At 40.8% G+C, this 72,089-nt stretch overlaps 3 protein-coding genes across 3 annotated transcripts; 1 reads left to right on the top strand and 2 right to left on the bottom strand.

Moving 5' to 3' along the window:
* Positions 1–16,810: 16,810 nt before the first annotated feature.
* Positions 16,811–48,749, bottom strand: LOC134744491 (pyridoxal-dependent decarboxylase domain-containing protein 1). Its single transcript, XM_063678321.1, has 15 exons — positions 48,589–48,749; positions 48,147–48,520; positions 35,854–35,960; positions 35,641–35,772; positions 32,019–32,233; positions 31,732–31,803; positions 31,552–31,611; positions 30,253–30,474; positions 29,387–29,431; positions 28,819–28,947; positions 26,291–26,497; positions 23,706–23,830; positions 23,290–23,489; positions 22,951–23,140; positions 16,811–19,392 (listed from the first exon to the last, which is right to left on the bottom strand). Exons 1-15 carry the CDS (start codon positions 48,658–48,660, stop codon positions 19,317–19,319), a joined length of 2,226 nt encoding a protein of 741 aa, XP_063534391.1. The 5' UTR covers positions 48,661–48,749; the 3' UTR covers positions 16,811–19,316.
* An 85-nt stretch (positions 48,750–48,834) lies between these two features.
* LOC134744490 (NADH-ubiquinone oxidoreductase subunit 8-like) lies at positions 48,835–62,543 on the top strand. Its single transcript, XM_063678320.1, has 5 exons — positions 48,835–48,992; positions 49,297–49,502; positions 49,964–50,104; positions 50,785–50,883; positions 61,366–62,543. The coding sequence occupies exons 1-5, from the start codon at positions 48,956–48,958 to the stop codon at positions 61,525–61,527; spliced, it is 645 nt and encodes a 214-aa protein (XP_063534390.1). The 5' UTR covers positions 48,835–48,955; the 3' UTR covers positions 61,528–62,543.
* A 499-nt stretch (positions 62,544–63,042) lies between these two features.
* Positions 63,043–70,150, bottom strand: LOC134744489 (deoxynucleoside kinase-like). The gene is made up of 5 exons (XM_063678317.1): positions 69,799–70,150; positions 65,955–66,124; positions 65,305–65,441; positions 64,839–64,933; positions 63,043–63,797 (listed from the first exon to the last, which is right to left on the bottom strand). The coding sequence occupies exons 1-5, from the start codon at positions 69,940–69,942 to the stop codon at positions 63,651–63,653; spliced, it is 693 nt and encodes a 230-aa protein (XP_063534387.1). The 5' UTR covers positions 69,943–70,150; the 3' UTR covers positions 63,043–63,650.
* Between the last annotated feature and the right edge of the window lie 1,939 nt (positions 70,151–72,089).

Raw genomic sequence — 72,089 nt, 5'->3', positions numbered from 1 at the left:
CCAGGAGAAACTTTGCCCAAAACGACAATATAAACAAATTCGTTAATGTAGAAAAATTAAAAATATTTATGGTCACGCTATTATTTTTAGTAGAAAATAGGTTAAATTACAAAACTACCTATATATACCAAACATGTGCATAACGGCTTGGGAATATTCAGCGAGTTGTCGAATATAGAGGGTATATTTCTGCGAGAAAAAAATACATCATCACAAGAGCTGTATTTGAACACCAAATTTATATATTAACTGGTTTAGGTTTCGAATAAAAATAAAATATATCTGAAGACCAAGTATTAATTTAATTAATAAGCGTGACAGCTCAGCGCAGAGAAAGGAAAACTATATAATATAATTTATATCAATAACTTTATCCTGCAAAGCGCACTCTGTACTGTAGTAAGTATAATTAAGCTGCGAGTACCTAATATTGGTAGATTTACCAAAGACTAAACCGACAATAAAATTCACACTTAGATGTTAACTTGAATTCTGAATCATTATTTGTTTAGGCTTAAACGCTTAACATCTAATCTAAGACCGTCACATCACATGACAAAGGTAGTTTTATTGTTTCGTTTGCTATTTCTACTCATCATTCTAATCTACGAGATTAGGACCTCACTTGCGTGTCAGAGCGCGCAAACAACTTATATAATTAATTACATACTTTACGCGGTTAAAGGGGCCCACTGATTTACAGTCCGCTGGACGATATCAGCCTGTCAGTTAGAACAAAAAGTTGACAGTTCCGAACAACTGACAGGCTGATATCGTCCGGCGAACTAGTAATCAGTAGGCCCCTGAATACTATATTTTAGTCGGCAGGAAACAAAACGTAAACAAAGCGTGTGACACAACGCTTACTTAACACTTAATTGGTTAAAAACTTATTAATAGCGTCAGCTGACACATTAATTTGCATGCTAATAAGCATGAGGCAAATACATTGATTTTAATGATTTAATTATGGCAATGGTGATTGTTAAATGAATAAAATGATCGTGTTGCGATTGCCAAACGATTTAGATCTGACAAGGGGTAATTACATTTGTTGATAGCGTCTTCCTTCAGGTTACAAAAGTAATGTAAACGAACAAAACCAGGTGTCTTATTGGCTGTGACGTATCAACGATATTTTTCATTACATTTGCTCGAAAAAGATCCTATTTCATAATAATAAATAATATTTTATTTTATTTTTTAGGGGTTAAACTAGATAATAAGTGTTATAAAATTAATATAAAACTGAAACGAACTACAATTATAATAACTAAAGCTAAAAATTAAAAATACCTATAAAAATTTTGTGCCCTTGGTAGGGTGCCCATCACGCAGGCAGCGTTCCCGCGCTGGATTGCTATGGCCAATCTTTGCGCGAGAAAGCCCGCATGAGATGAGGCCGATGAGATGAATAATAATAATCATGCAACATGCAATATAGGCAAGACAAAGGCCTGTATTGTTCTCGCGGGAGTTATGGATTGTGAAAAACAAGCTACAACTCCCTCGGGAGTTGTAGTTTTTTTTTAATCATGTTATTAATTCATGCAAAGTTATAAGTAAAGTACTTTAAAGTCAAGGTATAAACGAGTTTTACTTTTAGAATAATTACGTTTTTAGGGTTCCGTAGCTCAAAAGGAAAAAACGGAACCCTTATCGGATCACTCGTGCGTCTGTCTGTCTGTCTGTCTATCTGTCTATCCGTCTGTCACAGCCTAATATCTCCGAAACTACTGGACCAATTAAGTTGAAATTTGGTACACGTATGTAAGTTTGTGACCCAAAGATGGGCATCTAACGTAAACAAATGAATTTTAAAAATGGGGCTACTTTTGGGGCGTGAATGAGAAAATTAAAAAATTAAGTTTGTCAATTTATATCGTGTTACATATCAAATGAAAGAGCTTATTGTGGGTTTCTCAAATATATATATTTTTATAATTTTAGGATAAACATTTTAGAAGTTATTCAAGAAATAGGCAAAAAATTACCATTCCCCCCTTTATCTCCGAAAGTACTGGGTCTAAAATTAAAAAAAAAAAATACACAAAACAGTTCTTTACCTATAGATGACAGGAAAACCTATTAGAAATGTGCAGTCAAGCGTGAGTCGGACTTAATTACTAAGTTTTTGATCCGACCCCTCTACGGGTTTTTGAAGACAATTCACTCACGTTTCACATAATGCATTGTTAAAAATTGTGTAAAGTACGGAACCCTTGGAACGCGAGTCCGACTCGCACTTCGCCGGTTTTTAAAACTTTAATCTTGCTACATTGGTGGGCATTTAGGGGTAATAACAAGCAAATAAAAATAAAAATAAACTAATACACCAATAGTAACAAGTGGTTAGGTTACCTAATAAAATGAAAAGCGATTCAAAATATCCACTTGTCCGATATCATATCAATATGATTGTAATGTCACTTGAAGTAAGCATTCGTCATCAGAGGTCATCAGAATTGTCTCTAATCTCTATACCCACTATCCGCTTGACAGGCTGTCGACATGTGTCGACGTCATCGTCGAGACTCGAGACATGTCGATGACAGCGCGTTATCAGTTGCCACTACTACATCTAGATACGATAACTTATCGGAAGGAATTTTCTATTGAGACTGCCAACATAGGAACGGACCAAGCTATCTTTGCATGTCATTTGCAATGACAGTGTGGCAATGTCATCATGACAAATTTTTATGTACATATGACGTCATAATGACGCTCGCTTTGTTAAATTAGAGTCGGTGCAAAGTTAGGTTAGGCGGACTGTAAAGGCATCTGACCCGCTGACTAATACCGCCAACATCGAAAAATCTAAAATCGTTATCTTGATATACAGGGCGTCCCAAGACTATGAGACATGAAGTGAAAGTACCTTAAACATCGTAGATAGGATATTTCAAGAAGAAAGTTCCTTAAGAAACCCTCGGAAGACACTTCATTTATCATTTATTTATTGTATTGTCATGTACATAATAGGTGTTACATAATATAAAGTCAGATCATGACACCCTGTAAGGGCACACAATAGTAATATTATTCTAGGCTAATTACATTTACTTATTAGTAATCAATTTAAATTAAAATAAAATAAATGACCGCAAATCTTAAAACTAAATCTAAGAATATATCGTCAAAAATAATTATATTGGTAAATGTTTAATTGAATTGATTTGTCAGTTTATTATTAATAGTTATTATTTTAATTTATTGATGTCGTATAATAATAAGTAGGCTAATGGTAGAAAAAAATGTCAAATTGCAATGTAAAATCCTAGTTTCATCAGTGTCATATTCATAACTTTACTACATACTTAGCTAAAATAATAATATAATGTATTACTGGAATTTATAATGCGCATTACATTGCTGTGAATAGTGTGAATAGAGGCAGACCGACGATTTTTATTTGTTATGTTTCTTCGATATCATCAATAAATTCTTGAAGGCTATAGTAGTTTTTATTTATTAGAAATTGTTTGAGTTTATCTATGAATTATTTTTCAGATGTTTCGTTCTTTATTTTATCTGAGAGCTTGTTATAGATCTTAATAGCCATCATGTTTGGGCTTGCTTGCATTTCATAAGTCCTGCGAGCTACGCTTGGTAAAGCCACGAGAACACGCCCGGTCCTCCTCGCACATCAAGTCATCCTCGCTATCAATCTGCGGGCGCGCAACGTTTCCTCCGTTAATACGCGCAAAACACGAGCACATGTCAGTGTCGACGTTGGTGTTTGCTCCTACGAGTACCACGTGTTTGATAACACCTGCGAGAACACGTATTTATCACACGCTAATATTTGACTAGGGCAATCCTAGTAGAATAGCATTAACATGCTGTTTAAAATGTAAATATCTAAATGAGTGTCAGCGTCAGCTGCTAGTTGCTAGGTGCGTCAGGAGGCTGAACGGGAATGGAACTAGCTGTTGTTATCAGTTTATATTATATACTACTTTTATATTATATAGTATTATTCCAAGGTATTTATTGTAATTTATTGATTTATTTATTACGATAAAGGTAACAACAACAAAATAAACTAAAACCAACTAGCTGTTGGTCTGTACGCCTTAATAATCAACTTATACGAGATAATTCTGAAACGACTTTGACGAGAGAAATTGTGTGAATGAACGTCACAAATAAATAATAAATGTGGTATTTTCTATAAAAAGGGACCTTATTGTCGATGGCGCTTACGCCATTATTAACGATGCTCCGGTATAAATATAATGCCGCGCGACGCTGTGCGGTGTAAGCGCCACCGACAATAAGGTCCCTTTTCATAGAAAATGCCCCAAATAAATGTTATATACACAAATTAACGAAGACTTACAGTAAGCTAAATAAGCTACATATTTTGGCTAAAATATAGTTTGTGAAGTAAGGGCTTGTACAGTTAGTGTCTAATAGATTAAGAAGCTTGGCTCTACATGAGATCTGATAACTTTTTGACATTTGAATATTTTCAAAAACTGGATCGACAAAAATATTCTATTTAATCATAGAATCTGGTCACAAAAATTCACGAGAATCTGTTAAGAATTGCGACCTGGGGCCCGTTTCTCAAAAGCCTCTAACTTGTAATACAAGTAGAAGTCCCTTTCTAACAAAAGCTGTCAAAAGTGACATCCGCTTGTATTACAAGTTACAAGCTTTTCAGAAACGGGCCCCTGAGAACATCCGGATATACGAAAGCAAAATGCCCGAGTTAAAACGGAGACCTTCGCTAACGCTTAGGTCAATAAAGTTAAGGCTAACGCACGCACATTTCAATTTATTTACATTCGTAAGACTGTCAAAAGAGCAATTTTTCATTTCTTTTTTAACACCTCGTCCGGTTAACTAAGTAAATTAGTAGTCGGAGTCGATTATCCAGTCTTTTTAAACCTTTGATATGTTCTTTGATTATTTTTCGTGTATTTTCAAACAATCTTGTATAGTTTTTGAATAAATACGTACTATGACTAATTATGTAGGTAATTATGTTCAATGTTAATATAAGAATGTAAAAAACTGAGTCAAAATCTTTCGAAATGGAATTAGGTATACTTAGGTAATTGAGCTGCCTACCAATTAGCTACCTACAACCTATACCACCAGCCGCAGTTCATTTACATTTACCGTTTACAGAAACTGGCTATCATAAGGCAAATGCGTTTTCCTTCCTCCTAATGTCAGGTTTTGCGATAGTACTTGTAGGTATCTAACTCACCGTTATTGAGGAAAATCTGCGTGATGTGAAATATTATTTATTTATTAAATGAGAAGATAAGGATTTATGGGCGGTCTTCTGCGTTAAGACCATTAGAGGCGCTACACTTCCTACATCACATCGTAATATTCGCTACATCCTGCATGTGTCACAAACGTGAAATTTCTTGATGTATCACGATGCATGATCGTATGTTTTTACACAATATACGGTCAAACGGATATGCTTGGTACTAGACATAATAGACATAGATACATACTTTATTGCCTGGATTAGGATTATTACTTTTTAACTCAGAAATAACAACTCAACAAGGTGGGAAAAGGAGTGCCACGCAAAAAAAATATTGAAAAATTTAGACGAGCGAGTCCATGTTTGCTTTATTTTAAACAATGTGGCATCATTAGCAGACGACTCTGCCTAATACTACCTACCTAAATAAATAAAAAATAGTTTGTTTTATTTATATTTACTAAACTAGACGCACTGCATTTATTTGGGTTTACCCAACGCTTATCAAGGTAGACATTTTGCTTACTGTTGCAACAAATGAAAGTGCTAGTGCTAGCTTAGTAGATATTGGCGATTTTCAAAAATAAAAGCACTATTATAAGAGTCAACGATATTCGATTTTTTTTATTTGATTTCTTCTTAGACACATGGCGTACCAAGAATGTAGGGGCACCTAGGTGCCCCTACCTTGCTCGTTTCTTCTCAGAACGTGCAGCATGTGGAATGAGTGAGGGTTTTTAGGATTCTTAAGGATCGGCAACGCTTAAGTGGCTCCTCTGATGTTACTTAGTGCATGGGCGACGGAGACCGCTTCCCACCAGGCGTGTCGTCTGCTCGTTTGCTGACTATCACATAAAAAAAGTAGCAGCGCGATGCAGCGTGCGGACGCGGACGCAGTGCCACGAGCCACGACCCTTATAAAAGCATCATTTCATCATAAATAGATAAAAAATTAGTTGTAATGTAACTTAACCTTCAGTATAATTAAGTAATAGATAATCACATTATGTTAAACACTTTCCGCCTTGTGGCCATAATGGAGAGCAATGACATCGAACACATTTGAATAACTAATTATTCAAAATTATACGACGCAATCACTTAAGTGGGAGAAGTCGTATCTCGTATCTAAATAATTATATGTCAATTAGTTATTATTTGGAATTTAATTTAATAACGTATAACCACTCAACTAGAATCCAAAATTAACTCGAAACTTAACTTGTGAATCATTGTTGTGGCAATAGGTAGTCGGGTGGTTTTACGATGACAAAAATTATACAAAACCCCAACTTACTTTTAAGTAATGTTTTGTTTTGCTTCTTGGGTTAATTCCCAGTGGGTTTTTTGATAGCTCGGAAACTTACACCAACACGCATATTATAATCGAATCGGGCACCTATGGGATTTTTGTAACCGCATACCTGAGAGTATGGATGGTATAGAAAGGATCGCAATCTCTTATGGCAGAATTGTTGTAAAAGTGACCGCGTTAAGCTTTAAATAATAGTTCCTAATCTCTCCGGTGGCGCTAGTTAGGCTCTGGGACATGAGTATAACATGAACCATATAAGTCAACAAATAACCCGACCAAATTACGTAGGTTGTTTTTGGTAGTATTTCGGTGTATGGTGGCGCCGCCTAATTACTGTTTTTTGATGGACACTTTTCATACATAGAGATTTGGCTCCTTTATACAGTCTCCATGCCTGAGAGGTTTTGTCCTAATGTTGCTATAAAAACATGAAACAAGGATACCTACTCGTACGTATGGGGCCGCAAAAAGAGGGCACTGCGCAGCGCCTCTCACTCCGAGGACATAATGAAAGCGTAGGTATGTATAGGGCGAACCCAACAGAGGCCGTATTCTCTTTGAGACATTTTAATATTGAGTGCTTATTGGAGGGGGGCGTGAGATGTAGGTACTTCAAGTCGTCCCAAGGTCGTATTGTAACAGATAAACAATACCATAAATAAATTAATAAATATTTTTACACAGATTGAATAAGTCCCACAGTAAGCTCAAAAAGGCTTGTGTTGCGGGTACTCAGACAACGATATATATAATATACACATACATAGAAAACACCCAAGACTCACGAACAAATATCTGTGCTCATCACACAAATAAATGCCCTTACCGGGATTCGAACCCAGGACCATCGGCTTCACAGGCAGGGTCACTACCCACTAGGCCAGACCAGTTGTCACCATAGATACTTAAGGCCATTCCGTCGGTTTGCCGTTGTCTCTGTCACATTTCGCAAGAAAGAACGGGAAAGATCATGCGCGCCAAGTGTCAATTTTGATCGAATTTTGTGATTTTTATTTATTTTAAAAACGTTACCCTACAATATCGAAATTCGAAAGCTATGAAATTATTATTTAAGTTAAGATTGTTTTTCTTCTTTTTTTATTTATAGTATCACATAATAAATAACCGAGTAAAGTTGGATTAAAAGTCCGAGTTAGAGGTTACTTTGGGAATTAATTGTATCGAGCGAAGTGTCATAATTCGTGTATCGGAAGCTATGATATTAAAGATAATATAGTAAAGAACTACATATATTTTTTCCACGTCTACGAATATCAACGCCTCTTAGAAAAACAGGATCATATAAGGAGATTTTTAGCCTTCTGGCTCAGGGAACCGCCTTAACAAATTGTAATATTGTATCAGAACACCGCCCGCCTCACAATTACTTTTCACCGTTATCGTTGTCATCAATCTTCTTCTTTCTCCGTACCTTTTCCCATTTCATTTGGGGTCGACTCTGAATCGTTATCATCAATCATCAATACATATATTATGTTTGTTTAGGTACATACAATACAAACATATATGTGGGTAAACTTCCGAATTCGACACAAGAACAGACGATTAAACGAACGACGCATGAATAGTGTTTACTTTTAATTTTATGAAAATACATGTGTTAGTCTATACATATAAGGTATTTGTAATACGAACTTTGTTACCTATAAATAAATTTAAATAAATAAATACATAATGTTTATCAGATCAATCACCTCACTCACTCTTTAAAACTAATTCTGTAGTGCGCGATACCAGCTCGAAGGACCAAGTGTTATAATGTCCGGAGAAGAGCATCAGAATGTTTATCGTCTTAAAATATTTATTAATGATCGAATTGCACTTGGTCGCGATAGCTAAACTATTATTATTTATAACATAAATTATTGGACAATGTCAAACGTTGTCAAAACTGTTAATGTGTCTTTTGCTGAAGGATTGCACGAACGGCACGAGGCTAAAAACGTGTAAGATGCACTGCACGGAACAACCTCATCTCGTTGTACATATAACCTGTTATCGTTGGCCTGAGGTCCCATCGCTAGCCTCCAACAGAACTTGTTATATAGGAGGCAAACGAACAGACGAAACGCCTTTGCCAGCATTTAAGATAAGCACGCTCTTTTCTTCAACTTCATCGGACCGGAAAAAATATCAAAAAAATAATAATAATAATACCTACCCTACTCTTACCGGTATTTCCAAGATCTGCTTTGCAGGCAGGGTCACTCAATATGCCAAAGAGGTCAATTCTATTGAGAATCACCTATTATCAGCTTAACACAGTATTGTACGAAAGAGCTCGCTCGTGGGCGACCGGTCGGCCGCGTGGCGTCCTTTAAGACATTTTCGATACCTCGCCTCGAGTTGCCCACATGGCTGATTAATGTTGCGAATGTGGTTCTTGAGCTGTCGGCGCTCCGCCGGACTGGTCGGAGTGATGTACGGTGGGTCACGGGGGTTCTGATAAAGCCGGTTTCGTTTTGTCGGTAATGAATGGTTAATATTGTTGGCGTAATGAGGGGTTTTTGATTTATTTTAATAAGAGCTGGTGAAAACTAGCTATAGTGGTGTAGGTAGAGTGATACTAGCGTTTATGAGTCCTTTAGAGAAGCTGGGGATGTGAAACTATTTTATTGCAACATTTGTAATGTCATGCTACATACTTTTAAACTTAGAAGAAACTGACTTCGTAGTTGATACGCGTTGTGTAAACAATATGCAGAAGACCAAACTGCAAGTTTTCACTAGTATTTTCTCGAGAAATAAGTACCTTAAGTAAGTTCCATTCCAACCTAGCGAGGCAAGGGTCCCTTACGTAATGACGCGTAGTCAGGGCCTACGAGTGTACGGCGTAGCGCCGCTACGGCCGGGTCCGCGCTACGCGCCGCATGATGAGATCGCTTATCGTGTGACGAGTCGTGGGAACGGGACAGGTCGCATGAGTTTGCGATCTGCGGGTCGGGTGAGAATATTCATGTTTATTTATTCCATTGTAACCGTGTTTATTCATTATAGTGGCACAGAATAACTAATAGTACTACCGTACAGAAAATTCACTCCTTCACAAAAGCCAGATTTAGGTACAAAATTATACCTACACCCGCCGCCTGCAAGCAAAATTTAAACTTATAACCGCGCACGAACCGTGAATTTTCTTTGCGCGCCGCAGTTTTATGACCGAGCGGCGAGTGTCGGCACGGGGTTGTCACTTGACAAGTTTTTGTACCTATACCTACTGATTTATTATTTTTAAGATAAATATGTAGGAATTACAAACGTTGATTCTGTAAACATAAAATTTTCGTATTATATAGTCCAGAATTAAAAAAAAGGTTTTTTCTGCTTCCTTGTTCTTCCGTTTATTCAGACATCCGTAAACAGAACATTATCTTTTATACAGATTAGATCGCGATTTAGGTTTCGAAGCCATTGCGTATTTTAAATTTTGCGCGAGCGGCAGCCCACTGCCATACACCTGCCCGGGCGGTGCGCCGGCCAAATATACCTAAACTGCGCAGTGACACCCCCCTGATAGTGGTCTGACAAAACAGGTAGAAGTATATAGGAGCCAATACCTAGGGAGTCCATGCACACTAAAGGAGGCAACTAGCAACCTGAAGACCTTGCTAGGTTTCGTGGAGGAGCTGGGGTGGTTAGAGTAGCGCTACCTCGTTTCACGCAAAATAGGCACATTGGATGTCGAGTTGCGGAAAATGCCCAGCAAAACTAACTAACTAACTAGTGGTCTGACATTAGTCTTATAGGTGGATTCTGATTGTAATAACAGGTCATTTGATCTAAATATTTGTTACGGATAGGATTTGACAGTGTCAAAAATGACGTTTCTGGTTAATGAAACTGTTAGGCAATACATATTAATTCATCATCATATACTTAAGAGTAAGTCTCTTGTCGGTGGAGCAATTTCCATGTTTCGCGGTCCTCTGCCTTCTCTTTGACAGCCTGATACGACACGACGTTGAGTTTTTCCTTTATTTGATGCATGTACGCTCTCCTTGGTCTTCCCTCCTTCCTCTTTGCTTCAACTTTCCCTTCTATGATGTTTTTGATAAATTCGTCGTGTCGTATCAGGTGCCCAAGCATCTTTCCTCTTCTATTATCTATAGTTCTTAACAAAGCCCTCTTTTCTCCTACTATACGTAAAACCTCTTCGTTGGTTTTTTTTTACAGTCCAACTGATCTTAGCCATTCGACGCCAGCACCACATCTCAAAAGCCTCCAGCCTCTTCCTATCACGTTGCCTCATTGTCCACGTTTCGCTTCCGTACAGTGCAATGCTCCAGATGTACACTTTTATGAGCCTTTTGCGTATATTGTCTGATATCCGGGCTTTAAATAGGCACTTCTTTGTGTTAAAAGCTTTTTTAGCCATCGCTATTCTAGTAGTAATATCTTGTATAATTTTATATTTTATTGAAACTAATTAATTTAACAATGGCGGCTGACTTTCAGTAGTTAACTTCGAACTTTCTTCTTTGACTTCAGAATAGATGTTGAATTTAAACAGAAAACATAGGTAACTAAGAAGATGCTTAGATATATTAGCTCACTTTTCATGTAATTTATGTATCGATCTATCACCTAATGTTTTTGGCTTGCACACTTTCACTTTAAATATTAATTTGTTTTATTAATAATATACATACATCTTCCTCGCGTTGTCCCGGAATTTTGCTACGGCTCATGGGAGCTTGGGGTCCGCTTGTCTACTAATCCCAAGAATTGGCGTAGGCACTAGTTTTTACGAAAGCGACTGCCATCTGACCTTCCAACCCAGAGGGGAAACTAGGCCTTGTTGGGATTAGTCCGGTTTCCTCACGATGTTTTCCTTTACCGAAAAGCGACTGGTATAAATATCAAATGATATTTCGTATATAAGTTCCGAAAAACTCATTGGTACGAGCAAAGATAGATATAACTCCGTAATAGATGGATACAGTCTAAGGAAAAAACGTGCCTCGAAAATCAAAAAAATTTGATTCTCGTTCAGAGGGCGCTACTAGTTTTGGCCTACAGTCGTATAGATGGCGTTGACGGCTTCGTTTGTTATTTAACAATTTTAACGCATATCAGTGAAAGAACATGGGTCAAAATCATAAAAATAATTAATGCAAATAAAAAAAAAACATTTATCTATATTTAAATACATTCTATCGTATTTTTATAAATCTTCATTTTTAGTTTTAAAGTGTGTCGACAGATGGCAGTGAATTTACTGGGGTTACAAAATTTACTATGACAGTACCGCTCTAGTATAAGTTACTCTATGGTACGAGCCAGGGTTTGAACCCGCGACCTTCGGATTGCAAGTCGCACGCTCTTACCGCTAGGCCACCAGCGCTATCGCTTTTTTGTTTTATTAATGATATACCTATACCTGTACATTATTTTTCAACCAACGGATAACTGTTATTGGCCTAATACCATGTAATAATACTTTGTAAGTTGTATATTTACGGTTGTTGTTGTCCTAAATGGTCGCAGAGAAACAATCTTGTTTTAAATCCATCAAAGTCCCAATACGTAATACTGGGAAATAAAAGGCAGCGTGCAGCTACAAAGGAACAGCACCCAAAAGTAATAATTAATAACGAGCCTATCACCGAAGCTGACAGTGCAAAAAACCTGGGTCTCATTATGGATGGCGAGCTGCGTTATGTTGAACATATTAATTTGAAAATTCGAAATGCCTTCTACAGACTCAAGGTATTATATAATATCCGTAAATACCTATCAGTTAAGGTGAGAGAGATACTAGTGGAATCGCTGGTACTCTCGCAATTTAACTATGCGGACGTGGTATACGGACCAAGACTTTTGGCGGTAACAAAAAAAGCTGTTCAACGGGTACAAAACGCATGTGTTCGTTTCTGTTATGAGGTTCCCAGACGAGCACACATTACTCCATTTCTTAACGAGAGAAAAGTGCTAAACATGGAGAACCGAAGGCAGCAACATCTAGCTTACACAGTTAGGAAGGTTTTAGAGTTCCAGAGGCCCTACTATCTGTATGAAAAGCTAAAATGGGTCAAGGACTCACGCACCAGGCCACTGAGAAGCTGCACCAAACTTATCGTACCCAGGCATGAGACAGCGTTATTCAGAGGGAGTTTCAAATTTGCTGCTGCTAAAGTCTGGAATGACCTGCCACCACCACTCCGTGAGCCTATACAGCTTTCTCAATACAAACGGTTACAGGCACATCTATTAGCCAAGCAGAGCGAAGGATACCCTCCCTCCTAACAACGGTGATTCATGCAAACAGATCACTCAAACATACACACACACACACACACACGCGCGCGCGCGCGTACACACAGGCACTCACATAACCGCGAGCATTCCTAATGTCTAGTTATTATTTTTATTAAAATGTCATGTTGTTTCCTTATGTTATAAGTTTCCATTTTGTAATTTAACTTGTTATTATTATCTTTCATTGTTCCTATTTTAATGACCATAGCATCAATTGTACTTAATTACGAGCACAGATGTTATCATTGTAATTGATATAGTTAATAATTATGCTACCCTCCGGCCGTCCTAGTCTGGGACCGGTCTGAAAACCAGCGCCGGGCATCTCGGCCCGGCACACGCTGAGACTGGAAACCCTTTGCCCAATTGTTTGTACTTACTTATAAATTAATAATTGTTTTTCTTATTCTTGTTTTATGTTTATTTTATTTTATTTTTCTTTTGTACTTTTATTTCATTTTCTTTTGTACTTGATAATGTGGCAATAAACAATTCTTATTCTTATTCTTATTCTTAAATACCAATAATACATAAAAATAATGTCACAAACAAGATTTTACAAATTATTAATTAATGAAGTTTGCCCGTATTAAGACGCAGTTTTACCTAATGTTGTAATTCCTCCGTCCTTCAGCCGTAGACAAATAAATCATAACTCCGTTTTTATTGTCCACAGGTATCGTAATAATAAATGAGCTAACACTCGTAAATCCTTATCGGTAACTTATGCTAATACAGTTTCACCCGCAGATATTCACCTGCGAGACATTCAGATTTCACCATAGATTAAATACTTTTCCCCTCACTAGCTCGGAAAGCCGTCTTTTATCCTTTAAAACAAGCGGGGAAAAACGCATTTTATCCACTAGTGGGGAAAGTAATTTGACCTTGGATGGAGCGTGTTTAAGTAGCTTGACAGATAACAAAACGTAAAACGCTCATAATAATGGTTCGTTCGATATTAATTATCATTAAATAAATGGTTTGAGAATCTAATAAAAAATACCAGATTTAGCTTTATTTAATGATCATAAACCTTAAAATTCCATAATAAACGTTTGTTTTTAATAATTATGTTAAGGCTGTTCCATCGGTTTGCCGCTGTCTTTGTCACATTTCGCAAGAAAGAACGGGAAAGAACGTACGCGCCAAGTGTCAATTTTGATCGAATTTTGTCGGTTTTTATTTATTTTAAAAACGTTACCTTACAATATCGAAATTCTAAAGCTATGAAATTACTATTTATGTTAAGATTGTTTTTTGTTTTTTTTTTGTTTATAGTATCACATAATAAATAACCGAGTAAAGTAGGATTCAAAGTCCGAGTTAGAGGTTACTTTGGGAATTAATTGTATCGAGCGAAGTGTCATAATTCGTGTATCGGAACCTATGTTGTTAAAGATAATATAGTCAAGAACTACATATATTTTTTCCACGTCTACGAATATCAAAGCCGCTTAGAAAAACATGATCATATAAGGAGATTTTTCGCCTTCTGGCTCAGGGAACCGCCTTAAATATAATTCTGAACGCACAAGTTAAGTCGATGCAATTTCAAAACGCATCATTGACATTTCATACGTCAGAAATGTCAACATTGTCAACAAAAATTTTACTTAAAAACTTCTCACGTAAAAGTACAGAATTTCCAGAGTTTTTTGTTATAATATCGTTAAAAAATTAGTGATTCCAGTGATGTAGATGATCTAACGCCTGTGGATGTTGCACTTTCCTCGCTATAGTGTGGGGAAAAGTTTTGTGTTACACACGGGTGCAAATGTATTTTACTTCTCGTGTGTTAAAACACTCGCGGGTAAAATACAACTTTGCACCCTTGTATAACAAATAACTATATTATTAGGGTTCCGTACCCAAATGGTAAAAACGAGACCCTATAACTAAGACTCCGCTGTCCGTCTGTCTGTCTGTCACCAGGCTGTAACTCATGATCCGTGATAGCTAGACAGTTGAAATTTTCACAGATTATGTATTTCTGTTGCCGCTATAACAACAAATAATAAAAAGTACGGAACCCTCGATGCGCGAGTTCGACTCGCACTTGGCCGGTTTATATATGATATTACTGTAATAACTACCTTGTTTGTTTGTGAAAAATAAAGAATCGTTTCCTTGTTAACGAGCCTTAATGAACTCAGCGAGCAAAGAGGATATTGTAATTTGTTTGAAAATTCACACAATGTATTTAAGAGACAGCAAAGATAGATATAACTCCGTAATAGATGGATACAGTCTAAAGAAAAAACGTGCCTCGAAAATAACGAAAATTTGATTCTCGATCAGATGTCGCTACTACCTTTGGCCTACTCTCGTATAGAGGGCGTTGACGGTTTCGTTTGTTATTTAACAATTTTAACGCATATCAGTGAAACGACATGGGTCAAAATAATAAAAATAATTAATGCAAATAAAAAAAATCATTTATCCATATTGAAATACATTTTATCGTATTTTTATAAATCTTCATTTTTAGTTTTAAAGTGTGTCGATAGATGGCAGTGAATTTACTGTGGTTACAAAATTTACTATGACAGTACCGCTCTATAATAATATACTCTTTGGAGACAGTAAAAAACCAGCCAAGTGAGAGTGTGGACTCGCGCACTAAGGGTTCCGTACCATTACGCAAAAAATGGCAAAAAAATCACATTTGTTGTGTGGAAGCCCCACTAAATATTTATTTTATGCTATTTTTAGTATTTGTTGTTATAGCAACAGAAATACATCATAATGGAAAATTTCGGTTGTAATAGGGCCTGGTGACAGACAGACGGACAGAGGAGTCTTAGTAATAGGGTCCCGTTTTTACCCTTTGGGTACGGAACCCTAAAAAAATCATTATTGTAACGCGAACTTTGCCAAATACATACGCTATGTTTACGCTAGTAGTCCTCGATACCAATGTAAACTTTACATTGGTATCGAGGACTACTAGCGCCATCTAGCAGGCTCCATGTGAGCCAAACATAAGCGTATTGTAAACATTACCATATTTATTTTTATCTTTCTACAGGAAAAACCTTTAAAATTCCGTAACCTTGTGTTTTGGGTTCCTTAGATTTTTAGAACGTAACATATGTAAATCCAGACTATTGAACTTTCGCTTGTTTACATGTATAGTTTAGATAAGTACGCCTAGATGGCGTTAGTAGTATCATAAATACCAGTTTTTTTGTTAGTGTAACATGTAAAATTACAAAACATAACGCAAACGAACAGCGTGGGCTATCTTCAGTCGTATCAAAACCGTAACAAGTTGTTAATTCTGAATAGGGCTCAATAAATCTTATTTGCTTCTCTTTTAAGAAGAGTATTTAAAGAAAGGACTGTGTGAGAGATGATATGAAACGAATGCGAGTGAGTGATGAGATGACGGGCGAGAGAGGTATGGAAGAAAAAGAAATGCTGCGCCGACCCCAAATGAATGGGATAAGGGCAAGCGAATGATGAATAGGGGATATTACTGCAATGTTCTGGCACCAGAGTGCAGGACTAGCCTTTTTAGTAAACCATAGAGTAACTTATACATACTGTACCTTTAACAGGTTTTTGACAAGTTTTCAGAGATAATAAAATATGACATTGATGCATCAAGGCGGTTTGCTTATAGTGGCGCCCTGGCGCCCCCTACGCAGAGTTTCGCGTAATATTCCCTATTGGCGCGAAATAAATTGATAGGTGATATAATTTAAGATGTTTTAAATAGAGTAAAGAATTGAACTTTGTGAAGAACAATTTTCATAATTAATCTTTCGGAGTCGCGTAGGTAATTGACTTCAAAATATGGGCACATTTAGGATGCGTTTCCACCAGAGATATGCGAGGATGCGTAGCGAGGGATGTGTTTATTAAGAACCAATATAATCACTTCATAAACCTACCCCCACTCAGCGTGAAGCGAATCTCTGATGGAAACGCAGCCATAACGTAATGAACAAGGATTGGGTAAAATTGTAAGACAGTTATAAATTTTCATATTATTTATTTTATACAGGTTATTGATAACATAAATTTGTACAAATAATAATTTAGTCTCACCATTGTTATTAATATACACGGGTGCGGTAAAGAATACAATCATATTATTAAATAATGTACTCGTTAACCACAGTAGGAGGAACGTCGCCAGTACCTTAACACATTTAAGAGCTGCGACACTTAGGCACCTTGTTTACGTTTCAGATGGTCATAAGCCCTGTTTGTCTGTTTGTATGTCATGAATTATATTAGATTTCGATTTAGATTCATTTATTTCATAATACAGATTACATTATAAATTGCAGGCATGTCAATCTACAAGAATTCATATTATGATCTTCAAAACAAGGATGTCATAAGAACATAAAATAATAATTTAAAAATTAAATAATTACAGAATAATAAGATTTCAAAATAATGTCAAGATTATAACATAACATGATTTTAATCGGCCGTCGCCATGTTGCGGATTTTTACTGGTACTATTTTATCGGGTAAGGAGACTCTTTGACAACAAACATGACAGTTATTGAATGTCACCGATCGACGTAAACAAGAAGAATTTCGCAATTACAAACGGTTTTACCACAAAAATGCCAAATCACGACGTTAAAAGTCAAAATCGTTGAACAATTAGGTAATGTACCTAATTCAAGTTAAAATCGTTAAACAATTAGGTAATGTACCTAATTAAGGTTAGAGTTAGAGCACTGTAATTCCAGTGCTAGACAGCTTTAAATAATGATTTACTTAATTTCATTCAAATTAAATAATACTTTAAGTAATGCCACTGGGCTTTGAATTGGTTGCCTATTCAATTCGTGCTATAAAATTATTGCTTAAAAATTAGCAGAATATTACATTTTAGTCGAAAAATTATCGCGACAATCTTTGGTCTTCGGTCGACCGACGGAGCAATTCATTTACAGCTATGAAATTAAATATACCTAATTAATAAAGATTTACATTCGTACCGATTGTTATATTTTATACATTGTTAACTTGTCGCGTTGCGTAGCCTAAAAATAGTGTTCAAGAGAAATGGAGGAAAAAGGAAACAATTTTCTACAAATCTTCTAGCCGTCCAGAGGCCAACAAACATTTTGTTGTATATTGAATATTTATTTTTCAAATCAAAATTGCCTTTGTCTTGGTTATTTTTGTTCTGTAGGCGGCTAGAACATAATTATAGTATTAATTTAGTTGTAAATTGAAGCTATCCAGACGTAATCTCAAGTGTGTATAGTTAATCAAAAACCGGACAAGTGCGAGTCGGACCTCGGTTCCGTACTAACTTATTTTATTATAATTTTTTACAAATTTAAAGTTTTTCGATTTTTTCCAGTATTTGTAGTATGACGATATAACTTGCTAAATTTTATAGTTCTAGGTCAACGGGAAATACCCTATAAATTTTGATTCCAGTGTCGAAATATACGTTTTTTGCGGCATAAACGGCCCTATTTTTTTTAAGTTAACTTAGAAGTTTGATTTTTTTCACAGCTTCCAGGGACTGGGAGTATATGGTTTTAATTTCACCTCGATACCTCGAACTTTGTGCATTTTTTCCCAATTCCCAAAGTATTTTAATAGCGAAAGCCGAAGAGAAAGCTGCGCCTCTTCGGGACGTTTCGGGCTTTCGGCCTTACGCGGATATCGGCCTTCGGCCTTCGCAATAGCTGTTTATTCCACGTTTCACGTACCACTGGGGCCGTGTCCCTAAAACATACTAACCGCATTTCTGTTCTCAAATCCGACTCACGCTTGACTGTAGATTTCTAATAGGTTTTCCTGGCATTTTTAGGTAAAGAACTATTTTGTGTATTTTTTTTCAAAATTTTAGACTTAGTAGTTTCGGAGATAAAGGGGTCATTTTTTGCCTATTTTGCTGAATAACTTCTAAACTCTTTATCCAAAAATTATATAGAGATTCTCAAAATGAGTTCTTTCATTTGATATGTAACACGATATAGTATACAAAACTTTGTCTTTTAATTTTCTCATTTACCCCCCAAAAGTGCCCCCCATGATTAAAATTCATTTGTTTACGTTACGTCTTTGGGTCAGAAACTTACATATGTGTACCAAATTTCAAATTAATTGGTCCAGTAGTTTCGGAGAAAATAGGCTGTGACAGACGGACAGCCAGACGCACGAGTGATCCTATAAGGGTTCCGTTTTTCCTTTTGAGGTACGGAACCCAAAAAAGCAGGATTAGGGAATTAAAAGATAAATCGGTTTGTTAACAATTTCCTCCACTTCTTATGAACACTCAAACACCATTTACACGGCGCGAGAACTTGTGTATGCAATATCCGATACATTGCTATCTACAGAGTACAACGAATTCAGTCGATCGGCTCGTTGAAAGTCGCATGCAAGTTCTTGATCCGTCTAGATGGAGTTTAAAGGTCGCGAGCCGATTTACATCGTGAGCCATGTGCCAACGTTGGCAACATGTTCGAACGTTGGCAACATGTGCCAACTTGCCTACTGCTCGGTAGCCGGTTGCCTGGCCGGTGAGTGTGCGCGCGCTGGTTCCGACTCCGCCTTCTTTTGGACGTACCTGTAGGTTATTGTTAAATTAGTTTAGGTTTTATTTTATTCCACGCGTCAAATTATGGTCCCTATCACATTTTGTTTTCGTTGGGCTTATAAACTGTAATATTAGATACTAGCTGTGCCCGCGGCTTCGCCTGCGTGGAATCCGGTCTGTTTCAGTAAGCGGCTAATTCACGCCTAATTTATCTCCCTGTCCCCTGGAGACGGAACTTAAAGTAAAGTTGACAGATGGATACGCTAGAGGACTGTAGTCCAGATAAAATATTTTACAATTAGGTACCTACCACCAAAGATAGATATAACTCCGTAATAGATGGATACAGTCTAAGGAAAAAACGTGCCTCGAAAATCACGAAAATTTGATTCTCGATCAGATGTCGCTACTACCTTTTGCCTACTCTCGTATAGAGGGCGTTAACGGTTTCGTTAGTATTATTTCGGTTGTTATTATTTAACAATTTTAACGCATATCAGTGAAAGAACATGGGTCAAAATAATAAAAATAATTAATTCAAATAAAAAAAATCATTTATCCATATTTAAATACATTTTATCGTATATTTATAAATCTTCATTTTTAGTTTTAAAGTGTGTCGATAGATGGCAGTGAATTTACTGTGGTTACAGTATTTACTATGACAGTACCGCTCTATAATATTATATCCTCTTTGCTACCACTAAATAAAATTACACTCCAAAATAAATTTTTTTTTGCCCTTATTCAAATTTTTGACGTGATTTAAACGCCATAGAGTAGTAGGTGTATATCGAACGATGCAGTACCATTTTTGTATTTTTACGACCTTGACTGTACCTATCCAAATCGGGTACACTACATAATTCGGAAAATTTTTATTCCGAATTTTAGAATGTCGAATTTTATCATTCCGATTTCAAAATTCCGACTGTCATAATTACGAATGATGAAAATCACGAATATTTATATTTCCGAAAACCCAAAAAGCCGAATTTTGTAAATTCCGAATACATAATTCCGACTATAACAATTCCGATGGTGGTAAACACCGAATTTAACATTTACGATTTTCAAAATCACAAATTTGGAATTGCCCTTATTCCGAATTGACGTGATTCCTATTTTAAATATCCCAATTTTTAAATTTCCACTTTTTTGGCATCAGTTCGTTTTCTTGAGGGTCGCAGTTCTAACCTAACCTAACCCACTTTTCTGGCAACAGTTCGTTTTCTTGGGGGTCGCAATTCTAACCTAACCTAACCCACTTCTGGCAACAGTTCGTTTTCTTGGGGGTCGCAGTTCTAACCTAACCTAACCCACTTCTAGCAACAGTTCGGGTTCGCAGTTCTGTCTAATTTATTTATGCCGAATTTTTATGCAAAAATATTTTATGCCGAATTTAACATGACGCGGCACGACAAGTAAGGTACCCTAAATAATTACTAAAACGTGAGTCTTCATTTGAATATCACGGATTTCATTTTTCCGATCTTGTACAAAACCGAATTTCTGAATACCGAATTATTTTATTTCCGATCGGACAATGATTTTTCGGAATTTAGGAATTCGGAAAAAAATATTTTCGGAAAAGTGTAAAATCGGAACTTTAAGCTTTCTGTCAAGTGACAATCGGATTTAAAGTTTTCGGAAATAGCACATTCGTGATTTTATTCCATCGTATTTTTAAAAATCGTAATTTTGATATTTCGGACTTATAAATAATCGGGATTATGAAAGTCGTGGTTATAAAAATCGGAAAAACGTATTTCGGAATATTTGGGTGTTATCATCAAAATCATGTCATCCAAATCGGTCCTCCAGTCAAATCAGTCTAAGCATGACGCCGGCGGCGGGCAGCGTCTGCCCCTTTTTTTTGTTTTCGGAGTGGGAAATGCAACTGCGTAGCGTCTGCCCCTACGACTTGTTGATGGTCATAGCGAAGCAGACGCTCACGGGGACCTGTAGGCGCTTTAAGCGGAACGGGAAGTTGCTCGGAATGAGGGGGATACGCAGGATGAACACGGCTTCTCCGGCGCCACACTCCGTCAGGATCTGCGCCTACATATGTATTGCGTACGATGTATTTGGGATCACAATCGAAACTCGCGCTGGCTTGCCGTGTCAGCCGAAAGCGAAGCGACCTGCCTGGCTAGAGCGCCACTGAGTCTCTCACCGTGGTTTTTCTCAGACTCCTGAGACCGTGCCCCTTTTGGCCGCAATGCATTGCGAGACTTTCGCGAAAGATTCGATTTTTTTCGGGAAAGCATGGTAACGCGTATAAGTCCCAAATCGTTTGACATTTACTGAAAAATGTTTTTTTTAAAGTACCCACCTTCGTGACCATTATTAAGAGGAAAGGGCACGGCCGCTTCTCCATGCAAACGTAGTCTCTATTTTTTGGATAAAAACTACCCTTTGTTCTTCCACGGGACTCAAACTATCTCTATACCAAATTTTATCTAAATCGGTTTAGCGGTTTAAGCGTGAAGAGAAATTAAAAAAAGTTTTTTTCATATTAAAAAAAATCTTGCTTTTTAATATAATTAACGTTTTGCAAAGTTTTAAGTTCCTAGCTTAAAATAAAATTGCACCCCAAGACAAACTTTCATCCCCTTTTCAACCCCCTGAGGGGTTAAATTTCCAAAAACGTCAAAATTAGTTTTTTTGTAATCGTCTATCATACCTTTCTAAGAAGTTTCAAAGCATTTGTAATGGATTCAAACTTTCAACCCCCTTTTAACCCTGTTAGGGGACGAATTCTTGAAAACGCTAAAAGCACTTTTCCTGTATTATAATAATATGCCCATTATACAGTTTCAAGTAACGCACTCAAAAAAAATTGATCTCCATACAAACTTTCAACCTCTATTTCACCTCCTTAGGGGATGAATTTTCAAAAACGCTGAAATTAGTTTTCTTGTATTTCAATAATATATCTTCTTACGAAGTTTCAAATTGCTAGCTTTAAATAAATCTTGAACCCCATACAAACTTTCATCCCCTTTTTAACCCCCTTAGGGTTAAATTTCTTAAATTTTTATAGCCTATAACCTGGCCGTGGATTTTTTCGACAGATTAGTAAAGTTTGCATCAAAATCCGTTCAGCCGTTTTCATTTTATGCGCGGTCAAATAAACAGACAAACAGATAAACAGATAAACAGACAAACAGATAAACAGACAAAAATTCTAAAAACTGTTGGAATGTGTTCTGTTATCGATTCTAAGTATCCCCAGCCAATTTTTTTTCGAATATCTTCCATGTACAGACTTTCGACCGTCTTCCGCTTTATTATATGTATAGATATAGATACTATGTGATTATATACTTACTCTGATTGTAACAACTGGATAATAATTTGATCTGGATTTGTTTCTCATATGATCTGTCAGCAATCAACAGTGACAGTTCTGGTCGAAGGGTGTAGGCGCCGGCCGGGAGTAACCGCCGGTCACTCATAACAGTGACCCACCTGTAGACGTCACTATTGGGCTGTAGAGGGGACCCTACACGGCACGGGAGTGCTGGAGGTGTAGCCTCCGACCCACCACTACAGGCACCCGTTCCGGTTGGCGTTCTCTCTCACCTGTAGATGTCGCTGGTGGGCTGTAGGGTCCCGTGTTGGAGATGCAGCCTCCGCCCCGGGGGAGGCGGCACGGCGGCGGGCGACCACCAGTCCACCACGCGCCCCACTACAGGCACCCGCCGCAGCAGCCCCTCCTGCCACAGCCGGTTGGCGTTCTCGCGCTCCAGGTCCGCTACCGCCTCTTCGATACCTGTCAAAAGGACATATAGACTCTTAATATAAATACACTCTTGAACGTCGGTGTCGGCGGTGACCATCCCGAACCGCACGCAGGCCACCGTCCGCGGTTTGTACGTACCCTCCCTTCTTGTTCTAGCAGCCAGTGCCTCGTGTACGTACCCTTCTTAAGCACCTCTGTCATGTCGGTCAGCTCCCTGGATGAGTCCTCTACATCCTTGCCAGCTAACAGCACCAGTTCCAACAGCTCCTGCACGTCGGTGTCGGCGGTGACCATCCCGAAGCGCACGCAGGCGCGCCCGTCCGCGGCCTCGCCGCAGCTGAAGGCGCCGTCCGTCGCTCGCAGGGCTTCCACTAGTTGCCTGTGCAAAATGCACGTTTTGAAACATACGGAAGCTGTAACCTTGTAAGGCTTACCATACAACATTTTCCAATTTCTAATTTGAACCTTGTCGTATAGTTAATTTATATGAGAGAGCAGTAAAAAACAAAAGAAATGCTACTTTGTTTGGTTTATGAAGGGTTTTATTTGCAACAAGTTCGCTTCGTGACGTGACGTGACGTGACGTGCGACGTACCTGTTGAGCGCGTCCTGGCGCTCGGGCGCGGCGTGCTCCCAGCCGGCCGGCACGTAGCGCACGCCGCCCAGCCCCGCCCAGCCCGGCACGTGCGCCGCCACCAGGCACGGCAGCGCGGACACGTGCTGCACACACACCACACCACACCACACCACACACGGACAACATTAAGAGGGTTCAAACTTTCACGATTTTTACTCATTATTATTTCTCCGAGACCACGGGGACAACGCCGTCCTCGAAACGTCGGAGGTAAATTTAATACTTATTTTACGCGATTAAGTCCCGTCGTTGTAAATAATAACATTAAGAGGGGTTATCCCCGCTCAGTTGTAGTTCGTAGGGTTCCGTAGTCAACTGGGAACGGGAACCCTTATAGTTTCGCTATGTCCGTCTGTCTGTCCGTCCGTGGCTTTGCTGCGTGATCGTTAGTGCTAGATAACTGAAATTTGGCATGGATAGAATTGGTTTATAAATCAGTTACGACGACAAAGTCGTAAACTAAAACCTAGAAAAATAAAATAAAAATTTGGTGGCTCCCCTACACGAAAAGTAGGGATGTTTTTTTTTCGCTTCAATCCCTATATCGCTATCATTTTCCTTTAAAGTCTTTACTAAGCTTTACTTTCACGATTTTTGGAACGAAGTTCCTTATCGGACGATTTGCGGGCTAGGCGAAAAAAAAGTGCCATCACAGACCATACTAGTGCGATAGATGGAAATGTTAGATATTGGCGTTACAAGCTATACTAGTGCGATAGATGCAGATGTCAAATATTGGCGTCACAAGCCATACTTGTGCGATAGATGCAAATGTCAAATATTGGCGTCACAAACCATACTAGTGCGATAGATGCAAATGTAAAATATTGGCGTCACAAGCCATACTAGTGCGATAGATGCAAATGTCAAATATTGGCGTCACAAGCCATACTAGTGCGATAGATGCAAATGTCAAATATTGGCGTCACAAGCCATACTAGTGTAATAGATGCAAATGTCGCATATTGGCGTCACAAGCTATACCAGTGCGATATATATTATACAAGAACAGTTTCAGTATAGGTACTGTGAAATGTCGTTGAATAGGTACGTCTTTCTTAACGAATATGTATTTTCACTTCAAGAACCATTTTTTGATACTTAAACAAAATGTTTTCGGAAATAATCGCTCTGAAAGAAAAAAAAAATGTGTCTCTCCTCTAACTTTAGAACCATTTTACCAAAAAATATAAAAAAAAAACGTGAAAGTAAAGCTTAGTAAAGACTTCCAAGTTTCAAGGAAAATTATAGCGAACCTGATCGGATAAGCCGTTTTTGAGTTTTTGCAAAATGTGTATTTTGACGGACGGGTAACTGAGGAACCTAAGATTACACTGAGCATGGCCCAACATGCTCTTGGCCGGTTTTTTTATATTCAATGTTTACACGTCTTACTCAAGAACAAATTTCACAAGGCTATTTGAAATCATTTATTTCATGTAACTGTGACACATACATTTTGTTAATAAAAAACAGTTTTAAAAGGGTTAGTACCTAAGCCTAACAATTATACCTATACCTAAGCCTACACACTTAACCTACAAGTTACCACTGTATGGAGCCCATTGGAGAATGCAAAGGCAGACTAAATAAAATCTTAAAAATGTATAGTTGGCGCGATAGAAAAAAAAACAAGAAAACATTTTATGTATTTATTTAATTATTTATATATGTTTTTTTTAAGAAGCGCTGGTGGTCTAGCGGCAAAGATAGATATAACTCCGCAATAGATGGATACAGTCTAAGGAAAAAACGTGCCTCGAAAATAAAAATAAAATGATTCTCGATCAGAGGGCGCTACTAGCTTTGGCCTACTGTCGTATAGATGGCGTTGACGGTTTCGTTTGTTATTTAACAATTTTAACGCATATCAGTGAAAGAACATGGGTCAAAATAATAAAAATAATTAATGCAAATAAAAAAAATCATTTATCCATATTTAAATACATTTTATCGTATTTTTATAAATCTTTATTTTTAGTTTTAAAGTGTGTCGATAGATGGCAGTGAATTTACTGTGGTTACAAAATCTACTATGACAGTACCGCTCTATCTTATTATATTCTCTTTGCCTAGCGGTAAAAGCGTGCGACTTTGAATCCGGTGGCCGCGGGTACAAACCCCGGCTCGTATAGCAATGAGTTTTTCGGAATTTATGTACGAAATATTATTCGATATTTACCAGTCGCGGCGTCCTCTAGCAAGCATGTGGAAGTCATCGTTGGAATGTGACTCTTTTCGCTTTAATAATAAAGTCGCTATTTGAGATTATCTTTGTAATCTGTAAGTAAGGCTCTCCTAGCGCACACGGGGCCCTCAGGACATGGACCTGCGCGTCCAGAATGTCCGGTAAACCGTCCAGTTCGCCCTTCGCTGTGCCCTCTAGCGGGCGGGAGGAAGCTATCGTAGTAATTTGAGTCTCGTCGCCTCGGGAGGTCACTATTAGGGGATTAATTTCATGTCACCTGTAAGAAATGCTCCCTAAGAGCCGCCGGGGCTCTAAGAACGTGGATCTGCGACTCGACAATGGCCGCTATAGTTACCTGTAGGAAGGGCTCCCTGAGAGCCGCCGTGGCTCGGAGCACGTGCACCTGCGCGTCGAGGAGCGCCGGCAGCGCGGCCAGCGCGCCCTCCCCCTGCCCCGCACCCGCCCCCGCACCCGCCCCCGCACCCGCCCCCGCCGCACCCTCCAGCGGGCAGTAGCGCAGCACCACGCCGTGGCTCTCGGTCTCGCACACTTCTATGCTGATCTGTTTGTTGGCGAGGACGGAAAATTGTCGTTATCCCTTAGAAAGGTGTCGGCGGGCAAATTTAGGTAAATGATTATACACAAGTTCATAAAGTGCGATTTATAAGAAAGGCGACAAATGAGTGAATGTGACTTAAATTGAGTGCACCTTGAAGATACTTATTAGAATAAAATAGATAATATAATTTATTCAGATAACACATTAATACAAATAATACACGTAGACAGACACAGATGGACATTAATCGTAAAAAAAAACAACTGCAGTGATATACCACACGCATCAGCTTTCTTGCGTGTTTCTTTTTTTTTCAATCAAGTTAGGAAACTTTTCTTTTTTCTTATTAATCAATCCATACTAATATTATAAATGCGAAAGTCTGTCTGACTGTCTGTCTGTCCTCTTCACGCTTAAAACGCTGAACCGATTTAGTTGAAATTTGGTATACAGATAGTTTGAGTCCCGGGGAAGGACATAGGATACTTTTTATCCCAGAACTCACCCCTCAAGGGGGTGAAATGGGGGGTGGAAATTTGTATGGGGGAATCAATAACCGCTGAACCGATTTAGATGAAACTTGGTATGGGGATAGTTTGAGCTGTGGGAAATGATATAGAATAACTTTTATCCCCTAAATCATCCCTTAAGGGTGAAAAAAAATGGGGTGGAAATGTATAGTGTGGACCAATTTGGGGGTGAAAAAGGATGGATTAAAAAGCAGATTTGTTTAAGAATTAAGGTACCCAAATTAATAATTCCACGCAGACGAAGTCGCGGGCAAAAGCTAGTATAATATAATAATAGCAATGTTAATAAAACAGTTGAAATAGAGATGTGAAGACGAAATGGTCTCCAACTCTCCACTCAGCAATGCAGCTGGCACGACTAGCGTGGTCAATGGCGCTGGTTTTCTGTGGGTGTGGAGCCAGCGGAGTGCGCTGGATACTGGACAGTACACTGCGCGGCTCGTTGTGAACGACGACGACGTATAAATAATTATAAATATATACGTCAATTTTATAAATACACAGTGTTTTTTTTTAACTCCTTTAATTTCGGAGTACGCCGTTACATACATTTAAGGAAACTGAATGTCAGTGTTATTTTTTTATTATTTTTTTGTAATTTTCATAAAAAGTAATTAATAGCGTTATTGTAAAACGGACATTATGTTTAAATCCACTAAACAATTGAAAACTATGACATATATATGTCATTTAGTAGCAAATGTATGAACTCATAATAAACACTAATCAACGTATAAACAGGCACTAAGGCAAGTGTACACGCTCGTAGGGGCCTTATTAGAAAAAATAATCATTAATTATCTTAAATATGGATTTACGGTTTTCCCGAGGGGCTACAGTATCGGGTTCTTCAAAAAAGGAGTGTACAGGTTTTTAAAGGGTCGGCAACGAGCATGTAATATCTCTGAATAGAATAGTCATACGACATTTTGAGTTGAAACCGTTAATTGTTTTTAGCGTTCGAATAGGTGGAGGCGGGTTGTTCCAACATTTGGTAGCGGCATATCGAAAACTGCCGGGAAATGCGGCTGATTGGTGTAGGTACAGAACAGACAAGCAGTAGAACTTTGGCGGACCTGACCTCTGCGGACCTGGAGCTTTGCATCCAGGTTAACTTATCATAAAGGTACGAGGGCATTTGTCTATTTACAATACCGAACATAAGAGTAGCTAGGTGTAATTTCTGACGCATAGACATCCGTAAATTTTTATTTAGGGACAGAAATGGCGTTGCAGACGTCCATAGGCTACGGTGACTGCTTACCATCAGGCGGGCCGTATACTTGTTTGCCACCGACGTGGTATAAAAAAAAATACTAGTTTCTTTGAGAAAGTTTAATTTATGCTCAGGAATGCACCCCTGAAATAAAAGGACTTAAAAAAACACCGTGTTGTATAATTCCATTTGTGGGTAACTAAAGTACTAAACAGATATTAACAATGACGGGAACAGGAAAAGGAAGACGGAAGGTGTTTTTTTATATGTAGGGTAAGGCAGCAGAACCTTGTTGGTCCATTAGGCACCCAAGCTTTTAGTCTTGATTTAAAGTAACAAGTACTGCTGTCGGATTGGTGGTGGAAGATTATTCCAGCACTTCGTGGCAGCGTAACGATAGCTGCCACGGAATGCATATAATCTTGCCCTGCCTTGGGCATAGTAGTCGGGGAGCGCGTCTGGTGTATTGATAAATGGTCAATTTCTCAAGTTTTTAGGTAACCTTTGTTGTTTAACTTGTTATCGTTATGGAAAATCTCGCTGTCATTATAGAGATAGAAATTAACAAAAAAACTGACCATATCCGCCTCCCGCTGCAGCACTTGTCCGAGCCAAGAGTTGAGTTTGTCGTAATATGGCGGCGGCTTTTCCGAGTCTTCGGGGGCAAACTGAAACGTTACGCATGCTGATGCCCGCGATATTGCCTCCTGTAACACAAAGTGAGGGATTTGTTTAATTTTCTCATAAGTATTCGATGTTATTATGATCAGAGAGCCAAGTGACAATCGTTGATATAATAGGGAATGCCAATCGAAAGTGAAATAATGTATGGAAATGGAAATAATTTAAATCACATGACTTTCGCTCTGCACAATTCTGTGTATAAACGTGTACTTTAAATTCGAAGGTTCCATTTTCATGTTCATTTGTTTTTGAGATAGGTACCGTTATTTAGCTTGAGAGGGCAGAAATGCAAATGACAAAATGAATGTACGATTGTCATCTCGACTAGCCTAGGCCCCAGGAGTTGAATATATTATCGGGAAAACATATATTATGCTACATACATGCTACATAGATATATACAGTAAGTAAGCTGAATTAAGCTTGAAATGTAGGAATTAATAGTGTCAGAAAATCACTCACAACTAGATCTACGGTTGGTGGTTCATCGCCGCCGGGTTCTGCGCTCTGGAAATATAAGAATTACATATTTAATTATTACCATTATTATGTGAAAAAATAAATAAAGATAATTTGAATTGAGAGATATTTGTGTGTTTCCTTCATTATTGTGACTCGCAGAAGGTACGTTATTGATAACATGAAAATAAAAATAAAAAGTACATATAATTCTTTGCTCTTTCGGGGCGATAGAGACAAAGCGTAAGATAAAGGTATCATCATTTTCTTTGCCAACTGAACTCCGATGGAAAGAGTAAATAAGTGCCTACTTATTTATTTAAACTTTGTTGCACATAAAATTATAAGTACAAATGGCGGACTTAATGCCATAAGGCATTCTCTACCAGTCAACCACTGGGCTAAAAAGAGATGGTTGTTAGGTGCAGGATTAATACTCGAATAATTAAAACGATAATCGCTACCTACTTATATATTTTTAATGAAAATATTTACGGAAGGCAGGAGCAAGTCTTCGGTCCCGGCGTTCTCAGCGCAGCCCATCTATTATGTGGTTATAATTATTTACCAATATCTTGATCCCCGTTTCAGCGACGATGGCCCTCGCTGCCCTCGCAATCACGAAAAGCTATTGCTAGTCGGGGGGTTAGCCCGTTACGGCCCGGCCACGACATCGCGCGGGGGCGGCAGCGGCGAGCGGCGGCCATAGGTGGGAACGAAAGGTCCGATCACCGTGTCTCGCTCCAACCTACGGCCGCCGAGCCTGCGAGCGCACCACATAAATCTTACTTACCAATATTTTTCGCCCCCTTCAGCGATAGCCCGATCGATCGATCCTATATGAAGTTGATAATAAGTTAGTAAGTTACCAGAATGCTGAGCCCCGCCTCCGCCACAATAGCTCTGGCCGTCCTCGCATTACGGAAAGCCGTCGCGAGTCGGTTCGTTAACGTTCTCGCCCCGGCCGCTCTCAGCGCGGCCCACAGCGGCAGCGCCCCCGCGCGCCCCGCACCCCCCGCCCCGCCCCCCGGACCGCCCCCCGCACCCGTCAGCCCCCCGAGCGCCGCGAGCGCGCCCTCGCGACTGCCCGCCTGCACCAACACAACAAGAAAACACACTTCGATTAATTAGCTCCATGCATGAATTTATTTTCATTTTTGGATTCATAATTTATATCGTTGGAACACCGGAAATGATATTTTGGCGCGAATTCGACAGAGCGTGATGACGTCACACGTTGGGCGGCCCAACTGACGTTTGCTACTAATGACACTAATCTGCCGAACGCGTGACGTCACGTGGCGTTTCGAGCGTTTCGCTCACTAGCTTTTCGCGGGCAAATTTTTGTACTTTTTATTTATAATTTTAAGTAAATTAATGGTAATTTAAAAACGGAAATACATTTGTAACATGATATAACGGTAACAAACATCCGAATAAAACATATTTCGTTCAAATATAAACTTCATGCATGAGGCTCATTACGGCACCAGCATCGCTCGTCTCATTCGACAAGAGACTACTTACGAATTTAAGCAAAACCGAACTTGTCACATTTTTAGCGAATAAGTAAATAAGATAAAAAAACCGGCAAGTGCGAGTCGGACTCGCGCACGAAGGGTTCCGTACCATTACACAAAAAACGGCAATAAAATCACGTTTGATGTATAGGAGCTGGGAGCCCCCCTTAAATATTTATTTTATTCTATTTTTATTTTTATTTGTTGTTATAGCGGCAACAGAAATACATCATCTATGAAAATTTCAACTGTTTAGCTATCACGGTTCATGAGATACAGCCTGGTGACAGACGGACAGACAGACAGATAGACAGCGAAGTCTTAGTAATAAGGTCCCGTTTTTACCCTTTGGGTACAGAACCCTAAAAACTATCCAAATACGGGCACTTAAGAGAGGCACAAATCACAAACTGTAGACCAAATAAAATAATGACATGTAAAATTGACAAGACGAATTAAGAACGAGTTCCGAATACGATATGAAATAAACGAAAAACAAATGAGACGCGCGATGTTGATACTTTAATTAAAAATTAATAATTACCTAATTGAAAAATAGAACTAGGTACACTAAAAAAAATATATAAATATATATAATAGTTTGAAAAATAGAATACTCAATTTTAACCATCTATACTCGATACTAACCGGATTGACACCTTTGGAATGATCATTTGCCGTCATAGGCTCTGGAATTTTGTAAAATGTCTGTAATATCGTGTCAGGAAATTTATTTTGTCATTTATTTTCTAATTTACAAAATACGAGTATATTTATTTTTTGTTCTTTTTCGCTCCGTTCATAATCTTCACCGTTTAAAAAGGATACGACAGTAGGGAGGCCGGGAACACCGAACCAAGGCCCCGGCGTGAGCGTGACGGAGTCAGCTATACTATAACTCTGAAACAAACAGTATTAACTAAAATAGGCCTTAATCGCACAAAAAATAAACTTGGCGGTCTTTATGATTTTGAAGGCCAATAAAGTAGGCCAATCGTCTCTATGTAGGCAGCGCCAGGCCGTGCCTCCTAGGCTCCACGGGGCCGCCCCGGCGGCTCCTAGGGCTGCGAGTGGTGTGAGATCAACTAACGACGTCTATTGTCAATGTTACCAACTTCGTCTCTAGGCAACGCCGCGGGCAGCGCCAGGCTGTGCCCCCGCAGGTGTAGATACAGCCCCCAACGGCGGCACGCATTCGCTAAGGCTACGAGGGCGTCCCCGCCTCCGAGGGGGGCTGCCCCGGCGGCTCCCAGGACTAGGAGCGGTGTGCGCTCGGCCGCTAAGTCTTCTTCGCAGAGTCGCTCAAGAGCAGATACGTCCATGCCGCGTCCTGAAAAATAAACACGGACTCCATTTGTCAGTACAGTCGAGGAATTTGATCTATGTGCCACTTTGTAACTTGTGACAGTAACGGACGATACAAAAGTCAATAGAAATCTAATATTATTGTTATCGTGACAAGTTGTAGTTAAGCGGAGTCAGCGGAGATAATTTTCATTTTCATTTATTTGCAAAAACCATGGTTATAAAAGGTGTTACATAGAGATTTGATACATGGTCACCCTGCAAGGGCGTAGCAATGTCTTAAAAACTAGTCAAAGCTAAAAAGTTAATTTATACAAAACAAGATATGTATAAATTGGTACTTTCAGTGGAAATATAATAATAATCAATTCGTAATAAATATATAACATTGAATTGGTGAATTATCGTCAAGAAATAATTTTATAATTATAGCAAATTAGAATGTTATATTGTCAGTTTATTCAATTATTCCATTATAGTGTCAACAAATTGGTATTCAATTAGGTAATTAATTATGAGATAACATTATTGAGTATCATATGTCATAAATTCTTGGTAGGAATAAAATGTTTTATTAAGTAGCCACGATTTTAGGTTATTTCGAAATATATTTTTTGGTTTCGGCTTGTTTGATGGAGTCGGGGATTTTATTATATATTTTTATTGATTGGTAATAGGGCCCGTTTTTATATAATGTTAATTTAGGCTCTGGAAGAGCTAGCTAATGTTTGAAGATAGTCTTTTAGTTTTGCACTGCCACACTCTGTCGGAATGACTCACCGCTCGGGTGCTGGGGCACGGGCCGCACGCAGGCGAGAGGCAGCCCGAGCTGGCGGCACAGATGTTGGAATGACTCACCGCTCGGGTGCTGGGGCACGGGCCGCACGCAGGCGAGAGGCAGCCCGAGCTGGCGGCACAGATGTTGGAATGACTCACCGCTCGGGTGCTGGGGCACGGGCCGCACGCAGGCGAGAGGCAGCCCGAGCTGGCGGCACAGATGTTGGAATGACTCACCGCTCGGGTGCTGGGGCACGGGCCGCACGCAGGCGAGAGGCAGCCCGAGCTGGCGGCACAGATGTTGGAATGACTCACCGCTCGGGTGCTGGGGCACGGGCCGCACGCAGGCGAGAGGCAGCCCGAGCTGGCGGCACAGATGTTGGAATGACTCACCGCTCGGGTGCTGGGGCACGGGCCGCACGCAGGCGAGAGGCAGCCCGAGCTGGCGGCACAGATGTTGGAATGACTCACCGCTCGGGTGCTGGGGCACGGGCCGCACGCAGGCGAGAGGCAGCCCGAGCTGGCGGCACAGATGTTGGAATGACTCACCGCTCGGGTGCTGGGGCACGGGCCGCACGCAGGCGAGAGGCAGCCCGAGCTGGCGGCACAGATGTTGGAATGACTCACCGCTCGGGTGCTGGGGCACGGGCCGCACGCAGGCGAGAGGCAGCCCGAGCTGGCGGCACAGATGTTGGAATGACTCACCGCTCGGGTGCTGGGGCACGGGCCGCACGCAGGCGAGAGGCAGCCCGAGCTGGCGGCACAGATGTTGGAATGACTCACCGCTCGGGTGCTGGGGCACGGGCCGCACGCAGGCGAGAGGCAGCCCGAGCTGGCGGCACAGATGTTGGAATGACTCACCGCTCGGGTGCTGGGGCACGGGCCGCACGCAGGCGAGAGGCAGCCCGAGCTGGCGGCACAGATGTTGGAATGACTCACCGCTCGGGTGCTGGGGCACGGGCCGCACGCAGGCGAGAGGCAGCCCGAGCTGGCGGCACAGATGTTGGAATGACTCACCGCTCGGGTGCTGGGGCACGGGTCGCACGCAGGCGAGAGGCAGCCCGAGCTGGCGGCACAGATGTTGGAATGACTCACCGCTCGGGTGCTGGGGCACGGGCCGCACGCAGGCGAGAGGCAGCCCGAGCTGGCGGCACAGATGTTGGAATGACTCACCGCTCGGGTGCTGGGGCACGGGCCGCACGCAGGCGAGAGGCAGCCCGAGCTGGCGGCACAGATGTTGGAATGACTCACCGCTCGGGTGCTGGGGCACGGGCCGCACGCAGGCGAGAGGCAGCCCGAGCTGGCGGCACAGATGTTGGAATGACTCACCGCTCGGGTGCTGGGGCACGGGCCGCACGCAGGCGAGAGGCAGCCCGAGCTGGCGGCACAGATGTTGGAATGACTCACCGCTCGGGTGCTGGGGCACGGGCCGCACGCAGGCGAGAGGCAGCCCGAGCTGGCGGCACAGATGTTGGAATGACTCACCGCTCGGGTGCTGGGGCACGGGCCGCACGCAGGCGAGAGGCAGCCCGAGCTGGCGGCACAGATGTTGGAATGACTCACCGCTCGGGTGCTGGGGCACGGGTCGCACGCAGGCGAGAGGCAGCCCGAGCTGGCGGCACAGATGTTGGAATGACTCACCGCTCGGGTGCTGGGGCACGGGCCGCACGCAGGCGAGAGGCAGCCCGAGCTGGCGGCACAGATGTTGGAATGACTCACCGCTCGGGTGCTGGGGCACGGGCCGCACGCAGGCGAGAGGCAGCCCGAGCTGGCGGCACAGATGTTGGAATGACTCACCGCTCGGGTGCTGGGGCACGGGCCGCACGCAGGCGAGAGGCAGCCCGAGCTGGCGGCACAGATGTTGGAATGACTCACCGCTCGGGTGCTGGGGCACGGGCCGCACGCAGGCGAGAGGCAGCCCGAGCTGGCGGCACAGATGTTGGAATGACTCACCGCTCGGGTGCTGGGGCACGGGCCGCACGCAGGCGAGAGGCAGCCCGAGCTGGCGGCACAGATGTTGGAATGACTCACCGCTCGGGTGCTGGGGCACGGGTCGCACGCAGGCGAGAGGCAGCCCGAGCTGGCGGCACAGATGTTGGAATGACTCACCGCTCGGGTGCTGGGGCACGGGCCGCACGCAGGCGAGAGGCAGCCCGAGCTGGCGGCACAGATGTTGGAATGACTCACCGCTCGGGTGCTGGGGCACGGGCCGCACGCAGGCGAGAGGCAGCCCGAGCTGGCGGCACAGATGTTGGAATGACTCACCGCTCGGGTGCTGGGGCACGGGCCGCACGCAGGCGAGAGGCAGCCCGAGCTGGCGGCACAGATGTTGGAATGACTCACCGCTCGGGTGCTGGGGCACGGGCCGCACGCAGGCGAGAGGCAGCCCGAGCTGGCGGCACAGATGTTGGAATGACTCACCGCTCGGGTGCTGGGGCACGGGCCGCACGCAGGCGAGAGGCAGCCCGAGCTGGCGGCACAGATGTTGGAATGACTCACCGCTCGGGTGCTGGGGCACGGGCCGCACGCAGGCGAGAGGCAGCCCGAGCTGGCGGCACAGATGTTGGAATGACTCACCGCTCGGGTGCTGGGGCACGGGCCGCACGCAGGCGAGAGGCAGCCCGAGCTGGCGGCACAGATGTTGGAATGACTCACCGCTCGGGTGCTGGGGCACGGGCCGCACGCAGGCGAGAGGCAGCCCGAGCTGGCGGCACAGATGTTGGACGACGCCGAGAGGAGACGCCACGCAGCTGTAGATGCATGGGAGGCGCGTCGCGAACGCCAACGCTAGAAAAAAGACGCGAATTATAACATCTCGTAGATAAAAACCGGTAACCATGCAAATGACATTGAATTATTGTGGCACACCTCCATCCTCGAGGTAGCGCGGGTAGCGACAGTGCAGCAGCATTCGAGTCACTCGCACCAGCCCTTCCAGCTGCTCTTGATGGTAGTAGGCACTGTAGTCTGCCAGTCTGCAAACACCGAACACAATCCATTCGTGTCTCCGAACTCCTAATAGTCCCAGTTACACACAGTTCTTTACATCCATCTACCGTAGCTAATCGGAATAAGAATAAGCGTGAAATTTGACACGGACGGGGCTGTTGGGAAACGGTCCCGAGTAACAAGGTTCTAAACTCCTAAGAATAAAGATTAAGGACCTGTTTCACAATGTCCATGTAAAGTCCTGAATAAGCTACTTGCCAACTTATCTGACGAATAAAGTCATCTTTGGCGTTTCGCAATCTTCAAATAAGCTTAACAGGAATACCTTTATAATTGAAGGTTGTATTATCTGGCGGTTAAGTTATTTGTTAATTAGCTATCAAATACTTTACTTGGACATTGTGAAACAGGCCCTTAGTGAGCTTGAATGCAGATTTTCGTTAAAACGACTAGCGTTTAAGGCCGTTCCATCGGTTTGCCGCTGTCTCTGTCACATTTCGCAAGAAAGAACGGGAAAGATCATGCGCGCCAAGTGTCAATTTTGATCGAATTTTGTCGATTTTTATTTATTTTATAAACGCTACCCTACAATATCGAAATTTGAAAGCTATGAAATTATTATTTAAGTTAAGATTGTTTTTTGTTTTTTTTTTGTTTTTTTTGTATCACATAATAAATAACCGAGTAAAGTTGGATTAAAAGTCCGAGTTAGAGGTTACTTTGGGAATTAATTGTATCGAGTGAAGTGTCATAATTCGTGTATCGGAAGCTATGATATTAAAGATAATATAGTCAAGAACTACATATATTTTTTCCACGTCTACGAATATCAACGTCTCTTAGAAAAACAGGATCATATAAGGAGATTTTGCGCCTTCTGGCTCAGGGAACCGCCTTAAAGGGCCTGGGGGTCTACCGCGAAAACCGAAATTCGAAAATTTCGGGGATCTTTCTCTATTACTCTCATTAAGACGTAATTAGAGTGACGGAGAAAAATGCCCGCAATTGACGAACTTTGATTTTCAATTAAGTCGCGGCATTTCAAGGATCGATTGAATTCATTGCACCTTACTTAGCCGACAGTTTATATTTTTTCGCACTCTGTCTGTTTTCAAAGCATTTTTGCCTTTTAATAAATTATTTATTACTGTTGTTGTTGTATTAATTATTTATGTATGTTGTTGTTGTTGGTGACGAAAGATAGAGGAGAATGGAAGAGAAAAACATGTTGTGCCGACCCCACATAACGTGGGATAAGGGCAGGAAGAAGGAGAAGGATTTATTACTGTTGCAAATTGTGTCATATTAAAAATTAATCATTTCAAAACATAACAAACAGAATAAAATATAAACCAGACAGAATGTGAGTGAAAACAACAAAACATACATTCAATAATATCACCATACAATTCTCTAATTCCATTGTGAGCCAATGTAATCAGGATAGGCTCAAGGTAACTGATATGAGCCATTAATACAACCATACTTAATGTACTAAACTTCCTCCTAGTAATTGGACACGCACTTTATGGGTGTGATTGTCGTTAGGCATGCTTGCTTTACACACTATGCATAGATTATTATGTATGTAATGTATGTATGTAATAATTATTATAATAAGACTGAGGAGATAGTGCAGTGACGCTACGGTGCACTTGTATGGAGAAAGGAAACATTGTATAATGCTCTAAATTGTATAATTGTATAATGCTTTAAATATCGCGGCCATAAGCCTCAATTTCTGTCCATATGTAGTGGTACTCTATGTTACATAATTAGACATTTAACCTATAGGTATAGACACTTAGCCGTAAGAGACTTGACTGACAGACTGACCAACGTAAATCCCTAGTAGCTAAGGTTATTAGCATTAGCACCTATCTTCATCTTTAGACATCCTTTCTTTTTTTTCAATCTAGTTTTTAATTCACTAACTGGTCGCCCAAGATACAGGCTATGCCTAGTTTGGGGACCCCTGTTCATACTGTTATAAATGTACCGCTGTATGCGCGCAACCTGGACCTCATGTATACTCCATCTGCAAATTCCCATCTTTGTGTGCAAAATAAATATATTTTTCATTTTTTTTTTCATTTTTTTTTTATGTAGTAGTAGTAGTATTAATGTACAAAATATCTAAGCAAAGACATAACATTTGTACAAAAGTCCACTTATACCATAATGAGGTAAGGTACGAACTAGAAATTGTTTCTAGGTATTAATTAAATTTGTATATAATGTTGGACATGAATGAGACTGTAAATAAAAGCAAAGATAGATATAACTCCGTAATAGATGGATACAGTCTAAGGAAAAAACGTGCTTTGAAAATCAAGAAAATTTGATTCTCGTTCAGAGGGCGCTACTAGCTTTGGCTTACTGTCATATAGATGGCGTTGACGGTTTCGTTTGTTATTTAACAATTTTAACGCATATCAGTGAAAGAACATGGGTCAAAATCATAAAAATAATGAATGCAAATAAAAAAAGTCATTTATCCATATTTAAATACATTTTATCGTATTTTTGTAAATATTTATTTTTAGTTTTAAAGTGTGTCGACAGATGGCAGTGAATTTACTGGGGTTACAAAATTTACTATGACAGTACCGCTCTAGTATAAGTTACTCTATGATAAAAGTAATCTGTAAATAAAAGTAATAAAATATGTATTTAGATGATGCTTGTTCCTCAATCCTGGATTATATTTGTATTTAGTCCGAGATAATTACTCATAGCAAAAATAGAAATAAAGAAAATATAAGTACTAAAGGGTATGAAAAAATACCTTGGTCTTTACCTGGAGAAAAGAAGCAGACCTTCGTTACAAGCGCCTGTACTGGCTGATAGGCCGACAATCACCTCTGACACTAACTAATAAAGTGCTAGTGTATAAATGCATTATAAAACCCATATGGACATACGGGATTGAACTCTGGGGAACGGCCAGTAACTCATACCTCGAGATTCTACAAAGATTTCAGAATAATGTCCTAAGGGCTGTAACATGTGCACCATGGTTTGCAAACAATACAGAGATACATGAATACCTAAAGATTCCAACAATCAAAGAGGAGGTTAACAGATATTGTGTTAAGTACAAAGAACGACTAAAAAAACATACAAACAAACTTGCAAGGGACTTGGTTAACACCAATGACAATCCGAGTAGGCTCAAAAGGTGGCAAATACTGCGGCCAGACCAGAGGCACTAGAAGATAAATTCTATTCTATAAAAGTCAAGAAAGAGTATTTAATGGAAGACCTCTCAAAACCCTTAAAAAGACAGAACATCTGATTATGGCTAGAACGGCCGATTGCAGATAAAATGAGAGAAAAAAAAGGATATACTTGTGGCACGCAGATTTTTATATATCACTACATGCAAGTTCGTTTAATCTTATCATTAATAGCTGATCAGATTTTGATCAAATTATACTCCGTTTATAAACTAGAAAAGGACATAGAGTACTTTATATTCCAGAATTAATCTGCTAAAAGTAATGGAAGTTGCAATTTAGAATGAGAGTACTAAAGGGAGGTTATTGGTAATTCTGAAATAGGTACAATTACAACTTTTTTTGCTTAATACCCCAGTTGGAATTGCAAGCACCAGGGCTCAAAACAGTTTTTTTTTTTAATCCAAAATATATATAAATATTTTATGCTGTTTACGTAGGACTGAATCATGCACTTAGGTAACAACTTCGTATTATTAGATTGTCCCATTAAAAATGAAATAATAAACCTAAAAACGAAGAAGAATGTAATAATACCGGTATTTTTTGTATGAAGAAAACACTGGTTCCGAGCCTTGGCATACAGTCTGGCAAAAAAGAGTAGAAATTAAAAAGTGGCAACACTGTAGTGTCGTCCCGTTTTTCTTAGATTGATTTGAAAGGGACGACACTAGTGTTGCCACTTTTTAATTTCTACTCTTTTTTGCCAGACTGTACTTGCAGCAGGGACCGGCCCGCTATCCCTTATCGGGGTTTTATAAGGGTATTGCATAAGGCTTAACTCACCATACCCTTTGCCAGACGAAACCCTTATATAAGCCCTTAAAGCCCAAATACCCTTACAAAACCCTTATCATCCGCTCACCAACACCTTGCATATTGCTTATAAGGGTTAGCCTTATAAAGGGCTTCCCTTTTAGCATATAAGCGTGCTAATTTAAGTCTACCTTTTTATTACCTCGAATCCGAGCGATCGTCGGCGGCGACGACGGCGTTCTTTGACTAGGCAAGTATTTTCTTTCCTTTTCATACACTACCGTAGATATATACTAATCCTGTCTCTTTCATGCAAAGGAAAACCTTTATAAAAAGCGCTTAAAGATAAGGGTAACCCTTATTAAGAGCTAGCCTTATTTTTGGTTAGCTTTTCGGTAAGGGTTAGTCAAAGGTAAGGGTATGAATGGGCTTGCAGCTCAAAAGGGAAAGTCTTTCAAAGTGTTAGCCGTGTTTAAGTGTCGCCCATTGAAAGGGTTTTATCGCGGAAAGGGTTGTCAGGTCCCTGACTTGCAGTGAAAACTATGGTTAAGCCGGTGCTCATTATGGTTTATAAGCCACATTTAATAATTCAATTCAATTTAATAATGAACGTAAAAAGCAACTATTGACATTCCAACAACTGTATAGTAATCCAGTATTGTTAATATGCGCAAGCAACATCCTAAAGATCAACAAACACAATTTACAGAATGCCACGTCATATCATATCAGATAACATGGCGTCACTTGTAGTAGGTATGTGTATGTATGAGTCACTGCAACTGAATGTAATAATAATAATAGCCTTTATTTCAGACAAGTGTTTTGTAAGTACAATTTGTTAACATATATGTATATATTTTATATATGTATGTATATGATATATGTCATATATGTATATGTATATATTTAAAGCTCGCCTTAAATGGTGTCAAGTAAACCAGGAACAAATTAAGATGGACATCCTAGCATCACGTCATGCATCTAAAAATTTCAAGGGTTTTTGGAAGGAGACTGCTAAGCTGAGTCCCAAATCAAGTCTTCCCATTAGCGTCGGTGGCGTGAGCGAGTCGAAGGCAATAGCACAAATGTTTGCTAAACACTTTAAGGTTGTACCAGCGGTGCTGTCGCCTGGGGAGGTGCGCGATGCTCATGCCGCTCCTGGTAGCCAAAGTCGTTACCTTCACCTTTTTACTGCGAGTGACGTTGCGGCAGTGATTAAGAACATGACCAGAGGTAAATCACCGGGGCATGACGGCTTGAGCATCGAGCACCTTCAACATGCGGGGATTCATCTGCCTAGGGTTTTAGCTCTGCTGTTCAACATTTGTCTGAGACATGCGTATCTGCCTGGGGACCTCATGCGCACTATAGTTGTCCCACTTGTGAAGAATAAGACGGGGGATTTGTCTGACAGAGGCAACTACAGACCTATATCGTTAGCCACCACTGTTGCCAAAGTGCTGGACGGCTTGCTTGATGGTCTTTTAACTAAGCACCTGAAGCTCCACGATGCTCAGTTCGGTTTCAAACCCGGGCTATCGACGGAAACCGCTGTGCTGTGCCTCAAGCGCGCCGTTCGGTACTACACGGATAGAAAAACGCCGGTCTATGCGTGTTTCTTAGATTTAACGAAGGCTTTCGATATGGTCTCGTATGAAGTGTTGTGGCACAAGTTGCGTCGTGAGACAGATCTGCCGTCTGAAATAGTACAACTTTTTAAGTTTTGGTATGCCAACCAAACAAACTGTGTTAGATGGGCAGGAGAGTTATCTGACGCATATAGGTTGAATTGCGGTGTTCGTCAGGGGGGGTTAACCTCGCCAAAGCTGTTCAACCTATATGTGAACGGATTAATCGGTGAGCTCAGCAATGCCAAGGTCGGTTGTTCAATTGATGGCGTAAGCTTCAATAACATCAGTTATGCTGATGACATGGTGTTGCTGAGTCCATCGATTAGTGCACTTAGAAAGCTGCTCGGGATATGTGAGAGGTACGCAGTTGCACATGGGCTCAAGTATAATATAACCAAGAGCGAGCTCCTTGTTTTTAAGCCGCGTGGTGGTACTGTTGGGACAGTACCCCCCGTCTACTTGTACGGCAGTGAACTCAAACAAGTGTCAGAGTTCAAATACTTGGGCCATTGGGTGACTGCGGACCTCTCAGATGGCACAGACGTGGAAAGGGAGAGACGCTCCATGGCTGTGCGTTGTAATATGCTTGCCCGCAGGTTTGCACGGTGTACAAAAGAAGTCAAAATAACATTGTTTAAGGCCTACTGCCAGAGCTTCTACACGTGCAGCCTGTGGGTAAGATATACGCAGAGTACTCTCAACACCCTGAGAGTACAATATAATAATGGGTTTAGGGTACTGTTGGGTCTGCCGCGCTTCTGCAGTGCATCAGGTATGTTTGCGGAGGCTCGAACTGATGGATTCCAGGCCATAATGCGTAAGCGTACTGCCTCACTGATGCGGAGGTTGCGCGGTAGCTCCAACAGTCTGTTGCATGTGCTGGCCGAGAGGCTAGACTGCCCGTTCCAACACCACTGGATGCTGTTGCATGTACAGCAGTAGTGTTTGGAATGTGGCAGTCTTCATTATGTAAAGTTAGATGTGATATACATTTTTTATTTGTAATTTAATGTGTTTACTAACATTAGCATATTAAGATTAATTTAATTGTATTACTAACAAATTATATGGGCATTTGCCTGAAATAAATAAATTGAATTGAATATATCTAATTTCCATCTGTATGCCTTTTGTAGGCAAAGGCCTCCCCTAACTCTTTCCATTTATCCCTTTCTTTTGTTATTGTAGTCCAGCAACCTCCTGCTGCGCTTTAATAAATTCCTCTATGTAGGGTTTCAGTTCTGGTTTTACTAAAAACCCTGTGCCATATTGGCCCGGTGTTACTCCTTTATAGTACATAAGAAAGCTGCCATGATCCTCTATATTTTCTCCTAATCGTCTAACTTCACAAAGGCCCACAATGTCCCATTTTATGTTTGATAATGCTAGTTCTAGCTCGTTTAGACTTTCAGGAGTTCGAAGTGTTCTGGTGTTTAATGTACACACGTGTAGAAAGTTGTCTTTACTGGTTTTTTGTTTTGCTTGATTTTCTTTTTTCAGGGTGTTATATATTGACATGTGGGTACATAGGAAGATCTGCGGGTACCCCCAGTTCGGTTCTAGCTAGCAAGCCAGCACACGTACGTAACATTCTGGCGACGGGATTTAATTCGGGAATCGCGGCTAAAAGTGCTTTAAACATAGTGTTTGAATGTTTAAAAGTGTTATTTAGTGAAATCAATAAAATGCCTCTAAAATTTAGTGAATTTCAGATGGACAAAGACAATTGGAAAAATTACGTGAATAGGTTCGGCTATTGTTTGCTCGCGAATAGTATTCAAACTGATGAGTTAAAAAAAGCGAATTTCTTTGCAGTTTGTGGTCGTGATTTATATGATCTCGTTGAATCGTTAATTTCACCGAAAAAAGTCACGGACATAACCTATACAACTGTAAAGGCCACGTTAGACGATCATTTTAATCCAAAACAAAATGAAATTGTGCAATCGTATAAGTTTCATATGAGGTGTCAATCGAGCAGTGAAAATATAAAAGAGTACGTGGCTAGTTTGCGTAAATTGGCTATAGAGTGCAATTTTACCGATTTGGATCGCACGTTGCGCGATCGGTTAGTATGTGGCATTCGTGATAAAGATGTACAGAAGCAACTATTGCAGCAGACAACATTAACTTTTGATCAAGCGGTAAAATTGGCGTTAACGGCTGAAACGGCGGACGCCGGAGTGATAGTCATGGCGACGCCAGCGACGGCAGCGACCTCTAGCGTGGCGCCTACTAGTACTACTAGTACAGGCAGTGACGAGCCAATGGAGGTTAATAGAATTAAAGCGAAACCGTTGGAACTGGGCAAAGATTGTTGGCGGTGTGGCAAAAGGCACGGAAATTTCTGTAGGTTCAGATATAGTAGGTGCTATGTGTGTAAAAGAATGGGCCATATTGCAGAAGTATGTTCGGATACACGAGACAAAAGTAAGTCAAAGGAATCAAGTCGGGTTAATGGATTGTATGAGGATGTCTTGTGTAATTTGGTGTCAAAAAAAGTGGATCCTTTTTATGCAAATGTGGAATTAAATGGTCGACTAGTCAATTTGGAAGTCGACACTGGAGCTGCATTTACCATGTTGAGAGAAAGTACAGCGAGGGAAATTTGGAATGGAAACATGCCAAGGTTGGATGAATCAAGTGTTAGGTTAACAACTTGGACTGAAAATCAGGTGGAGTTGTTAGGAGTAGCGGCAGTTGAGGTAAGGTTTAAGAATATACATACAAAATTAAACTTACTGATCGCAAGAGGCAATGGGCCAAATTTGTTGGGCCGTGATTGGCTTCCAGAGTTAAAGATTGATATTCATGGAATTTATAACATGAAATTGGAGGATGGAGGTATAGATACTTTACTGGAAAAATATAAAGAAGTTTTTCAGTCTGGGTTAGGGAAGTACACCGGCCCAGTAGTAACCATACCTGTGAAACCCGAAGCGAAACCAAAATTTTTGAAGTGTAGGCCGGTGGCGTTTGCAATTAAAGAGAGAGTGTTACAGGAGATTGACAGATTAGTTGCAGAAGATGTTTTGGAACCTGTCAGTCATTCTGAGTTTGCCAGTCCTATAGTACCTATCATTAAGAAGAATGGGAAAGTCAGACTTTGTGGGGATTACAGGGCCACAGTAAATATGGCTACTGAGACGGATACTTACCCTCTGCCAACTTTAAATGAAGCTTTTGCGGTTTTGCAAGGAGGAGTTATTTTCAGTAAGATAGATTTAGAGCAAGCTTACACCCAGGTGGTAGTGGATGAACCAACTTCAAAATTACTTACCTTAAATACTCCTAAAGGGTTATTCCGGTGTAAAAGGTTAGCATTTGGGGTTAAAGCCTGTCCTGGAATTTTTCAGCGCAATGCGCATGATGAGCAACTTATTGGCAGGTGTATCAGGAGCAGCGGTACTGCTGGATGATATTGTGGTCACCGGACACACAATAAAAGAACACAGTGACAGACTTCAACGCATCTTGCAGATCCTTAAGGAAGCCGGGTTGAGAGTCAACAAGGAGAAGTGCAAGTTTGGGAAGGCAAGCGTGGAGTTTCTAGGACATGTGATTGATGCCAATGGCCTGCATCCGTGTGGAGACAAGATCGAGGCTATAATGGAGACGCCAGCACCAAAAAATGTAAAGGAGTTACAGGCTTTTCTTGGATTACTGAATTTTTATGACAGATTTATAGCACAGAAAGCAACTGTAGCAGAACCACTGTACAAGTTATTGTTGAAAGGAGCCAAATGGGTATGGTCACCAAATTGCCAACAAGCTTTTAGTCTCTTGAAAAGAATGTTGACCACAGGGAACACATTAGTACATTATGATTTAAAGAAACCAGTGGTTATTACATGTGATGCTTCGCAGTACGGTCTCGGTGCGGTTCTGGAACATCGGATGGAGGATGGTTCTTTGAGACCAATCATGTTTGCTTCCAGGACGATGAGCTCTCATGAACGAAATTATTCGCAGATTGATAAAGAGGCTGCTGCAATTATTTTTGCAGTACAGAAATTTTACTCATATATTTTTGGCCGTAAGATAGTCATTCAGACGGGCCATAAACCACTTTTGGGTATATTTGACCCAAAGAAGCCAATACCTAATGTAATATCACCCAGGATGTTAAGATGGGCCTTATTGTTAAATTCGTACGATTATGAGTTACAATATGTTGAAGGGAAAAAAATTGGGAATGCTGATGCCTTAAGTAGATGGCCTGGTCCTGAAAGCAGTGGAAAAGAAGAAGAGCTGCAAGAGGTGAATGTTTTGTTGCTCAATGAGACACCAGTTGAGTTACAGATGACGGCTAAGGATGTGGCTAAATTGAGTAGAACTGATGGTATATTAACAAAGGTGATGTTCTGGATTAGGAATGGTTGGCCAAGCAAAGTAGAAGAGAAATATAGAGATTATTATGTAAGAAGGGATGAATTAACAGAATACAATGACTGTATATTGTGGGGAGGTAGAGTAATTGTGCCTCTGAAGCTACGTGAAAGCGTTCTTAAAGAGCTCCACAGCAATCATGATGGTATAGTTATCACTAAAGCAATAGCAAGGAGTTATTTCTGGTGGCCTGGTCTCGACAGAGATATAGAGAGCTTGATACATAATTGCCAAACCTGTAAGGAAGTAAGGAATATGCCAGCCAAAGTGACTCACAGATGGATTACTCCACCAAAGGCTTGGTCTAGGCTGCATATTGATTTTGCAGGGCCTTTCATGGGCAAAATTTTCTTAATATTAATTGACTCATACTCAAAATGGCCGGAGGTAAAAATTGTTAGTGAGCAAAGTTCAAGTATGGTAATTAATAAGCTAGATGAGATATTTGCTGAACAAGGGCTGCCAGACACCATAGTGAGTGACAACGGGAAAGCGTTTGCGTCAGAACAGATATGTCAATATTTTAAACAGAATGGTATTAGACATATACTGGTACCTCCATATCTAAATTTGATAGGCTTCACCCCCTTTCGATTCAAGAAAAGGAGACAGAAGATATCCAGGAAAATGAAACAAAACGTGTGAGAGAATTTAGAGTGGGAGAGACAGTCTGTTTCAGGAACTATAGAACTGGGCCTAGATGGTTGGAAGGAACAATAGCCAAAAGGATTGGAGTGTTAAGATATAAAATTAAACAAGGAAATAAATTATTCATTAGACATGTCAACCAGATGCTTGGTTTTACTAGAAGTGACACAGAAGAAGAAAAACAAGCTGAAATCAAGGCAAGACCATCAAGTAATAGTAAAGAAGTTCAACAAGGGGAAGAAGAAAGAGAAGATAAGGGTTTTGGCACTATAAGAATCCCTCCACCGAGTCAGTGGGCAGAAATGATTGGTGTTAAAGGTCCAGAAGAGTGTGTAGTACTGGATTCGGATGATACAGTGCCTAGAAATGAACTTAACAGTAACAAGCGACCCCGGTCGAGTGAAAGCCCACCGTCCAACAGACCATCCTTGAAAAAGATAGCTCTCCAAGAATATGATAGTACAGACATTGAGTCTGGTAGTGGAGATGAGGAACATTATAGTGCAGATAGCCATTAGTTAGATAGTTACTCAATAATAACAAAAGACTATGAAAGCATGTTAGGGTATAAGTGAACAATATAGTTTAAGTGCATAAACAGTGTAGTGAAAAACTGACTATAGATATTGAATTCAAAATGTAGTGAAGTGTCATCTATCCAGAGGGAAAGGCATGTTATATATTGACATGTGGGTACATAGGAAGATCTGCGGGTACCCCCAGTTCGGTTCTAGCTAGCAAGCCAGCACACGTACGTAACACAGGGTTAGGGGGTATTGGTCATTTTCCCCTCGGGGACCAGCCGGCTTGGGGAATGTTGTTTTGGTTTGTTTGTTTGATAGTTCTGTATTAATATTTGGTTTTATTGATTGAGGCCGGGGTTTATTAGTTTTTTGACTGGGAGTGGAATGTGTGGGTGATTTTAGAACATTGAATCCCAGTAAGAGCAGTAGAAAGTGTTTGTTTCTTTTCTTTTATCTTTCAATATTGAATACTGCAACCCTTGGAGACGCTATACATGTCTGAGGATAATTTGGTAACAGTAGTAACATTTATGTTTTAATGTTTGTTTGTTTGTTTTTTAAACTATAGTTTTTTATTATGTAATTGAACATTTAGACACTTTATACATCTCTAAGTAATTATGTTATTTTTGAATTAATATTTGCAATTGTACATTGTACTTAATTGTTGATGATTTATTATGTAAATTGCATCTTGACATTGGCCTTGGCCTATTTGCTTCATAAATGTTTTAGTTTGAGTTTAAGGTTTATTTGTTTTTATGTATTTTAAGTACCTTTTTATACATTTCTATGAATTATTCAAGATGCTCACAAGGAACCTCCTCCAGGGCAACTCCAGGAGTGTTACATGTGTGTTGCCGACCCTTAAAAAACCTGAACACTCCTCTGTTGAAGACTAGTTACTGTCATTTAGTTGTAGCTTAGTTGTAGGTACTAAACACAATAACACAACACAAACCTTATTGAGTTTACCACGGTTGAGATTTGTATGAGTTGTCTCATGATATTTATTGATATACCTGAACATGTGCGCCATCCACCGCGACGTTTCGCTGGCGATGTGCGCTCCGAGCCTTGCGGCGTGCCCGCGCTCCAGCCGCCCGAACAGCGCCGAGATGCTGTGCGACAGGATCGCCGCCCGCGTCACAGCGTCCGTCGGCAGCAGCGGCGGCTCCGCGCTCTCGCAACTAGGGTCCGTCTTCAACACCAACTCCTCTAAAAGCTTCAAAATCTCATCCATAGAAGTCTCTTCCGGCTCGAAGAACCCGGCGCTGATTTTGCGCGGCTCCCTCCGTCTCTCGTCATCGCCGGCCTCGTGAGCATTCACTCCGGCTTCCAACCTCTCTACCACTTCTGAAACTTGAAATTCCAGCCCGCCGAAAGGAGCCCGGTCCTGTTAACAAGACGGAAATAAGAATTTTTCTTACAAAACCCAAAACCACTAGATAGTCGGAGTTTTACCGTCTCGGACGGCGCCTCGCTTTGAGGACTAGGTTTGTTAGATTCGGTATCTGCGACCGATGCATCTCCCATGCTGCGTGGCGAATTTTTCGCAGATTAACAACAGCTATCGCGATATCACCGAACATAAAAATTTGTAAACGTCACGTATTGTTTTGACGTGGGCTCAGGGCTACCGCTCACAGATAACAAAATGATTTTACTCAAGCAACGCAAAGATCACTTCAAATGGAAGATTTTAACAGTTGCTCAAATGATATCACATCAAATTTGACGTTATCGGTTTTTTGGACTCTATATTTTGAGTTTTGACAGCAGTTTGAAGTTTCACTCGTCAAAATTCATAATTTCTAAATAGGGCTAAGAAATGTCCTTAGCCAAAATATTTTCGGTATCTACGCGAGGTAATAACAGTGCTTGATTATATCTAATCACTATATTCTTCCCTGAAAGCACCTTTTCGTTATTTTGGCATTAATATAACGATTACGCAACTGTGTTGTTTATAACCTCTTCTGCGTATTTACTATCGAAAAATTCTAATAATATACCGAGATTGCGACGTCATTTCATCTATTATACACTACCTGCATTAGGCTTTTGAGCTTATCATTCCTATTTGGCTACCATTCTGTAATAAAACTAACTCATTGCTTGCCTTGTTAAGTAGACCAAGTATAGAGTATGAAGTGTGAGTATGTGTTGTAGTGCGCGCTTGCGGTGCGCTGAGCCGCGCGTACAGCGCGCCGGCGGGCAAGGCGGGCGAGTACCCGCTGCAGGAGAAGGGCTACATGTACGTTAACCCCGACCCGCAGGACATGTCGTTCAAGGTGCTGTCCGACAAAGCTGCACAGACCATGTTCTGGACGGAGCTGGCGAGGGGATTCGCAGTCACCTTGGCTCATATATTTAAGGTATATTATATTATACATATATTAGTTTAGTCTGTAGTATAATTTGTGCATGATAAGTGAAGCTTATTTGACTGATTAGCAACATGGCCTATTGTATACAAGTGTCCAAAAATATATATATTTATTTATTTAATCTTTATTGCACAAAAAAATACAAATGTACAAAAGGCTGACTTAATGCTACAAGGCATTCTCTACCTATATATATATTCTCTACCTATATTCTTAGGTATTCTATGTTGTATTGCTTCTATGACAAATGATATTATGAAATATATATACCCTCGATAAACTCTTTTAAAAACAAACTCGATGAACACTTTCGAAGCCTACAAAACACAAGTGGACATTGATGTGCACGTATCAGCTTTAAGCTGCCTGTGCATTTACACATAATAATAATAAAATATGATATGTTAAAAGTCACAGAGAAAAACTTAAAACATCAACAATGCTTCCAGGAACCAGCAACCATCAACTACCCATTTGAGAAGGGGCCTCTGTCCCCCCGGTTCAGAGGCGAGCATGCGCTGCGCCGCTACCCGTCCGGCGAAGAGCGCTGCATTGCCTGCAAGCTGTGCGAAGCTATCTGTCCTGCTCAGGTTAGTCCGCAAACAGCTGAGCATATTCGCTCCTTGTTTGATGAGGAGTGCTGCATCAATTAATTAATTTATAGTATAAATGCAATATTGCATACTAGGTTAGGTTAGGTTGGATTATGTTAATTTGCGAAATGAAATTTAGCCCAACTAAAAATATGGGAGAAATAGTTTGGGAACTGAAAGTGTGTCAAGTAATTTTCGCCGAAACATCAGTAAACCATTGCAGCTAGTACTTAAAATATTCACCCTTGTTCAGTTCTAGAAAAATTTTGCTAAATATTAAAATAACTTGTAAGTTATTTTAATATATAGCAAAATTTAACTTTAAATTTTACTTCATACACTTAAAATAACTGACAAATAAGAAGAAACAGAAAAGAGTAAAAACATAAATAAATAAAATATACATACTTGTATAATGGGGTTGGCAACTGTCAACACGTCGCATAGATGGTGCCATCATAGCTTGCCCCTTTTTCTATGAGATTTGGCTTAAAGGGCTGGCATCCGGGGCATAAAATTCCTTAAAAAAAAAACGACAATTCTAGAGATTGACAGGGCAAGCTATGCTGGCGCCATCTGCTAAATACTTCGACCGTCCAACCCCATTCTAAAAGAAAATGTAAAAATGTATGTGTCAGGAATAAATTTAAATTAGAAAGTTACACTTTGATGTGCAGGCGATCACCATCGAGGCGGAGGAGCGCGCGGACGGATCGCGGCGCACGACAAGATATGACATCGACATGACCAAGTGCATCTACTGTGGCTTCTGCCAGGTAAGTGGTAACACATCTACTTTAAACCTCATCTTTAATTTCATCATCATCATATACTTTAAAGTATAGCGTGTGACAGAGACAGCACGCCCACGCGTGTGTTAGAAAGAGATAGTACGCCTAATAGTGGGCGTTTTCCCAAGAGAGCCAATCGAGGTCGACCCCCGGCTCGCTTCTTAACAGACTAAGCCGCGGGTCAATTTATAGTAGTCGCGTGCGCGGCCATGTTTGAGTATCGCGCGGAAGGCAACAGCGCTGCGCGCGAGTTTAGTTTTGGTAGCCGGTACCTTGGTGTATAGACGTGTGCGCGTATCCGACCCTACGACCGATCACGAGTATCATAGCCTTGAATTGTAATAGTTTTAGTAATTTTAACGTATAGTGGACTGTATTGTATCATTAACCGTGTTCTTTAAGTATAATAAACTGTTTAACTTCAGTGCCGGTTATTATTATACCTACACCCGCTATATTCTGGCCGCCCAACGTTTTTGGGTCTGGAACGTTCGATCGCGCGTTCACCAAGAGTACCTACCGGCCGTGACTTGTCTAGAAAATGCCTCCAAAAAGTCGGCGTCGTGGTGGTAGACTCTCGTTGGGTTTACACGGGAGCACCGAGTCAGTCAACGAGAACATCACAATGAACCAGGAAACCCTGACGACGATGTTGACCACCTTGCAACAATCTCAAAACGAGTTTTGTCAGCAACTGCTTCGCGAGGTGAGGTCTTCAACTCCGTCACAGGCCGACGCCACGGCTGCTGCCATCGCTGCGGCTGCTACATTCGCTTCAGTTAATGGTAACTTTGCTCAATGTACGGCTCGTTACAGCGGCAGCAAAGAAGAGCATCTAGAAAGTTTCATTGATAACATTGAAAGTTACAAGTCATGCATGCATATTACGGACGAAAATGCTGTGCGCGGTCTGTCGCTGCTACTCACTAAGGATGCAGGAGTTTGGTGGCAAGGTGTAAAATCACAAGTAAGGACGTGGGAAGATGCGCTCGACAAGCTGCGAAGTGCTTTCGGCGAGCGCCGCCCTCCTTTTGTAATATACACAGAGCTTTTCTCTTTGGTTCAAGGTGAACAAAATACGGAGATATTTGTTTCAAAAGCCAGAGCATTGTTAGCTAAGTTGCCACCAGAAGACTTAAGCGAGCGAGTCCAAATAGATATGGTATTCGGGCTCTTAGACCGCCGCATACGTAAAAGGTTAAAAAGAGAAAACATAGATACGTTTGATACATTATTGAAACATTGTCAAAGTATTGAAGATTCACGCAAAGAGAATCATGTACCCGTTGCGGCAAAGAAGTCGAGCGATCGTCAAAGTACTACGGCAGCGAGCGTTTCGCCGAATCGCGCAAGGTCGCGCGCCAGCGGTGCGAGCGGCGTTGCTACGCAACGCGCCGCCGATGAAGTCAACGCTTCAACGTCGCGTGCGTCGTCGCCGCGTTCTTCCGATCAAGCTGACGTCAAACCTCGTCGTTTATATTGCGTTTACTGTCGTCGCGGCGGGCACAGTAAAGACAATTGTGAAAGGTTAGAGAAAAGTGATAAGTGCGTAGAAAATAAAGTCGTCGAGGAAGTTAATCAAGTTAAGTGTTACGGTTGCGGTGCCCCTAATGTTATTCGGTCTAAGTGTCCTAATTGTAACTCTAAATCGGGGCCGTCGTTTTATTCGCTCGACGTAGTATCCTGTCACGTCGACGACGCCGCTAACCCGCGCCAGGGCGGGTCGAGCGGACACGACTCGTCACAACATGCATCACCACCGCCGCCCGACGCCACGAAGGTGCGTGTACGGCATGGCGAAATTCCCGCCATACGGCTCAGCGAAGGTCCTGCGCGCGCTCACGAGTGTTCGCGAGAGAGCGATACTTACGCCGCCGGCGACGGTACAGCGGCGCGCGGAGCGGGCGATGCGCCCGTACCAGGGACAACCGCCGCCGCGCCGCCCGCTAACCCTTCGCCTGCGCACTGTGGAGGAGGTAACCCTACGCATGCCGTGGGTGATTTTAGTTACGTACAGGCTTTATTTTGTAATGATGAAAATCAAAGTTTGTTTTGTAATGACGATAGTCAAAGTCTGTCTTGTAATAATGTTAGTCAAACTTTATTTTGTAATGAAAATCAAGTTTGTGGTGATAAAATTGATGTTTGTCAGGTCAATGTCAAGGCTTCTCCCCGCCCTATTATGATTTTAAATATTCTTGGGGCGCGCGGCTCTGCGCTTGTTGATCCTGCGGCTAAGGCAAGTGTCGCCGGTCACACGTTATACGCTTTCCTGCGAAGTAAGGGACACCCGTTAGTGTCGTCAACAATGAGTGTTAGGTTGGCAGACGGTGTTAGTAGGAATATGACTGTACTAACCACGGAGGTGGAGGTGACTCTGAAACACAAGACTAGAAAAACTAGTTTTGTGGTTTTTCCTGATGCCGTCGGTAACGAATCTCTCTTAGGAATAGATTTCCTTAAGGATTTCGGTTTAATAGTTGATTTTCGTGATGATCTCTGGTATTTCGCTGAAAATACTAAGCAAAAGTATGAGTTACAGTTTGAAAGCGTGTCACCTCCCGCTCTGTGTGTTGCTGCTTTAGAGGTGCTTCGGGAGGACGAGGCCACGTTGCTCAACGCACAACAACGCGAGTTGCTTGCTCAGTTGCTCACTGAGAACAAGGACCTGTTTGAGCCAGGGGGAGGGCCAACTCCTTTTGCTGAGCACAGGATCGTCACGGGCGACCATGCGCCTATCGCGGTGCCGCCTTATCGTGTCACACCTGCCAAGAAGGAGGTGATGCAAGCGGAAATAGAGAAGATGCTGGCGGACGATATAATAGAGGAGTGCGAGTCACCATGGGGCTCCCCAGCCCTTTTGGTCCCCAAGGCTAATGGAAAGGTACGTTTTTGTGTGGACTATCGCAAGCTTAATGCTATTACCAAAACGGATTTTTATCCAATGCCTCTGATCGACGAGCTCGTACAGTCAACGAAGAGGAACTGTTACATGAGTACGCTCGATATGCGCAGTGGATTTTGGCAGGTGTCTGTTAGGCCGGAAGACCGCGATAAGACAGCTTTTGTCTCTCCTTTTGGTACGTACCGCTTTAAGCGTATGCCGTTCGGGTTGAAAAACGCGCCGTCCACCTTTCAGCGGCTTATAGACCGGCTCCGCTCAGGCTCTTCTCTCCAACACGTGACTTTGCTCGCGTATCAAGATGACTTGCTGGTCATTTCTGAAGGTTTCAACCAGCATCTTGCGGATCTTCGAGCAGTCTTTGAAAGGTTGCGTATGTTTGGTCTGCGCGCTAATCGTGAGAAGTGTGTCTTTGCACGTGAAAAGGTAAAATACCTTGGTCATATCATCTCGCAAGATGGTATTTCGCCAGATGATGACAAGGTCCGTGCTGTCTTGGACATGAAGGCCCCTTCGACACTGCGCCACTTGCGGACATTTTTGCAGACCTGCTCTTGGTTCCGTAAGTTTATCCCTAGTTTCTCTGCTGTTGCCGAGCCTTTGACCCGCCTGACAAAAAAGAACCAGGTATGGATGTGGGGTCCGGATAGTGATGGGTCGTTACCAGTAACTTACTCAAAAGTGGGAATATTCCCGGTAATGCTACCAGTAACATTACCCGGATCGGTAACATTGAGTAACTTTGAAAAAAATATTAGAATTGTATATGCTTTTTTCGTGTTAAATACTTAAGTAAATAATAATGCTATTATTTACAGTCATAAAACAGCCAAGGAATCTCTGAGAGAGTAAATTCCCAATGTTACCGGTAACATTCCCAATATTACCAGGTATTTTTCCAAAGTTACTGGGAACATTACTATCTGGAAATAATGATTAAAATAATGCCTAACTGTATAAAGTAAAAGAAAATATGTGTATAAATCAGTTTAATTATTAGAATAAACCAATCAACATCTAAATATAAAAAAGAAGAAATTGACTGACTGACTGCCTGACTGACATATCAACACACAACCCAAACCGCTGGTTCTAGAGATTCCAAATTTGGCACGTAGGTTTCTTATAAGGTCTAGGGGTGCACTAAGAAACGATTTTTCAAAATTCACCCCCCAAGGGGGTTAAATGGGGGTTCAAAGTTTGTATGGGGAAACAAGATTAGTTAGACTATTATATTCGAAACTTCACAGGAGTATTCCTAACGATAAATGAATAAACACGTGTTACAGGTTTTTTTTGCAAATTCCCCCCTGATAGGGGGAAATGTGGTGACAAAGTCTGAAAATCAACATGGGTATTGTTCCTATGGTTTATCGGGTCGCTAATTAGGAAAACAAGAACGATTTTAAAATCCAACGTGACGGACGTGAAAAACCATCTCCCCTGTTGGGGTGCAATGGGGTTGAAATGTCTAAATATCAATATGGGTGTCGTTTTTATGGTTTTTTGGGACGTTAATTACGAAAATCGCATCGATTTTGAAATTGAATAATGTGCTCATGAAAATTCTTGAAAGTACTCGTATTTGTGCCAAATTGCAATCCAAACGGTCCAGTAGTTTCGGAGCAAATCGGTTGTAACAGACGGACCGACAGACAGCCACACGTGATCCTATAAGGGTTCTAATTTTGTTTTTGAGGTATCCTAATAGATTACCCGCGTTATCCTAATAGATTTTTAAATTTGTATTTGGTGCCATCTCGATCGTCGTCAATCGGTACCTACTGTACCTAGGCGAGTGCGGGCGGCGCGGCGGGATGGACGGGGCGGGAGGAGTAAGTCATCGGGAAACTTGCTGCTTGAATGTACTCATTACGGATTTTGCTTCTTATAAGTTTAGGTTTCCATTCTAAGTAAAATGCAAAAAAACATCGTATACAAAACAGCTAGTTTTGTATAACGTTTCACGTGGTAACATTTCGATTTTATATTAATTAATCAAATTTGAAATTAGAGTAATAGTAGTAGAGTAAACGGATAATAAATAATGATCACAGTTTCATACAAAATACTAGCTTTTGCCCGCGACTTCGTCTGCGTGGAATTAGTAATTTGGGTAGCTTATTTTTAAACAATCAGCTAGATTTATTGTTTCCCCATACAAACTTTCACCCTTTTTTACTGCCTAAATTTTACCCGCTGAACATTCAGCTTGTGGTAGCCCCCTGGTGGGAGATCAGCAGCGTCTCCAGCAGAAACTTGGTCACCAGTCTTGTAGGCACCGAGTGACCCATGGGAAGTCACCTCCAGGTGTTCTACGTCTTGGAAAGTTCAACCTGATTACAGCAAACAGTATCTACTGCACGTTAAGCGTGTGGTAGCTCTGGTCAGACGCCTGCTTCATCTGGCAGACCTCCAGGTGTTCCAGGTCTTGGAGAACTTAACCTGCCTACAGCATACTCTACCAACTTCAGATTAAAGGAATTTTACCCTCATCAGGTACATCCAGCAGCACTCCAGGTGTTCCAGGTCTTGAGCTATCTCCATCATACACTACCAACGACACGTTGAGCGAGTGTTACCCCTGACCTTTTGTACCCAGCAGCACTCCAGGTGTTCCAGATCTTGAGCTTTTCCCATAATACACTACTAGCGGTACGTTGAGCGAGTATTACCCCTGATCCGTTGCACCCAGCAGCACTCCAGGTGTTCCAGGTCTTGAGCTTTCCTCATCATATACAACCATCGTCACGTTGAGCGAGTGTTACCCCTGACCCTTTGCTCCCAGTAGCACTCCACATTGTCTTGAGCTTTATCCATCGTATACTACCGGCAGCACGTTGAGCGATAGTTACCCCTGACCCGTTGCACCCAGGAGCACTCCAGGTGTTCCAGGTCTTGAGCTGCCTCCATCATACATTACCAGCGGCACTTTGAGTGAGTGTTAGAAGAGTGGAGAAGAGAACAGGATGACTTCGGGAATTAAGACTATCTATCTCCATATCAAATTTCATCTAAATCGGTTTTATTGGGTTCCATACCAATTTCCACTCCCCTTTTCACCCCCTTTAGGGTTGATTTTTATGGTAAAACCTATCCTATGTCCCTCACGCAAAATAGGCGCAATAGTAAGACGTCGAGTTGCGGAAACCAAGCTCGCGAATATCTATCCTATGTCCTTCCCCAGGACTCAAATTATCTCCATACCAAACCTTATCTAAATCGGTTCAGCGGTTATTGATTCCCCATACAAATGTCAACTCCCCTTTCCATCCCCTTAAGGAGTGTTCTAGGATAAAAAGTATCCTATGTCCTTTCCCGGTACCCGGTACTCACTATCTGTATACCAAATTTATAAAATTGATCCCATAGCTCTTATGTCAGCGAATTAAGAACTGTGGGACATATTTTTGAGTAAGTTGTACTAAAAAAATAAGTTTTGAACCTTATTTTATCTCATATAAGTCATCACTATCATCAGTTTCGTATGTTACCGGCTTTTGGGAATGTTACTGGTAACATTGGTAACTTACTAGTAACATTCCCAAATGGAAACTTACTGGTAGCGGGAATGTTACCGCTGCCCATCACTAGGTCCGGAACAGGTAAAAGCTTTTGAGGAGTTAAAAAAGCGATTGACTTCAGCTCCTGTCCTTATCCAGGCTGATTATCAGAGACCGTTCATTTTGAGGACAGACTCGAGCAACTACGCGCTCGGTGGCGTTTTGTTTCAAGGAGAAGGTAAAGATGAACGCCCCATCGAGTACGCCAGTCGTCTTCTCACGCCAGCTGAAAGAAACTACAGCACTACAGAACGCGAGGCTCTTGCGGTCGTGTGGGCCGTAGAGCGGTTCAGAGGATACATTGAAGGGCATCCTGTCGTTATAGGGAGCGACCACCAGCCATTAAAGTGGCTTCTTACCTTAAAGTCACCTTCAGGTAGGTTAGTTCGGTGGGCGTTAAAACTACAGGCCTTCAACATCCGGTTTGAGTACACTCCAGGGAAAGCGAATGTGGTCGCCGATACTCTCAGCCGTCCTGCCTGTGGAGAGAAAAGTAAGGATCAGTGTGGTATATGTGCGGTCGTCGTGGACTTACCTGCTCGCAGTCCTACAGACCTGCGTCGTACTCAGCTCGATGACCCGGATGTGGAAAAGATAATAGTAGAATTAGAAAGTACGTCAGACGATGCTGCTGTTGGAGCAAGGCGTTGGTCTGAAAGAGGATATTTTATGCAGCAAGGCGTCTTGTACAGGTACAATCCCGATGTTGATAGCGAAGAACCGCAGCTAGTGGTTCCTGTTTCGTTTCATCTTGACATCTTGAAGGAATGCCACGATTCTCCGTTGTCAGGGCACCAAGGGGTTGAGAGGACCTTTCACAAGATATCGCAACGCTTCTTCTTCCCAGGTATGCGTCGTATCATCGCTGAATACATAAAAAATTGTGTGTCTTGTCAGCGATACAAGGCGTCTAATGAGAAGCCCTCTGGTCTTCTCCAAACTCCTGTTCTTAGTCAACGCAACGAGGTCATAGCTATCGACCTGTTTGGTCCTTTACCAGAAGGAGGAAAAGGAGAGCGTTGGATTTTCTTAGTGGAAGATACCGCCACACGGTGGGTGGAGCTTTATGCGCTGAAAGAAGCTACGTCCGAAGCTTGCGCGCGTACTCTTGTAGAAGAGTACTTTCTCAGGTACGGTTTCCCTCGCAGGATAGTCTCAGACAATGGTGTACAGTTTGTGGGAGCCGTTATGCAACAATGCATGTACATCCTCGGAGTCAAACAGAGCCTCCTCCCGCTGTACCATCCTGAAGCGAATCCCGCCGAGCGCAAAAATCGCGATTTGAAAACTCAGCTTGGGCAGCTGGTTGGAAACGACCACACAACGTGGCCAACGAAGCTGGGTGTGATCCGGTTTGCCATGAATAGTGCCGTGTGTCAAGCGACTGGTGCTACTCCGGCGTACCTCATGTTTGCACGGCAGATGAGGTCTCCTATAGAGGTTAGTTATGACTTGAGAGCCGTCCTTGATAAGGAAAACTTTGTTCCTCAGATTACGCCATATCTTCGCTCGTTTATTAGTTCTCTGTCGGCAGTTCGAGATCGGGTAGAAGCTCAGCAGGATAGGCGTAAGGAACATGCTGACAAGTCTCGTCAGCCAGGTGATGTATTTGACGTCGGGGACAGTGTCCTCATCAAGTCACACGTTCTTAGCAATGCATCAAAGAACGTCTCGGCCAAGTTTGTGCCGAAAAGAGATGGCCCTTACCTCGTTGTTAAGAAGGTTAGTCCGACAACTTACCTGGTTGCTGATCCTAACTCACCCGGTGAGGTTCTGGGAAAGTATCACTCCTCTCAGCTCGTTCGTTTTAATAGTAGAGATGATGTGCTTCCTTCTCCCGTAGTGCCTAAACGAAATAGAGGTCGTCCACGTAACCGAGACCAGAGTGTTGTGCGAGTCCATGGACGTGGGCGTCTTCATGAACTCGAGGGGGAGTCTATAGCGTGTGACAGAGACAGCACGCCCACGCGTGTGTTAGAAAGAGATAGTACGCCTAATAGTGGGCGTTTTCCCAAGAGAGCCAATCGAGGTCGACCCCCGGCTCGCTTCTTAACAGACTAAGCCGCGGGTCAATTTATAGTAGTCGCGTGCGCGGCCATGTTTGAGTATCGCGCGGAAGGCAACAGCGCTGCGCGCGAGTTTAGTTTTGGTAGCCGGTACCTTGGTGTATAGACGTGTGCGCGTATCCGACCCTACGACCGATCACGAGTATCATAGCCTTGAATTGTAATAGTTTTAGTAATTTTAACGTATAGTGGACTGTATTGTATCATTAACCGTGTTCTTTAAGTATAATAAACTGTTTAACTTCAGTGCCGGTTATTATTATACCTACACCCGCTATAAAAGTAAGTTTCTTGTCGGTGGAGCAATTTCCATGTTTCGCGGTTCTCTGCCTTCTCTTTGACAGCCTGATACGACACGACGTTGAGTTTTTCCTTTATTTGATGCATGTACACCCTCCTTGGTCTTCCCTCCTTCCTCTTTGCTTTAACTTTCCCTTCTATGATGTTTTTGATAAAATCGTCGTGTCGTATCAGGTGCCCAAGCATCTTTCCTCTTCTATTACAATTACAATTATTTGTTTAATTCGAATCATCTATAGTTCTTAACAAACTCCTCTTTTCTCCTACTATACATAAAACCTCTTCGTTGGTTTTATTTTCAGTTTAACTCATCTTTGCCATTCGTCGCCAGCACCACATCTCAAAAGCCTCCAGCCTCTTCCTATCACGTTGCCTCATTGTCCACGTTTCGCTATCTTTAATTTAATTTTTTGAATTTTTTACTTGGCACTGATTCATATCAAGGGTCGGTTTTAGCTAATAAGCAGCTGAAAATAAATCTTCTCTTACTATCAGGGGTTCCAAGTTTCAGCCTGACATTATTTATCTTAAAAGAGTTAATAGCATGAAATAACTAGTACTTAAACAAGCTAATAATTATTTTACTAATCTCTGCGAGCTGCAAGTCTCTGCGAGTCTTGAAAAAACAAGTGAAAACTAAATGGACCAAAAAAAATCCATATAATTAAAGCTCTGGTTTCTATTCCTGGAAAAGACTTACTCGAAAAAACCCAAGACAGGGATGAGTGGAGAAAAAGTGAGGAGGCTTTCACCCAGCAGATGGGATCTGCAGTTAGCCCCAAAACAAAGTTAAAGAAAAAACAAAAATAATAATAAACAAACTGTAGAACAAATGAAGCTTTAATGATAATAAAAAAAAAGCTCTGGTTTCCTAGGATAGCGGGGCCGCCATATAGCGGCCGTCTTCATACAAAATACTACTCATCCATATTTAGCCTTATTAGGCTGAGAACGCACTGTAATTATTTTCTTGTAGTTTCAGTTTAATTTGTTGCGGTTTCAGTCTTTTAAGCGAGTGCGCTTATAAAGAATGTCGTACGTTACATTTTTTGCGGTTGCGGAACCGCTTTTGAAAAACCGCAGTGCGTTCTAAGCGTTATTTTGTATGGAGACGGACGGCACCGTTATCCTAGGAAAACAGAGCTTAATGAATATCGAACGCTAACATAATTTCACGAAAATCGGTTGAGAAATGCGTATTGTAGAGGAAAACAGCCAGATAGACATACAAGAGCATTTTTGTCAAAGCTGAAACGGACACTCGCACTTGACGCTCGCTCAACACTCAATACCTATAAGGAACAGAAATATAACCGATATACTTATATTGATCGGGATATAGACCGTGATTACCTTTTGTATTGTTTATGAGCTCCCGATATTTCGACGCAGTTACATGTATCATGTTCACGGGTGACTGAAGATAGCGGGTGGGTGTCAAAGTTGTGTAGACAGCGCTCTGTCTACCCTCATTCTTGCGCGTCGGCTGCGTTCGCTTTCAACGTTACCATCGGTCTATATCCGGGTCAATATAAGTCTAGTGAAACTAACCGTGAATCATTCAAAACTGTTATAACCGATATACATTTAATGAGAGTAATAATGAGCATTTGTTTATTTGTCTGTGTCCGTGCAGGAGGCGTGTCCGGTGGACGCCATCGTGGAGGGGCCCAACTTCGAGTTCTCGACGGAGACGCACGAGGAGCTGCTCTACAACAAGGAGAAGCTGCTGCTCAACGGTGACCGCTGGGAGAGCGAGATCGCCACCAACATCCGCGCCGACCATCTCTACCGCTAACCTCAGCGGAGTCTTACTCTAGTAGCTTTATGGTCTGTTTTGCACTGAGCTCGGAGATCCTCAGAGGATATTCTTCCCTTTCCGACGAGTGAACCTATTACCTGGCATTTAGATTAATGTTCTATCGGAGGAACGGTTCCTACACTAGTGGCTCTGTCAGCTGTAGACCTTGCGTAACTTAAAACTCAATAAATTATTCAAAAACTCAATCGACAAAAAAAATATATATTTAATCATCGATCCTGCTCAGAAAATTTCACGTGAATCGGTTGAGAATTGCGACCTGTAGAGGAGCATAATATATCCAGAAATAAGAAAGCATTTTTGCCTAAGCTAAAACGGAGACCTTCGCTAATGCTCAGTCGGTAATATATATGGTGGTGATATCAGTCTTTCTCGTATTAAAAAAATGTTTAATTTCCTCTGACCTGTGATTGGTCAAGATATCACTAGATCTATAACAATTGAGCGATGGTACCATGGCCCGCCCTGCTAACTGTACATTTGTGAACCTTATGTCGATCGCCGACAAATTTAATATATACGCTAGATGACGCAAATACCACGATTTGTATTGAAACCAAGCGTGCCAACTTTTTCATACAAAATTTACGCATAATATAATTTCTGTGATAGGAAATAAGTTCTTGCTTTTGCGTGCTCGCAGTTTTTGGACTGTTGCAGTTCATTATCATGAAACGAAGCATTTTTTAAGTTTTCACGGACGTCCAGCTGCAACGACTGACGCGCGTGGACTGTAAAGAGCGACGGTCAACCTCGACGCTCGGTCGGGGTTCGGACCCGCGAAGTAGATGCATTTGCGTCTTCTATGGTATATTTATTTCTGTCCTTATGCCTTTCGTAATAAGGTTTACCGATGGACAGTCAGGAGTTTTTCTGTGTACTAATATGAAATATTGTGATGGCATGTAAATAGTTGGGCTCAGAGCAAAATAGCTCTTAAATATAGAAATATTAAGTTATTCTTTTGTGATAATAAATCAATATATCAGTTATTACCGTTCTTTTACTGAAATTATTTTTGTAAATCTTGTATTTTCGTATTGTGTCTCATACAATACACCTTCCTTCGGACGTAGGATATAATAAGGATAAAAAATATTTTGATGAAAATAATTTATTTTGTCACTTGATTTAATAAAATTTAATTGACATAAAACGTATTGAGGTAATCGTTCGTTAGTTATAAATACAAGCGTCAATCATTTGCAAGCTCAAAATCTTCAAATGTTACTATTATAAGCATAAATGCAACTTAAAACAGCATTATAAAAAGACAGCTTGCAAGGTTGTTTGTCAACAATAAGGCAATATTATTCTCAGTCAATCGATTAAAATTCTTATAAATTAATAAAATAAGCAGTAACATTATATTTGAACTGGGTATTTTGGCCCTTTCATAAGTATTTTTAATGTTCTGAACATATGATCATTTTGGTGTCGATTGGTATGTCACAGGTCACACAGGTGTTTTTATTTGGCATTTATAGGTATAAATTCTAACAATAATGCGTGTCTTGAACTTGACAGCTAATGCAGACGATGGCGCTACACGAGATATAAAAAATGAGACAATTCTGTAAGTTACCTACCACAAGCAAAGCGCCATCCACAGAACTTCTTGTTCATCTGCGTTTTCATCAGATGTGCGAGAATACGTAGAGAGAGATAAGATAAGATGCGTAGTAGTTAAGAATAAGAACCGCTAGAACCGCGCTCTTAAATTAAATGATTCTATTGGTTTATTAAATATATTAAACCGGGTCACTTACGTTTATACAGTCGATGATCGCTCGACACGTTTCGCTCCATAACGAGGAGCGGCGGGCGCAGCATGGTTCCATTTTTATCGCCTGTCACTATGCCCTTCACTTTCGCAATACTCGTTAGAACGTGACAGGCATGGTGACGAGCGATAAAAATTCGACCGTGCTGCGCCCGCTGGACTGTACAAACGTGAGTGACCCGGTTTAATATATTTAATATGTCAGGGCCTCACGGAAGTTTTGTTATTAAAACAGATTCTATTGGTTATTAAGAAACACGTCGCTACGTATCCTCGTACATTTCTGGTGGAACTGGAAACTCTGAAGTTTCCGGTGTCAGTTGGTGTGGTTCCCTCCTGTGATCTTGTAGGAGTAGCGCTCGAGGTCCTCCACGACCTGCTGGAGGTCGCGGTCCGCGTCCACCGTCAGCACCTCGCAACCCACACACCCCGAGCTCAACCAGCTCTCGTACGAGTCGTGCACCTGTGGGTATACGTACGAGTATGTCAGCTTATATTCATCTAATCTGATAAAGGCGCTACAAATAATCAGTTCTATATAAGCTTTGAATGTAAGCTCCTGAGACAGATCTATGCCAGGAGGCCTAGCACAGAAGCGGCGCGAGAGTATCTCGCGCGTAATCTTCCTCCGTTTACTTGCCCAAAAATATTAAATTAATTTTTCTGCGATTTTTTTTTATTGTGATTGACATTTCGATATACAAATTATAGGCTGGCTACGTCTCATCCATACTTAATTACGGCCTTATTCTATGGGGTAACTCTGTTGATGTCGAAAGGGTATTCAAACTCCAAAAGAAATGCGTGCGTGCTATAGCAAATGCTCATATACGGACTAGTTGCAAACCACTTTTTAAACAGATGAACGTATTACCTCTAGCTTGTATGTATATACTAAAAATCTGTAATTTTTCAAAGAAATACCCAAAATATTTCCAAAAGCGTACAGACATGTGTTCACTTAACCCAAGAACACAATACAAAGATATCTTACATCAGCCACGATGTATGACAGATATATACAGAAAAAGTGCTTATAACATGAGTATAAAAATCTATAATAATTTCCCTGTTCAAATAAAATCACTTGAAGGCAATAAGTTTAACACAACTCTTAAGGAAATGGCTTCTTGATCACTGCTTCTACAACATTAGTGATTATATTGCCTATAAAGAGTAAAATGATGATTTCACTAATTGTACATAATGTTTAATTTACTGTTGTTCGTTCTTTATATTTTTAGCCTAATGTATTATCTTTAAAGTTAAATTAAAATAATGTACGCTTGAAAAATTTCTGTACCTTATAGTTTTTTATTTGCATGGTTTAATTCATTATTAACGATGTGTAAATTTGCATGCTGTTTAAACAGCTGAAGAAGCTGAAACGATTGTATGTAATGTACATTTAACCTAAGACAATTATTGTACCCTTTTTCTGCAAATAAAATTATTTCTATTTCTATTTCTATTTCTAGGTTGACTGTACATTGTATTTAGTTACCTCTTGTAAGTATTCGAGGGGTACTTGGGCCTCCTCTGCGCGCGCGCGCTTCAGCATGCGCTCGTATACTACTTGCGGCGTCGTGCGCAGGTACACTGAAATTATACGTTTTGGTACTAATAAAATGCTATCAAAACAATTTCCAAGCGCCCCATTTCAAAAACACAGGTTTTTGGGTTTTGTTATTTGCAAAAATTTTACTACTTTTTCTCACAATTCTGATTAGTGAGTCTTTTATTTTTCCAATACCGCGTCGGTGGCAAACAAGCATACGGTCCACCTGATGGTAAACGGTCACTGTAGCCTATGGACTCCTGCAATTCCAGGAGTGTTACATGCGCGTTATCTACTCTTTGAAAACCTGTACACTCCTCATGAGGTCCGGGCTCTAATTCTGGTTCTTGGTCTACGAAGCAGTGCCAGCAGTCCTGTACTGACCTACATACAACGAGTAATATAAACTCACCTATAAGGTCCAGGCTGATGTCGAGATTCTTCTCTGTGTAATCAAACCAGGTCATCAGGACTTGGTACTCCGCGTCTTCCAGGTAATTCTGTTTTTTTGCGTTCTCTACGAAGCAGTGCCGGCTGTTCTGTACTGACCTGCATCAAGTAATATACCTAATGTAAAACATATATATAAAGCATAGAAATAAAATTAATCAAAATTATTCTTATTTTTTATTATTCAATGAGCCGGTTTAATTCCAGTAATGATTAACAATATGTATGATGCAGGAACAGCAGAAACAAGAAGTATTATATTGATCAATCCTAAAAGCTTAATAAAATTACTTAAATCCATTAGGCCAGAAGTCTCAAAATGATGGTCTTGCTTGAAACTGGGTCAGAGTATAGCACAGACCACGGTTTTCTGTGGAGTATAGCAAAAGGGGCCCGATGTTAGGACTTAGAAAAATGACAGGCAAAAAAATTTTTTTTGCATTTTTGTTACTTTTTTTTATACTTTGAAGAAAACAATAAAATAAGCATCTTAGGCATACAATTGCAGTACAAATTACATTCATGACAATTTATAAGAATCTATATTGTGATCATCGAAAATAAATTCCAAATAATAACATCATTGCAAGAAAAAGTGCATAACTTTTTTACCTCTCAAACATCTTGACAGTGATCCCGGGGTGAGAGGGTGGGCTGATCTGTATCTTGAGACGGCTCAAGTGCACATAGTGTTGGAATGGGAAGGTCCATTTGTGCACATTCCCATACAGAAGTCCCAAAAGGTTATGCCCACCAACATTCCTCCATTCATCCAAGGGTTCCTGCAGACCAAATAAGTGTTAGTTTTCAAACCAGTGTTTTGTGGGTACCCAAAGTCAAAGGTGCAGTTGACATTAACTTTAAGACCCTTAGGTACTGCTAAATCTAATTTAATCTAATTCAAACTACAGTTACAAAATATAGAATGGACAACTCTCCTCAAAGAAAACAAAAACATACAATTAAACTACAAAATATTCGACACCACTTTAAGAAACATTCTCGATACTTGCATACCAGTTACAGAAATTCGAATTAAAACTAAAGTTAGGAAAAAATGGCTTACAAAGGGCATTAAAACCTCGTGCAAAAATAAAAGGCTATTACAAATACTAGTTAGATACTCAAAAGATCCTATTCTAATTAAACATTACCAAATATACAATAAAGTTTTAAAACGTATCATAAGGCAATCAAAAAAACATGCTTACATAAGGGATATAAATAAAGCAGAAAATGTAACAAAATGTATGTGGAATGTTATAAAAGAACGCACTAATAAAAACAATAAACCGACCAAACATAATATTGAGCTAACGATCCACAATAATCTTACGACGACGGACTCTTATCAGGTAGCAAACCACTTCAATGCATTTTTTGCATCGGTCGGCGCCCCCGCCGGGGGAGTCCCCCCGCGCGGATTACCTGTTCTTGACCCGGTGGCCAACTCATTCTTTCTAAGACCAGCTGAACCGAGAGAGGTAAACAAAATAATAAAATCTTTAAAAAATAAATATAGTTACGGCAACGACGAGTTACCGCCTGCACTTATTAGGAAATGTGCTAATGAGCTAACAATACCATACTACATTCTTATTAACCAATCTTTTTCGGAAGGAACCTACCCAGATATTTTAAAAACGTCAATTATCAAACCCATCTTTAAAAAGGGTGACAAAACGGAGACAAATAACTACCGCCCTATTTCACTCCTACCAACATCAGCAAAAATATTTGACATGGCAATGTGTGATCGATTATACTCATTTTGCGAGAAATATAACATTTTTCACGAATCCCAAAATGGCTTCAGAAAAAATAGATCCACCATCTTAGCTACATACAAATACATGCAGGAAATATCAAACATACTAAACAATAAAAAATACGCAATAGGTATTCTACTCGATATGTCCAAAGCCTACGATAGGGTACAATATCACATACTCTTGGACAAATTATATGGAATAGGTGTCAGAGGCGAGGCACACAAATGGTTCTCATCGTATCTGCAAAACCGCGTACAATACGTCGAAATTCAACATATGGACAAAATATCCGGAAATATTCATAAAATTAAATCCGACTCACTGCCAATGATAAGCTCAATACCACAAGGTGGCGCCCTCTCGTGTCTATTATTCTTGATATACATCAATGACCTGCCTAAAATCCTAAATGAAACGTGTGTAATGTTTGCAGATGACATCTCTATTATTACTTCTTGTAATGACAATGAAAACCTATGCACTGACCTAAATAACATACTCACAAAACTCACACAGTGGCTAAAACAACACAATCTAGAAATAAACTTCACAAAAACAAAGATAATGCAATTTAGGCCCCGACAAAAAGACCCCTTGAAAATAGAATATTCATTTATGGGAACCCAAATCGAGTGTGTCGATACTTTCACGCTCCTCGGACTAGACATCGACTCGCATCTGAATTGGAAGGCACATGTGACAAAAATTAAAAACACTGTCAAAATTCATATACGCCTTAAGAGAATTAAAGAAATGCACCGACCTAAGAACAGCTCTCAATGCTTATTACGCATATGCCTTCTCGTGGTTAAAATACGGTATTATACATTGGGGTGATGCTACAAATATTGAAGATTTATTCATCCTTCAAAAAAAATGCGTACGTATTCTAGGCAACATCAAAAGCCCAGAGAGTTGTAAGCCGCTCTTTGTAAACCACAAACTACTGACCTTAACATCAATCTATATTCTCGAAATATGCAAATTCGTTCGGAAATATCCCCACTTATTCACAAAAGTCTATGAACAACCACGACGATACCCCGCGAGATACAAAAATAATTTGGCAATTACAACAAAAATTAATTTAAAATTGTACCAAGCAAGCCCAAACATGATGGCTATTAAGATCTATAACAAGCTCTCAGATAAAATAAAGAACGAAACATCTGGAAAAAAATTCATAGATAAACTCAAACAATTTCTAATAAATAAAAACTACTATAGCCTTCAAGAATTTATTGATGATATCGAAGAAACATAACAAATAAAAATCGTCGGTCTGCCTCTATTCACACTATTCACAGCAATGTAATGCGCATAATAAATTCCAGTAATACATTATATTATTATTTTAGCCAAGTATGTAGTAATGTTATGAATAAGACACTGATGAAATTAGGATTTTACATTGCAATTTGACATTTTTTTTCTACCATTAGCCTACTTATTATTATACGACATCAATAAATTGAAATAATAACTATTAATAATAAACTGACAAATCAATTCAATTAATCATTTACCAATATAATTATTTTTGACGATATATTCTTAGATTTAGTTTTAAGATTTGCGGTCATTTATTTTATTTTAACTTAAATTGATTACTAATAAGTAAATGTAATTAGCCTAGAATAATATTACTATTGTGTGCCCTTACAGGGTGTCATGATCTGATTTTATATTATGTAACACCTATTATGTACATGACAATACAATAAATAAATGATAAATGATAACTTTTTCTCAAAATGAGGGGTGAACCTGCAGAGAAGGCAGGCTTCTATTTTTCACTGAAGATGGTATTCTAAGCCCGTTCATTCAGTAATCTGAGGTATTAAAGCAAGTTATTAACACGGGTACATTCATCGATCCAGGGACCCTCCGAATAGCCATCGGTCTCCGAGTTGGGGCTGATGTTTGTGTGGACCACAGCTGCGTCTCTTGTGGGGCTAACGTTGATCGCCTAGGCCACCATGGACTTGCCTGCTCTTCGGGCGCCGGCCGCCTATCTCGTCATGCGGCACTCAACGACATCATAAGAAGGGCGCTCGTCAGCGCCGGCGTCCCCGCTGCTCTGGAGCCCCAGATCGCGCGGGACGATGGCAAGCGCCCCGACGGGATGTCGTTGATCCCATGGAGGATGGGCCGTGCACTGGTGTGGGACGCTGCCTGCGCCGATACGCTGGCAGCGTCCTACATTTCATCAACCAGCAGAAATGCCGCGGCGGCGGCCGACGCCCGAGAGCGCTTTAAAGCAAATAAATATGGCTGTCTCGGCGCCAACTACGAATTCGTAGCTTTTGGTGTCGAGACTCTCGGTCCATGGGGCAGGGGTGCACGCGGGCTCCACAAGGAGCTCGGAAAGCGGTTGAGGGAGGCAACGGGGGACCCTCGCGCGGGCAGCTTTCTCGCGCAAAGGCTTGCTATCGCGATACAGCGCGGGAATGCTGCCTGCGTGATGGGCACTTTGCCAAGAGGTCAGGGTTTGTTATAGGGATTTTTTTTTTTTTTTAGGTAGGTTTAGTTTTAATCGTTTTATTTTATAAGTAGTCTTAATTTTATTTTTTTACTTAGTATTTATAATAGACCATTTGTGTTGTAGATCTGTACAGATGAGACCTCTCATGTCGCAGAGAAATATGATCTTAATGCTTATGAAAATTACTTAAGTATCTCACCGGATGTGCCTCAACGTTGCTATATTTCTGGAAGAACTTAATACAAGTCGACTTCCCCGAGCCAATGTTGCCTTCGATGGACACTCTGAAGGGCCGAGAGCCCGCCAAACGAGCAGCGGAGCCCACTGATTTCATTTGAGACATTATGTTTTGAATTAGTTGTAAAGTCGGCTTTTTTGAACTTGGATAACAGATATATTCAACTATGTAACCTGTGGTATTTGAGTATGTGCTACGTGTCACGAAACTCACGAAGCAAAGGTCACAATAGATTGCATCTAAGGCGCCAAAATAGAAAATATCACAATAATATGAGAGAAACGGCGGCAAATCTCGCGCTGCAATGCAACTGCATAGTCTACATACAATACACAACTGTCAATGTCAAAATGGCAGATTGTTTGAGCTCCCGATAAAAACGCGTGATATATTTAATTTAATAAATGGCTGGTAAAGTTTGTCAAAGGACTTTCTCATTTCAAATATAGACACAGAGAATCATACTATCTTTGTCTTACACTAGTACTAGCACCTAAAAGAAAAGGATGAGTATAGTTTTTTTTGTTCTTATTTACTGTCAATTTTAGTTGAGGTTTGACAAACTATATTTAACTGAGTATTATATAAAGTTTGTCAAGGGACTGTCTTTTCAAACATAGATAGAGATAATCATACTATCTTTGTCTTACACTAGTACTAGCACTGCACCCAAAAGAAAAGGGTGAGTTTAGTTTTTTTGTTCCCATTTACTGACAAGATTTTCTTGACCAGCTATAATATATATTCCTTGCTGATGACCAGATATATAGTTGGTCAAACCAAATTGTCAGTAAAAAACCGGCCAAGCCCGAGTCGGACTTGCGTTCCAAGGGTTCCGTACATTACACAATTTAAACAACGTATTTTTTATGCGAAATGTCTTTAAAGCCCGCGTAGGGGTCGGATCAAAAATAAGTAATTAGTCCGACTCACGCTTGACTGCACATTTCTAATAGGTTTTCCTGTAATATATAGGTAAAGATCTATTTACCCGACTGCCAAAGAAGGCGCTAAGGATTATCGTCCCATAGAAAATTTGAATTTCGCGCCTTTTTCAACTGACAAGATTTGCTTGATGATAGTCTCGTATGTATCAATTTGGCAAACTTTCTCACCCCTTATTAATAAAGTTGTGTCATCTGCAAATAATACCTATACCTACACTTATATGCGAGATAGCCCGACTAGCCCGAGGTATGTCAGATCTATGGTGTTTGGTAATTATGTTTAACAACGAGTATGACAAAGATGAATGGAATGCGAAAATTAATCATAAATAAGAGATTTCTTGGTAGGTATAAATAGGTAATTACAGGGCTCCTTTTGTATGATCAAGGTATTGGTCAAATAATATCACCATCAGATCAGTCTAACAAGGAAATTGAAAAACGAATATCAAATGCATGGAAGAAATTTTGGTCATTAAAAGAGGTTATGAAGGCGAACGAAATACCAACAAGCCAGAAATTAAAAGTTTTTAATATGTGCATTGTACCTGTACTCACCTATGGATGCCAAACTTGGGCCCTTACGAAAAAACAAGAAAAAAGGCTCGCTACATTTCAAAACAACATGGAAAGAAGCGTGTTAAACATTAAACTCAAGGATAGAGTGAAATTGTCCATAATTAGAGCCAGATCAAAGTGTGGGAGAGTAGTCAAAAAGGTCAAGCAACAGAAGTGGAGGTGGACCGGTCACATCATCAGAGAAGGGCTAGAAAAGTGGACAAGAGACCTTATAGAGTGGTACCCAAGGGGGCACAAAAGGAAGAGAGGAAAGCCTACTAGTAGATGGTCGGATGACTTTAAAAGGATAGGCGGAGTGGACTGGACCAGGAAAGCAAGAGACCGCGATACCTGGAAGGACTTGGAAGAGGCCTATGTCGGAGGACAAGCTGAAGTTGTCGATGGGATGGTATAATTATAGAGAAAAATAAGGTATATTTTTAAGTATATTGTTACAAAACTTCCGAAATAAAGGCTATTTTTATTTTATTTTATTTATTTGTATGATCATAACCTATCTGTAGGTATATAATATCATTGGAGAATGGTAGATACATTTGACGCGTAGTCTGATACGTTACTTTTGATGCTGACTACAAAAACTAAAAAAATCCCTGCAACAGAATAAACATGGCGGATTGGCAGTTCCATTTAGAGATGAAATGAAATGAACGGAAGCTCGGAGTGAGGGCTGCTGCAGATATCAGTCACATATGTTCCATTTCCGGCACGTGTATAAAAGTATAA

Source organism: Cydia strobilella, chromosome 9 (assembly GCF_947568885.1).
Source record: "Cydia strobilella chromosome 9, ilCydStro3.1, whole genome shotgun sequence".
Classification (NCBI taxonomy): domain Eukaryota; kingdom Metazoa; phylum Arthropoda; class Insecta; order Lepidoptera; family Tortricidae; genus Cydia; species Cydia strobilella.
The sequence above is the reverse complement of the archived record's forward strand: the minus strand, read 5'-3'. Positions and strand labels throughout refer to the sequence as shown.

Coding starts and splice junctions, on each gene's coding strand:
- LOC134744491 (XM_063678321.1), bottom strand. CDS start 48,660: ATGGGAGATGCATCGGTCGCAGATACCGAATCTAACAAACCTAGTCCT. Junction 35,773..35,853: donor GCGCTACCTCGAGGATGGAG/GTGTGCCACAAT, acceptor TCTTTTTTCTAG/CGTTGGCGTTCGCGACGCGC. Junction 28,948..29,386: donor CACCAACCGTAGATCTAGTT/GTGAGTGATTTT, acceptor TTTGTGTTACAG/GAGGCAATATCGCGGGCATC.
- LOC134744490 (XM_063678320.1), top strand. CDS start 48,956: ATGTCCTTAGCCAAAATATTTTCGGTATCTACGCGAG. Junction 48,993..49,296: donor ATTTTCGGTATCTACGCGAG/GTAATAACAGTG, acceptor TATGTGTTGTAG/TGCGCGCTTGCGGTGCGCTG. Junction 49,503..49,963: donor CCTTGGCTCATATATTTAAG/GTATATTATATT, acceptor CAATGCTTCCAG/GAACCAGCAACCATCAACTA.
- LOC134744489 (XM_063678317.1), bottom strand. CDS start 69,942: ATGTCTCAAATGAAATCAGTGGGCTCCGCTGCTCGTTTGGCGGGCTCT. Junction 65,442..65,954: donor ACTGTCAAGATGTTTGAGAG/GTAAAAAAGTTA, acceptor TACTTGATGCAG/GTCAGTACAGAACAGCCGGC. Junction 63,798..64,838: donor CCCTCGAATACTTACAAGAG/GTAACTAAATAC, acceptor GTATACCCACAG/GTGCACGACTCGTACGAGAG.